The 71,170-nt window shown below is 49.7% G+C and overlaps 1 protein-coding gene across 2 annotated transcripts; it reads right to left on the bottom strand.

Annotated features, from left to right (window-relative positions):
* Positions 1–20,677: 20,677 nt before the first annotated feature.
* On the bottom strand, positions 20,678–42,891 carry Hnf4a (hepatocyte nuclear factor 4 alpha). Of its 2 annotated transcripts, none has more exons than XM_057781071.1 (10): positions 42,777–42,891; positions 38,737–38,911; positions 37,716–37,810; positions 32,312–32,418; positions 31,546–31,701; positions 27,781–27,868; positions 26,686–26,841; positions 24,638–24,874; positions 21,769–21,891; positions 20,678–20,820 (listed from the first exon to the last, which is right to left on the bottom strand). In XM_057781071.1, the coding sequence occupies exons 1-10, from the start codon at positions 42,889–42,891 to the stop codon at positions 20,678–20,680; spliced, it is 1,395 nt and encodes a 464-aa protein (XP_057637054.1). The 2 variants fall into 2 exon arrangements, with proteins under 2 accessions (XP_057637054.1, XP_057637053.1); XM_057781070.1 differs by having other exon boundaries at positions 21,739–21,891.
* Positions 42,892–71,170: the final 28,279 nt, after the last annotated feature.

Raw genomic sequence — 71,170 nt, forward strand, 5'->3', positions numbered from 1 at the left:
CCCTTCCTCAAATGAAATGTCATTTGTAGAAAAATGGGTGCAACTGGAGATCATCATGGTAAGTGATACAAGCCAGACTTGAAAAGGCAAATACCACATGCTTTTTAAAAAATGTGGAACACACACTTAAATATACAGTGCATAATTAGCACGCGCTCTGATATGTATGGGAGGCGAAAGAAGTGAGAGGAAGGGGAATAAGAGAAGGCAATGGGAGTGGCTGGAGAGACGGTGCAGTGGCTCAGAGCACTGGCTCCCAGCACCCACATGGCAACTCACTACCATCTCACTCCAGTTCTAGGGGATCTGAATCCTTTTTTGGACTCTGTGGTACACAGACACATGCACAGGCTAAACACCCATAGACATAAAAATAATTACTTAACTATTAATTAGACAGGTAAGAAGAAAGAAAACATCACTCCCTTTTAAATAAAGGGAGTCTAGACTGAACTACAATAAGTGTGTGTGCGTACACACATATGACCTGACAGTAGGAGGATTATTAGGATGGGGAGGAAGGAGACGGAGAAGTAGGGACAAGGAGGGCAGTGGGGGCTTGGACAAAGTTTTCATATATATATATGAAACATCATAGTGAAATTAACTGATTTGTTAATTTAACAAACTACACATTTTTCAGAGAAAGCTTGGATTCTGGTAGCCTTTGCAGTCCCTGAGGTGCTATGACAGAATGTGAACACTTGGGGGCACTCCAGCCAATCGCCGGTAGAGAGATACCAACGCGTTCGGGAATAAAAGAAACTTGAAGGGGCCAGCAAGATTTGGCTAGCCCGGAAAGGCACTTACCACTCAAGCCTGAGGAGTTCGGCTCAATCCCTGGAGCCACGTGGTACGAGGAAAGAATCAACTCCTGAAAGTTGTCCTTTGACCCCCCACTCCCAAGTTGTGGCAAGCGCGCCACCGTCAATAAATAAATGAAAATAAAAACCCTAACCTAAAAGTAATGTCACTATCAACATGATTTTCAGGGACAGGGTTCTTTCCGACAAGTCCTGAGCTGTGTTCAGAGGGTATAGGTCACAAGATCTTCGCTTTTGTTTCGTCGTTGTTGTTTTGTGTTTTTGAAACAGGGTCTCGCTGTCTAACTCAGCGGTCCTAGAACTCCCTGTGTAGACCAAACTGGCCTCAAACTCCCAGAAAGGCGCTTGCCTTCGCCTTCCGAGTGCTGGGTAAAGCAATACCCTCCCACACCTGGACCTTTTCTCATTTTAACTTTGCAAACACCCCGTTCATTAGACACTATTTTTAAAAGTTATTTTTAAAATATGTGTATATCGGGCGGTGGTGGCGCATGCCTTTAATCCCAGCACTTGGGAGGCAGAGGCAGGCGGATCTCTGTGAGTTCGAGACCAGCCTGGTCTACAATAGCTAGTTCCAGGACAGGCTCCAAAACCACAGAGAAACCCTGTCTCGAAAAACCGAAAAAAAATAAAATAAAATATGTGTATGTGTGTGTGTGTAAATGTACGCCATGTGTGTACCAGTGCTTGTGGGAGGCAGAAGAGAACGTTGGATCCCTTGGAGCTGGAGTTGCAGGTGACTGTGGGTGCTGGGGACCAAATTCTGACCGTCCGGAAGAACAGCAGGAGCTCTTAACCGGTGAGCATCTCCCCAGCCACCCCTCCCCCCAGCTAGCCCTGGTTACGGAGGACTTTATACATAGAGTGCATTGCTTTTCTGATTTTTTAAACTGTTCCTATGGCACAATCCATACATGCGGCACTGCTTAACACTATTAAGTGCACAGCTTCACGAAAGCAGTGCACAAGTTGACTCGGGGGAGGTTGGGGGATTCGATGCTTGGACGCATGGGACTGGCTGGTAACTGCTTGGCCTAGCCAGCTCTCTCAGGATGACTTGTCTCTGGAGAGCAAAATGTTGTCATTTTGAACTTTGTCCTCTGTGTTTCTCCATAGCGAACTGTTGCCATACATAGGTTCCGTTTTAATAAACACAATATGGGGTCTCTGAAGGGGGCCCCTGGCATCTAAGAAGAAGCTGTGAGTTCTCAGAGGCCCTAACGGACAAGCTCCTGACTGGCTTGTTTAGGGGGGGACCCCATTTCAGGAAATGGGGAGCTAGGGTCCAGCCCTGGCTCCCTCTTTCGATCCCCCGACATGACGTGAGTCACTGGTGTCCTGCACAGAGTGGCCTCAGTAAATGTCTGCCGGTGCTAGGTTTGCCCTTCCTCCTTCACTCGCTTCCACTGCCTGCTCACTGCCCTTCCACAGGCCTGGGAGGAAGTGAATCAATCAGGTCTCTGTAACGTGTAGTCGTTACAGGTGTTTCTTTGGCAAGGGAAATACTGAGCATGCCAGACCCAAACACATGGTGGTCCTCTGGGAGAGCCGCCAGTGCTCTCAACCTCTGAGCTATTTCTCCAGTCCAAGCAGTGATTTTGAAGCTGTGGCAGAAGAGCCACCCAAGCAGACAGAACAAGAGCTCACGGGTCCTGAGGCTGTGGGCCAGTGTTGCTGAAGTCTGAGGGAAAGGGGGCGGTCAGATGGCAGAGTGGGGTCTTTTGTTTTTGTTCTTGTTTGACAAAGGCCCTCACTATGTAGCGCAGGTTGGCCCAGGACTCACTGTGTAGACCAGGCTGGATTCAAACTTGCAAAGATTCTGCTGTGTCTGCCTCCTGAGTACAAAGATTCCAAGTGCGCAGCATCACACAGGGCTCAAAATCTGGATGCTCTTCCGTGTGGCCTGATTAGGTGAGGTGGGGCTAAGGTAATTGTGCTTTATATAAACACTGCGGGATGTGGATGCTGGGTTCATCTGGGATACGGAGGGCAGGAGGGGCAGGTGTGGGCTCTGGTAGGGAGGACCAGGCCAGGAGAGGGAAGGTGATGAGAAGAGGTGGTTGTGGATGTTTGGGCTGGTGGAGCTGTGAGCAGAGAGGCCCTTCTAGCCACATGCCCGGCTGACACTTTGCCTGGGTCTGTAGTATTGTCTGAGGGGTTATCACTGTGATTTGGTGGAGTAGGCCCCGAGGATTTGTATGCTGAAGATCTGAATAGAGGGTCCCCATTTACCCGTAAGGCAGTGACCACAGTGGCCTGCTACCAGCTGGGAGACTCCTAATTCCTACAGACATCTCCTGCACCCATCAGCACCCAGGAATCACCTTAAGACAGCCTGCCTTGTGCAGTCTCTTTCTGATGGGCAAAATCCAGAACCTCCAGAATCTCATCGTTTCTTTGCCATAAAACCCTTTACCCATGAAAGCCTGACATATAAAATGGATAAAAAATTTTAAGTCCAGGGCAGGGATAGGGCTCAGTTGCTGGAAGGCTTGTCTGTCACACACAAGGCCCTGGGTTTGGTCCTTGGCACCCCACAAACATTGTCAGTAGCCTCCACCCATTTAGATACCCAGCACACCCCTCATTAGCTTGGCAACGGAAAAATGACTCAAGGGCTGGGGATGTAGCTCAGAGGCAGCGCGCTGGCCCAGGATGGAGGAGTCTTCCACCCCAGCACTGTACGGGGCAGGAAGGCAAAGGGCGACTCTAGGGAAGGCCACAAAACAAAAAAGCAAACAACAACACACACACAAAATGGTGGTACTGGCCCAGGCCAGCCGGAGATGCGGAAGTGACACCAAAACAGAAGCTAAAGCCATTGAGGAACGATGCAGCCTCAGCCGGAAGTAAATGCAGACATCCAGCATCTCCCTCAAGCTGCTTTTGATCTCTGTGGATTCTTTGTTTTGTCAAATTCTACCAGAAGTCCGAAGGCCCGACACCTCCTGGGGTGGGAGGAGGGGACTGGAGGAGATCTGACGGTGCTCATGGGGAGTCATCAACGGGAGCTGTCCCAGGGAGGACAGCAGCAGGACCCAGAAGATGGGCATTTCAACATGGCTTTTTTGTTTGTTTGTTTGTTTGCTTGTGTTTTGATTTTTGAGACAGGGTTTCTCTGTGTAGCCCTGGAACTCTCTCTCTGTAGACCTGGCTGGCCTCGATCTCACAGAGTTCCGCCTGCTTCTGCCTCCGGAGTGCTGGGTTTAAAGGCATGCGCCACCATGGCCTGGCTTGAACACGTCTTGAAGGATGTGAAAGCACTGTGGTTTGAATACCGTCTCCCAGATCTTGTGTGTTTGATGTGTGGTTCCTAACGCAGCAGAGTTGATAGGTAGGAACTTTGGGGGAATTGACTGGAGTTGATCTGCTCGTGGCTTTATGGGTAATAAGTCATAGCAGAAGTGGGGTAGCACTATGAATCTGTCTCACCTTGATGCCCTCCACCATGTTATGATACAGATCGATGGCTCGCAACACATACCAGTACCGTGTTCATGGGCTTCCCGGCGTCCAGAACTGTGAGCTAAGAATATTTCTTTATAGATGGCCATGCCTCTTTATTTTGTCACAGAGACAGTAAACGGTCGAGACACCAGGAAATAAGTGTTTCGTCACAGGGAAGAGCAGGCAGCATGCTCAGAGTTACAAAAGCACCCGCTAACTGAATTGTTTATTTAATCATGATTGTTTGTTCCATTGATCGACTCTGCTGTGTGTACTTGGTGAAAAGTAAACATCCAGCTGGGCAAAAGGGCATCAGATGAAGAGCGGCTCTCCCTCTCACCCCTGATCCCCGCTACCCGCTCCTTCCCGAACGCCCTCCTCTCCCCTCTGCTTGTATTCTCCCACTCCAATGATGGTAGCCTCTGCGTTCCAGTACTTGCCACACATCCTGTGTGTACACGATCCTGTCAAGATCCCCATCCTTTCACTACCACAAGAGGAGAAAGGGGGTATCTCTCTCCTAGCCCCCCGTCCCACTGCCAGTACTGTGCCACACAGAAAGAGCTGAGGGACCAGAGTGATGTTTCAGCAGTTCATAGCACCGGCTGCTCTTCTAGAGGACCTGGCACCCCCATGGCAGCTCACAACCATCTCTCTGTAGCAACGGTGCCAGGGGACCCAACGCCCTATTCTGGTTTCTGTGGGCACCGCAAGCATTTGGTGGAGGTATCTGCAGGCAAAACACCCACAGCATGTTAAGAATAAACACATCTCTAAAAAAAAGTTGTTGAGGGAAGATTTTTGTGGATAAATGAGTCATAAAATGTTGCAATGACAGACCTCCAGGACTGTAGAAATCAGACTTGGTGAGCAGAACCCGGGAAAATCTCAGCAGTGTGCTAAACTGAGAATCTCTGAAGCTGAGGATCTGGGGGTGGGAAAAACTCTTGTCCAGACTTCTTGACTAAGAACCATTAGTGACTTAGAAAGGTCCTCACTGTGTCCTTCAACCGATTTCTTTTGGGCTCAGAGGGTAAAGACGCTTGTCATGTAAACCCATTGACCTGAGCTCAATTCAGGACCCACATGGTGGAGGGAGAAAAATGAACTTGCAAATCGTTCTCCAACATACACATGTGTGCTGTAGTATGCACACACCCACACACGTGCTCACCCTCCCCATAAAAATACATAAATAAATTCAACTTTAAAATCTAAAAATAGTTTTAATATTTATTTATTTATTTTTATCAGCACCAGGGAGGGATTGAACCCAATATATTGTGCACGCTAGGCAAGCACTCTACCACTGACTGAGCTAGCTTGCACCTTCTCTACCATTCACATATTTATCTTTTAAATATTTGTTCTTGCAGTGTGTTTTATATTTATTGAGCACCTAATGTATTTATTAACCAATATTAATTAAGCAAATATTTTGGTCAACATTAATATAAATGTCATGCTCTGCAGCAGAGGCTGCAAGATTAATTACCATGGTTTAAAGAAACGAGCCCGTGTTAGCTCATGGTTTGGGGAAGCTGGACTTCAGGAAGGGCTTAGGCGAGTGGGTTCTGTATTAGGGTCTTCCATGACGGTGCAGGGAAAAGTGTCACTGGACCTGTGGTCACTAAGCAGGCTTAATGGGCGGGACCATTCATTTTAATGCAGCTCGTTTCTGCGTCTGCCTATTGGCAGTAAGCCTCAGTGTACCTCCATGAACCCTGAGTGTCTTCATCATGGCTCCCTCATACCCCAGAGCAGGGGATCCGAGACAGGAAGATGGAAAACACAGTGCCTCAGAAGATGCGTTCTACGGTTTTCACGGTCTGCAGCAGTTATTCAGGGCAGCCCAATCTGTGGGGGATGATTACACAGTGGTATGGATACCAGAGAACCGGGGCTCTTCAAGGGGCATCTTGGGACTAGCTAACACAGTAACGCTGATTAAGACTGTCCAAGTTCCCGCTCTTGTGAAGCTAGCACCCTAGGAGGGAAGGGGAGAGGACGACAGTAAACCAATAAGCAAATATATAGATGCTTTTGGAAGTTTTCAGGGCAATGAAGAAAATCAAACAAGATCATAAGTTAGAACAGGGCTGGGATGCTAAGATCTCAAGCCAAGTCCAGCCCGCTGCCCGCTTTGCAGATGAAGTTTGCTTGGCATTCAGCCATACCCATTCCCTTCAGATAGCTTAGGGCCCTCGCCTGCAGTAAGGGTAGACTTAAACCATTACAATGGAGATTGTTGAGTGTGCAGAAGCTCCTATATGTAACTATATTTACAGAAGGCGTCTCCAGGAGACCACACTGGAGCAGAGACCCAAATGGGTAGGAGGAAGTGGCTGTGTTAAGAGCCAGGGAAAGTGTGTGCCAGGCAAAAGAGACCCCAGGAAAGAGCTGTGAAATGGGGAGCCCTTGGGCATGTAGACACACAGGAAGTAGCTTAGAGGTCTGGGCTGGGAAGACCACAGAGGGACTAAACGTGAGGCAGGAATATAGGGAAAGGTCGGGATCTGCTTATTGGAGGGGAGGGCCCAGGGTCCCAGTGAGTCTGAGGGGCATTTTGTTTTGTTTTGTCTTTTTGAAACACGGGGGGTTTTTCTGTGTAGCCCTGGCTATCCTGGATCTCACTCTGTAGACCAGGCTGCCAGGCTGGCCTTGAACTCCTTGAACTCACAGAGGTTTTTTTTTTGTGTGTGTGTGAGGGCAGGCAGCACACCATGGCACATTTGTGGAGGCCAGAGACCACTCGTAGCGTTTTCCTTCCATCCTGTCAGTCTGGGGGATCTAACTCAGGATGCCAGGCTCAATAGCAACCCCCCATCCACCCACTGAGCCAGCCCCCCAAATGCCTGAGAGGTCCTTTTGTTTGTTAGCTTCTTTGTCTTGAGACTTGGGCTTGCCCTGTAGCCAAGGTTGTCCCCAACTCACGACCTTCCTGCCTCCTCCAGCTTTCAAGTTGTGACACTATAGGCATGAACACCCATGCCAACTGAGCTTGAGTTTTGCTCCAAGCCTGATAAGGAGGCCCTGGAGGGGTTTCGGTAGGGAGAAGTGGGGTATGGTGGGGCTGGTAGCTGTGCCTGCTCTGGTTTAATCCTCCGCAACTGTCCCTTAAGCGCAGCTTTCCCAGAACTGTGTGGTCTTGGCAAGACCCAGACCAAGACCTTTGATTACACACACACACAGGCCTCGGCAAACCTGAGACCAGCATGTCCGTTCTTTCTACTTGTTTTCTAATCCCCTGTTCTTCCTGCCCTACTTACTCAGATCCAAGAAATCTGAGGGAGCGAGACGTAGATTCTAGAACTCTTCCTGTTGCTGTGAAGTCTGACAACCTCCTTGAGTCTCCCTTGCCTCAGCGGGACAATAAGGGCATAGTTCAGTCGCATCCGCCAGTCCAAGAACGGCTCGTGAAATTGGGGCTGTCTCAGGCACACACAAAGCCAGCGTCCTGAGAAGGGCATGAAGACCACTTGACAGTTTCATTTGGAGCAGGCTTAGCCGGACTGGCGTGAGCGGTGGGACAGGGTGGCTGGTCCATTGGCCATTCTATAGACCCTCCTGGGCAGGAATCCTCAACAAGGCAGCTCACATCTTCTCAGAGTTCCTCAAACGGCACAGGTGGTAGTAGTCCAGCTGGAACAAGACTTTGAGTGACGAATGACCTGGCGGCTAACGTGCATCAAGTCAGGCCGGGCGCTGAGAGAGCACGGGTTTCGGGTTTGCTGAGCTCTTGGCTTGGCCCTGTCATTCATCGGTCCTTTGCCTTGGGTGAGATGGAAGGGGTTGAGTTGAGGGTCTTTGGTTGTAAGAGCAGCCAGCATTTTGTGTACCACGTAGAAAGGAAACACCGCCAACCAAATGGCGACATAATACTTTCTTGTCACTTAAGAGTTTTTATTTTACGTTTGTTAAGAGAACGTTTGGAGCAAGGTGTGGTTGTGCACAACTATAACCTAAGCGCTCAAGCTGTGGAGATGAGAGGATTTCCAGTTCGAGTCTGGGTGGGGCTGCATAGCCTGTCCTATCCTCACTATCTCCTGAAAGACCTCTTCTTCATTTCATTATGTGGGCTATGGGGAGGGAGGTCGGTGGACAATCTGCCAAAGTTGATTCTCTTCCCAACCATGCAGGCCTCTCTGGGGTTGAGCACGTGTTGCTGGCCCTGATAGCAAGCACCTTTACTCGTTCAGCCATTGTGCTGTCTAGTCATCAGAGAGGAGGGAGCCTCAGTTGAGAAGATGCCTCCATAAGATCGGGGCTACATACAGAGCCAGGCAGTGGTGGTGCATGTCTTTAATCACATGGAGGTAGAGGCAGGCAGATCTCTGTGAGTTCAAGGCCAGTCTAGTCAAACAGCCAGGACTGTTACGGAGACGAACCCTGTCTCAACCCCCTCAATAATAATAATAATAATAATAATAATAATAATAATAATAGATTGGACTACAGGTAGGCCTCAGGGTATTTTCTTAGGGACTGTGGGAGAGTCCAGCCCATTGTGGGCGGAGTCACTTCTGGACAGGTGGTCCTGGACTCTGTAGGAAAGAGAGCAAGCCATGGAGAGCAAGCCATGGGGAGCAAGCCATGGGGAGCAAGCCAGCAAGCAGCCCCTTTCCATGGCTTCTGCATCAGCTCCTGCCTCCAGACTCCCGCCCAGTTTGGGTTCCTGCCTTGGCTTCCCTCAACTGATTCTGAGTGGGGTATGTAAGCTAAATAAACCCTTTCCTCCCCAAGCTGCTTCTGGTCATGACGCTCCATCATCGCATGGCCCCCCAATACTCTTAAAGATGAGAGTTTTAGATCTTTGGGTTGCTGTTGTTGTTTGTCTTGTTTCCTTTGTCCGTGTGGTCTGGAGACTGAACCAGAGCCTTGCACACGCTGGGCACACATGTGCCAGCCATTTTTATAGGCGTGTTGTCTGTTTCTCTTTTTCTTTCTTCCTTTCATACTTCCTTCCTTCCTGTCTTTTTTCTTTTCTGTTTTTAGTTCTTTTTTTTTTTTTTTTTTTGATATAAGGTCTTACTATCAAACAAGCCTATGCTGGCTCAAACTCACCATGTAGCCCAGGATGGCCTCCAACTGGATATCCTCCTGCCTCAGCCTTTCAAGTACTGAGATGATGGCCTTGAGCAACCATACCAGGACTCGTAGTGATCCGTGTAGCTCTCTTGTTTATTCAGAAAAATAAAAACACTAGGCTGAGTGTGTGGCCCATTGGGGAATGCTCCCCTAGCATAAGACCCGGGTGCCATCCCCAGCACTGCATAAACCAGATGTTCTGGGGCACATTTGTAATCTCAGCTCTTGGGGGCAGAGGACGAGAAATTCATGGCCAGCCTCAGCTACACAGAGAGAAGGAGATTAGCCTGTACTGTATGGGGAAAACAGAAAAGAAAGAAGAAAATATAAGTAAGAAACCATATTTATTTATTTATTTATTATTTTTTTGTTTTGTTTTGTTTTTGTTTTTCGAGACAGGGTTTCTCTGTGGTTTTGGAGCCTGTCCTGGAACTAGCTCTTGTAGACCAGGCTGGTCTCGAACTCACAGAGATCCGCCTGCCTCTGCCTCCCGAGTGCTGGGATTAAAGGCGTGCGCCACCACCGCCCGGCAGAAACCATGTTTATTAAGGAACTCCCCAAACCCTGCAGTCCTCATCCAGCTGCTCCAGGTCCCTTTGCCTCCGAGAACCGCCACCCCACACTTCTCACTGTCCACACTGGCCCACACCTCCACTGTGCACCCCTTCTAGGGGGTCTGCTCCGTGGGCATCTCCAGATGGTCTCCCCCTGCTACTGCAGAGGCTCCAGTCTCCTTAATAATGGAAGGTTTCCAGAAACTGCTGTTGTTCGTGACTCTTCCTTAAATGGCCCTAATGTCACTTGTGATAAAACAGAAAGACCAACAAGAGCACAGAAAAAAGAAAAACTGACCAGAACCACCCAGGCCACAGTCATCACGTGATCTAACTGTTGGCCCCTGTGGGATGTGTGATTTAAAGACGCTTCCTAATTTCAATGGCATCATAACATGGAAAGAGGCACGGCGAACTTTAAATTTTTGAGTACCACTCAGGGGCAGTGTGGGCTAAGTCTGTGGTGGGCTCTAATTCACAGGCCCCAAGGCGCTCAGCTCGGAGCAGCCACTCCCTTGGCATTGCTCAACCATCCCCTGACTCTTTGCAACCCAGGGCATCGCCCTCCTTCCAGGGCCAGCTCGGGTTTATGGCAATAATCGCTGCTCCTGCCAGACATGATCTCAAAGTCATAAAGAGTTTTATAGTTTCACTTGTCCCAAGATAAGGCTGGGGAGCCCTTCCCAAGGCCGGGCACAATCTCGGAGCTCCGGAGGAGAGGCTGGGCGTTGGGGACTGGTACAAGTTTTATGACCCCTGCTTCTCTAAAAATACCACGTTTCTTACAGTCTCAGCTTGAGTGTGCTTTTGAGGCCTCACCACCTGGAGTACACTGACAATCACTCATTCAGGCACTCTTTCTTTCTCTCTCTCTCTCTCTCTCTCTCTCTCTCTCTCTCTCTCTCTCTCTCTCTCTCTCTCTCTCTCTTTCATTCCCTTAGTCGTTTGGAATGGTGTGTGGGACACAGTAACTTGTGTTTTCTTACCAGGCCACATCATACTGCCTGTAGATGCAGACAAGCTGCTTCCCTTCCTCTGCATAATGAGACTTCATTTAACCTCCCCACAGCCTCACTGGGGTCCACAGAGACAGCGAGCCTGTGTAGCACACAGTAGGCCCACAGCAAAGGAGCCGGAAACCTTTCTCTTTACCATCGACATTTGCCCTGTTTGCTTTTGCTGGACCTTATTCCCAGTCTCTGTGCGGTCTGGCCCAAGACAAGCCCTCACCTTTCACCTCCTTGCTACCTACACCCATTTAAATGAGATCAAGTCACTGTTCCCGTCCACCCCATGCCCCATTATCAAAATGCTTGAAGTCTTGCCTCCCATGCAGTCAAGATGTCAGAATGTTTGCAAACCTGGTCCCCTGAGCACCTCTGTCCCCCACCTAGCAGCTTCAACCCCTGGTAGCTGCAGCTGTCTCTGTGGTTTTGTCTTTCTTGAACATCTTACAGAGGATCACGGGGATTCTGCCAAGTCTGCCTGCCTCTTTCCCGCAACACAGAGCTTTTGAGGTTTATGTTGGACGCACTGGTCATTTGTTCTCTCTCTCCTCTCCCTCTCCCCTACCCCTTCCCTTTCTCTCTGACAAGGTTTTTTTCACTATGTAGCCCCAGAACCTTGGCTCACCTGCCTCAGCTTCCTGAGCACCTGGATAACAGGCTAACACCACTCTTCCCAACTCGAAGTGAACTTCCCATCTCCAGCCCCAACTTCCCCCAGGATCTGGATATTTAGCGCTCCAGGAGGTATCTCATTGACATTTCCAGCAGCACAGTCAAAGCTCAACTCAAACCGTGGCTGGTCTACTCTCCCTCATATCCTCCCAGGGTGCTAGGGTCACCTTTGCTTTGTTTTTCTTCTTCATCCTCAACAACAAGTTCTGGATCGCTATCCTCTCACGTGACCTCTGGTCACGTGACCTTCTCTCATGCGATGTTCTCTCACCACCACCTGTATTTGGTCTCTGTTGAAAATCTCTAATGTGACCAAATAATGTGCACTGGATACCCCTGCCCGGCAGTGTTCTCAGGTCAGAAGCATGGGCCTGACATGGCTGTGTCCTAAAGTCAGCTGCCCCCTTTCCTAACTGAGGGCTCTAAGGAAAGAACCAGAAGAACCAGCTCACTTACGTTGCTGGCTGAATTCAGCTCCGCACGTACTGAGGTCACCATTTTCTTGCTGCTTGCCAGCGAGGGCCGCCTTCATTCTTGCTGTGGAGTGCCCTTCATCTTCCCTCTCATACTCCTTATTTAATATGCCAGAAATTGCTCTGTCTCCTGCAAGGATAACTGATGAGGTGAGGTGGGTTTGGGACCTTAGTTAGGCTGTTAAAGACCTCACTGTAGGGCTAGAAGAGATGGCTCAGTAGGCAGTACCTGCCATCAAGCCTGATGATCATCCCTAGGGATCCACATGGTAGGAGAAAAGAACCAACTTTAGCTGGGTGGTGGAGGCACGCGTCTTTAATCCCAGCACTTAGGAGGCAAAGATGGACGGGTCTTTGAGTTTGAGGCCAGCCTGGTCTACAGGACGAGTTCCAGGAGAGCCAGGGCTACACAGAGAAATCCTGTTTCACAAAACAAAACCAAACACACTAAAAAAGAACCAACTTCTGCGAGTTGTTCTCTGCGCTCCATTCCCATGCCATGGAATGGGATGCACACGGCATCCCCCCAACACACACACACACGTGCGCGCGCGCATGCACACACACTAAAATGTCATGGGGCACACAGGCATCCCCCCAACACACACACACGCACACATACTAAAATGCCACGGGGCCCACAGGCATCCTCCTACACACACAGCAAATAAAGTGTACTTAAAAATGTTGCAGCCCTGTCTCGAAAAACAAAAAACAAACAAAAAAAAGTTGCAGCAGGTGAATGAGCAATAGATTGAAGAATGAGAGAAGATATGAATGTAGTGGGGAGGGATTCCTGGGTCCTGTTTCAGAATTCTGCTCCTCTATCTCAGACCATACACCTGTCCCTCACCTGCACTGTTCCCAAGCTTACTGCTTTCAAGCTGTGTCTGTCATATAAACTGTTCTCGACACATCAGAAGAGGCCTTTCAAGTACACGAAGCAGGGTCTGGGAATGCAGCTCAATTGATAGAGCATTTGCCTAGCATACGTGAGGTCCTGAATTCAGTTGCCAGCACCGAATAAAACAGGGCTTGGCGACTCATACCTATAATTCCAGCACTCAGGGGATAGACGCAGGCGGATCAAAAATTCAAAGTCATCTTTGACTACATAGAAAATTCAAAGCCAATCCGGGCTATAGAAGGCCCAGTCTATAAAGGGGTAGGGTGGGGCCACAAGATGGCTCAGCAGGTACAGACACTTGCTACTTGACCTGAGTTCAACCCCTGGAGCCCACATGGTAGAAGGAAATAACTGACTCTAGCAAATTATCCTCTGGTATTCATATGCATGCCATGCCACAAACCTGCACAATTACATAAACACACACACACGCATGCACGCACACACACACATGCACACACACATGCACACACACACATGCATGCATGAGTGCACACACACACTCATAAATAAATGTCACTTTAAGAACAGAGCTGTTTGTGGTAGTGGCACCTTTAATCCAAGCACTCAGATGACAGATGCAGGCGGATCTCTGTGAGTTCAAGACTAGCCTAGCCTACACAGCCAGTTCTAGGACACACAGTGAGATCCTTCAAAAGTAAAATAATAAATTAAGACAGAAAGAAAGACGAAGGAAATAAAGACAAGAAAAGATGAAGCAGGTTGAATCACTGCTTACTTAAAACTTCTAAGAACCTGGAGTTCTCACTTTACCGCAGCACTGAAAATAAACTCCATTTATTTATAAAAAGACGTCTCTGAGGCTCCAGAAAGCCCAGCCGGTCTGGCCCTACCTCTAAGAGCAACCTCTGAGTACCTGTCCAACGAACCTTTAGGCTGTTCGCCCGTCTTCTGAAGTTACTGCCATGCAGACACATGGCGGAGTACCCCAGTCTTTCCACTACAGTAGCACACCCTCCGTTTCACCTGGTCCATTGTGGCTTTCCCCTCAAATGTTAAGGTTTAGAAGACCAGTATTGTATAGGCAGGTAACGCGTTTTCTTTACAGATTCCGTTAATGGAGCGAGTTCACTGTTACATGTCAGTTTTAACGCCACTCTTAAAATGTTACAGCATCATCCAGCTTTTGAAATCAGCATTTTTAAAATTTATCTTATTTTATATGCTTTGGTGGTTTTGCTATGGGTATTGGGTTCCCTGGAACTGGTGTTACAGACAGTTGTGAGCTGCCGTGTGGGTGCTAGGGATTGAACCCAGGTCCTCTGGAAGAACAAGCAGTGCTCTTAACCACTGAGCCACCTCTCCAGCCCCACAGTGACCTTCCAAACACATACACTGGCCACAGTCCTCCAGGACTCCTCTGTCCATCATCTGAGTCCCCACCCCTGTGAGCAGACAAGCAAGTATGCTTCTGGATGTAAGATGAGGGGATGCTGGGAGATTTAACAGATTCATGGGAATGGCATCAGGTGACATGGTCCCCCAACGTCTGCCCCTTTTCTGGTCTTTCTTTGTTTGTTTCTCTTTTCTTTTTTCTCCAAGATAGGGTTTCTCTGTGTAGTTCTGGCTATCCTGAAATTCACTCTGTAGACCAGGGTGGTCTCAAACTCACAGAGATCTGCCTGCCTCTGCCTTCCGAGAGCTGGGATTAAGGGCGTGTGCCACCACTGGCCATCTGGTCTTTCCTTCTGAAAACTCCAAGGAAAAGCTTCCCACTGGGTGAGAAGATGCCTTTGGTCACCCATCCCCCTTTATTTTTGAGAGTGGGTCTTACCATGGTGCCCAGGCTTGCTGAAAACTCACAGACTTAAGTCATCCTCCTGCCTTAAAGAATGAGACCAGCTCAGACTCTCAGTCTTTACTCAGGAGACAGAGTCTCAAAAACTAAAACATTAAAACAAACAAGCACACCGAAAGGAAAGAAATGAAAGTAGAACTTTGCCCAGTTATTTCTCTCTACGGCGTAAAGTTAATTTCCTTTCCACCTTAGTTTTGGAGTCACTTCCTGTTTGTGTCAGTGGCTATTTTGAGTTTAAAGAGAATGTTTATGAATTGAAGAAAAGGTTCAAGGATGGAGAGGTCCACGTGGCCTGTGCTGTGGCTGAGACGCAGATGGGGAATGCTGACCTCCTCCTGTCGGTAGGCCGTCATTGGCTTCTCGGGCTTCAACTCCACCTCAAATGGACTTTTCATCTGCCCCGCTTTAGCCTCTGAGTAGCTTTCCATCAGCACGCGTGCCACTCCCTTTCCCCGGCACCAGCAGTCTCTCCCTCCTTCCCAGCTCGCTGCCCCTCCTTGGTCCTCAATGGTGAGCGAGCTACGTGTTGCTTTTCCTCTACACGTGAGCAAGACGAGCTCTGGGAGGGAGGCGCCTCATGGCGCTACTTCTCTGTAATCCCAGAACACCTCATCCTGGGTCTTTGCCCGTTGACCTTTGTTACTTTCCAGGGTTCTTCCCACTGTGCCCACTGCACAAGGACTGAGTCATCAGTGGCTCCTCAGTGTCCTCGTGGTGGCCTCTGGAGTCAGACAATGGGCACCTGATCAGTTGTCACACCAGTTAAGGGCCTTTGGCAAGTCCCTTTCTTCTCCTGAGCCTGCTCCCTCACTTATATGACAGAACAGTAGCTGCCCAGAGAGTGGTGGAATTTCATTATGCCCGGCAAGGTAGGCGCAAAGAGGAAGCATTCCAGGAACATTGACTTGACATCATGACCCTACTCCACCATCAAACAGCTGCAAGGGATTCTGGGACCTTGGTCTCTTGGACCTCAGCTTGGACAGATACACAGACAGGAGAAATGTCAATCAAAGGTGATCTGGGCTCGACAATGGAGGAAGGTGGCAGTCTCGTCAATTTGGATGACAGGTCATTTGTGCTACCTGAAACTTTCTTTGGCTCCTCAGATTGCCTGTCACTTAGTGCTCTTTGTGTTTCTGGTCCTACTGTGAGCACTGAGGCCCTGCTGGGGATGCTAGGGTAAGAAACTTCTGGTTCGTGTGTTGGGAAAGAACCTTTAAGGAAGGGCTGGCAGGAAGAGCCCCCTAGAAGGCCCAGGTCTCAGTGAGCCCGTAGTTTCTTCACTTTTCTCACTTTGGGTTTTACTGTCTCAGAATGAAGGTACTACTGTCTGCCACCTTCCTGATATTGTTTAGCAGCTGAAATGGGAACCAAATTCGAGGCTCTGACTGCCTACACTGAGCCTGGAGGGCAAAGGGCAGGTGAGGTGGAGGAACCAAGGTCGGGGAATTTATGACAGTCTGAGGTTTATGGTTTTGATATGGATTTATTAAGCACAGTTTAGGGCCGAAATGTTCTCCTTCGGTCCCCACCCCCACAGCCATGTTGGCAGGAGTGGAAACAGAGCTTATTGCAACATCATCCAAACATTTCCTGGTGTTCAGGGCTAAGGGGAGGGACAGGAAGCTGGAAGTGACCCTGGGACCCAAGAAGGGCAGTTAGTGGATGCCCCTGAAGATGGAAAGAGAATGGTTAGTCTCTCCCCAGAAACTGTGTGAGGGTAACCTCCCTCTGGGCAGTGCCCCTGGTTTACAGCTGGGGTTTGTGGAAGTGGAGCGGTCTGCCCTGCAATCTGCCCTGAACGGCACTGACTGCAAAGGGCTACAAACGCCACTGTAGCTGGGCATCAGAAGGTCCCCCATCCCTGGATGCCTTGGGGTGCTGGATACCTGGGTTTTCCACGAGAAGAGTCCTGCTGTCCCATTGGTCAGTTGTGATGGTGAGATGACCCACTGTGGCCAGTTTTTGGTCACACAATATCAGGAAAAGAATTGGGAAGAGAAGTGGATACCCAGCTTCCACATGCTGGCTCTAGCTCAGCCCTCGCGAACGCGGTGATGTGATCTGTAGGGGCTGGACATCAGGCCATCTACCTAAGGGGAAAGGACCAAGATGACTAGCGGCCTGGCTGGAGATGGTCACACACATACACACCACTTGGTTATTATTGCTCTTATTACATCCTGGTGTCCATGTATCTCAAAGGTTGAGGTGGCCCCCAGAAGAGCTCCATCTTGGAGCCTCTGACTATTCTTCCAAATCTTTGCACCACCCCCTCTCTCATCTCTTTCCTGTTTAGGAGGGAAGACCTACTTTCCACATACACCTGCTACCCTGAGTCAAGGAGCCGGGGCTGGGACTGGGAAAGTAGATCTGTTGGTAAAGCGCTTGTCTTGTAAGCATGAGGAACTGAGTTCAATCCCCAGAACCCATGTATCAAGGCTAGGTGTGGAGTCACATACTTCAAAAATATTTACTGTGCACGAGTGTTTTCCCTGCATGTGTGCCTGTGTACCACATTTGTGTTTGGTGCCTTTGGAGGCCAGAAGGGGGAGTTGGATTTCCTGGAACTGGAGCTATAGATGGTTGTGAACCATCGTGTGGGTGCCAGGAATTGAACCCTGGTCCTCTGGGAGAGCAATTGGTGCTCTTCATCCATGAGCCATCTCCCTGGGCCCTGGCAAAAGCTTTCAATCCCAGTGATGAAGACAAACAGATCCTTTGCTAGGGTTTGCTGCCCACTAGTCTAGCCTAACCAATGGACTCCATGCCAGTGAGAGACCTTGTCTCCAGAAACAAGATGGATGATGCCCTTGAAACAACACACAAAAAACACAGGAAATCATTCTCTGCCCTCCCTGGGCATCAGCACATATACACACATACATGTGCAGCCTTCCACATGCAAATGCAAAAGCACATGTGTGCACGTTCACACACACACACACACACACACACACGCACGCACGGATGGGGTGGGATAGGATTTCTCCCTCTGCTTTTCAAAGAAAATCACCTCCCTGAGCCTCAGTTTTGCCATCTATATGATGGGAGATTATCCATAAAGGTTAAGCTCTAGGCAGGAAGACTGAAAAGGAGGCAGCATGAATATCCCAGCATGAATATCCCAGACTCTTATTCTAACACCAAGGGGAAAAAGACACCAATACAAGGGCTTAGAAAACATATGTGCCATTTATTTTTTTGGATAAACTTATGCTAAAACACAAGAGTAAGAACCTATTTTGAAATTTTGAGAGTTTTTTTGACCCCTTGGGCAGTAATGGTAGGATTTGGGGATCAGTGTGGGACCCCAGTGATGTTTGCATGTGCAAACTAGTCTGATGGGGGGGGCTACTTTATGAATGCTGGGTATGAAGTTCACGATTCCTATTACCAGGGTAGGCCACAGAGAATGGCCAAGGTGAATGGCGTGGGTGTCACAAGAAAGCGAGGACATCTGTGTCCAATCCTCCCTTCTCTTGTGTCCACTTCAGGAAAGCCTCCTGAATGCTGGAAGCTTCTGAGAGTTCCCTGAACAAAGGAGGGTGGTCTCGGGGGAAAAGCTTAGCACCCACCCTTCTCTACCACCAGCTTGTACCTAGTCCATCGCAGGACTAAAACTCAGAAGAAAAAACTCCAACATAGTGTCCTCAGCTTATAATCAGAAGGGTAAACTTTTCTTTATTTCACGTTTCCCATATTGTAATAGCTATTAGTGTGGAATGGATTTCTCCTTTAGAAAGGATGGACGGGGGCAATGGCTGACCCCTACACCAGAAGGCCACTACCCCTGAAGGTCAACATTTCCTACCCCTCTCATGAACATCACTGGGGATGGAGAGGCAAAGAGCGGGAAGGACAATGTCCAAGAGGAGGCCAGCTGTCCATCAGAGCAGTCTGAGCGATCTGCCTGGAGCCTCTGGGGGTACTGGAGTGAGGATAGCCAAGGAAGCCTTGAGGGCTCTGAGCATGGACAAGTCTGTCCTGAGACCCAAGACGTGGCCTAAGGGATTAAGGACAACCCATCCTGACCATCCTGGACTGTGGTGTTCTTTTTCTTTAAGCAGGTGGCCCCAGTACCCTTCTGTTTTACGGAGGACCCTATCACTGAAGCTGGGATTTCTGGACACTGGGGTGCTAGCTCCACCCACTCAGAAGCGCCAGCCCTCATGGAACGTGGTAGTCAATCTCATGCCTCTTTCCTCCTGCTTATCACACCTCCAGCCTTGGAAACATTGGCCAGTGGCACTTTGTAGGGGCTTCTCAAAGCCATCCAGAGTCAGGCAGGGGCTAAGTGCTGACTGCTGGGGATTAGCAGTTCCAGAATGCAGCTTGCACGCAGCTCCTCAAGAAAGCCTGGCCCAGGCTTTCTTATCCCTCTCCTGCCCCTCACCCAGACTATCTCAGCCCTGGACTCCCAGACTAGACCGGTCTCTCTTCCAGGAACCACACCCTTGCTGCTCCTCACCCACACTTGGGGAGAGTAAAGGACAGGATTCTGTTCCAGTGGGACTTTAGAACACCCTCTAGCTGACACGTTCTGGAAAGAGCAAGCCTCTGGCATCCATACCGGTAAAGGATGGTGAAATCTCTGAGCTCCATCACAGGGGAGACAAGAGCTTCCTATGAGGCAGTTAAGATCCTTTACTTTCATCTTTTGAAGATTCTATGAGATAGTGGATGTCAATGCCTATGGTACCATCTGGGAGTATGAGAGAGCTTGACAGGCCCTGGGGACGGCCCTGATCCATTGCTTTGTCTCAGCCCCAGGCTCTAGTCTGGCCTCCTTGCTCTATCTCAGTACTTTACCTCTGCAGGATGTGTTCAGCTTCTGACAGCACCACACCGCAGCTACTTCCGACTTTAGCCTAGCATTCAAGGTTCCACAGTCCCCAGTGTGTGTCCCATCTCAATGCTATGGAAACGGATTTCTTCATTGTCTCCCTCTCACACTATGTTTCTTACCTCTGAGCCTTCATTCAGGCTCCTGGACACTGGTCTGTCACCTGCTGTGCTAGCCAGAAACCCACTCTTTCCTCTCAAAGGACAGAGGCAGAGCTCGCCTCTCTCTAGATGCTTTCCCCATGGCTCCCAACCTCTCTCTACATTCTGTTGCAATTGTCCCCCCTTGGATGACTCTCTGCTATAGGAAGCCATAGGGCTCATCGCTCCAAAGGTATAGCCTAGTATGGGAGGGAAGAATCATGCTGGTGTTGGCAGAGGTGGGGAGAGAGGTGGTGACTCCTATCCTCTGCCTCACCCGGGTCAGTGCTTACAAAAGGTTGTCAGAATGAATGGAGAAACGGCTGCCACATCGTCCTCGGCCTCCCCAGAGGTGGCTTTGGAGAAGACAGAATGGCTGAGGAAGGTAACAGTGGAGGATGGCATAGAGGGTCGCCTGAGGTTGGCACAGCAGAAGAGAGAGGAATACCACACTGCAAGCTGACTCAGCCTCAGGAGCTTTGCATCAAGACCCCCTGACCAGCACCAAGAAGGATCAGGCCCCAGCAGGGGGAGGGAAAGGGAGCTGTGTTTCAACAAGGTCCTGCAACATCTGCAGACAGTCATCCTTCGGGGAGAAGAAGCTGAGGGAAGATACGGATGAAGATGAAGACAGTGGCTTCAACTTGGGAAAAGTGGTCCAGGCAGCAAAAAACTTCCCAGCCGGGGGCTCCTCAAGGCGAAGCCCTGCCCTCTGGGGTGTGGGGTCAGGGGTGGCAATGCATGTGGAATTCAGCCCATGGTTTTGGGCTCTGCACCCTTTCCATGGTTGCTCTGGGGAACGGCCCCTCTCGTCACATCTTCCTTGCTGTGACTAAGTTACACCCAGGTGCTCTCTGAGGGTGTGAGCCAGCAGAACCCCTGACCCCCAGCGGCTTGCTAGATGACTTCTTGCTTGGTGATAGTTGGCTGGGGGATGGCAGAGGGAGGCTTGACAATGGTGGCAATGGCTCCTGGCAGAAGCTTGTAGGGTTCAGATCCTGAGCCACTTGGTGGTGACGGCTGCGGAGTCTCAGGGGTGGCTGAAGGGAGAAAGAAATAGAAGTCACTCAAGAGTCCAGCCTTTGTGGGAATAACCAAAGAGTGTGGGAAAGCCCTCCCACCTGCTGAGACATTACATAAAATAAGATGATGGATCCAATCCCTAAGGTTGTTACAGCTCAAACTTCCACATTCTATGAAGTCCTCCCAGCCATCTTTCTACCGTTTGATATGGAGACTCAGGCTGCTTTTCCCAGGCCAGGGCCCAGGTGTGACTGTTCCCAAAGGCAATACGAAGTGTGATAAAAACATTCTGACTCAGAAGAAAGAGCAGAAACTGAGGGCCTGGGCTAACTGGGCTGAAACTGGCATTCTTCAATCTTTGGGAGAAGAGTAACACAAACGAAAAGGCTTCGTTCCCATCGCAGTTTGGGTGAGTGACTTTTACCTGTGTGGCTACTTTCATTTTTGTAGACAACTTTCCCAAGACCAAACTCAATGAAATCCCTTTCATCCCAGTGGCCACCTCATCCCATTGACGATTAGTCATTGACGATTTCCCCTCATTAGCCTAGTGGGCAGTCCTACTGAATTGCCAGTCTCCTTCAACTGCCCAGAGGATGGCATCATTCATCAGGCTAGCCCTATTTCAAAGAACACTTTCACCTGGTGGACGATTTCATCTAATGGAAATCTCAGCCAACAAACATGCTCAATGGTCCCCTCACCTAGTGGCTTGCCTCGTTTGGTAGACATTGTCCATCATCTTGCTGAATGCATAGCCTCACTGAATAAAGAGCTTTAACCAACAACACCCTTATCCCCACCCCCATTCCTTGCTCTGGAACATAGAGAACTGTGTTCTTGGTTCCACCTTCTAGATGCAATCTTCTCCTGCCTCCTTTCTTAGGTCCCCTCCCCCTCCTTATCCCTTGTAGGGTAGACCCCAGGCTGCCCACCTGCCTGCCCCCTGGGTCGGGGCCACTCACACATCTGTCCATTGCTGAGGTGAGAGGGCATCGTGTTGGCAACTATGACATTGGTGCCCATGTGTTCCTGCATCAGGTGAGGGTGCAGGGGGTGGTGGGCATGGGGTGCATCACTGGCAGACCCTGTAGACGGAAACGAGGGCATCAGTCAGGACAGGAAGTCTTGGAAAAGGACCACAGCCTTGCGGCATCATTTCCCCAGTGCGGCGGTCAGCCTACTCATCAAGACTAACAGTATCTCTTGGGTGCTATTCCTGGGTTAGAAATGTGAAAATCACCGGGCATGTCTGTGGGCTTCGTGGCTTGAAAGAAATCAGCACTTCTGAGTTTAAATACAATGAGTAAGCTCTTTGGTTTCATGGTGAAATGGTCAGTGGGCGCCTATCTTGTCCTGGGCACTGGCTTATGGCACTTTTAATTCTTTATACAATTTCATCCTCACGTTAGTTCTAAAGAATAGACACCATTATCATCCATACTACAGATGAGATAACAGTATCCAGAGGGATTATCTCACCCAAATGTGTCTGGCGAACAGACCACAACTCCTGACGCTGGCGGCAGTGACACCTGAGCCCCCACAGCCGCCAGCTCCCAGGGTCGCTGAGAATGTGGTGAGTTCCTGCCACCACAGTTCAGCTGGGGTGATTTTGACCTCTTGACAGTTTCTGGAGATATTTTTATTATGATTCCTAGAGAGATTCTACTCATATCTCACGGACAGAGGCCAGACGTGCAGCTAAACAACACGCAGAACATCTCTGCTCAGAATCACGCCTCCAAATAGCAACAGCGCAGGGGCAGAGAGCCTTGGCTTCCATCTGGGGGTGGCTGCACCACCGCATTATTTCTCAAGCCTCTGGTTCTACTTCTCATGCTGACTCTGTCACCCACCACAGACCTGTCTGTTGAGGGGCTAGACCTGATGCCCCACTTTCCCCTAAGGGGTGATCGTGGTCTGTGGTTAGAGTTACCGTCTCACAGCCAACCTCAGCTCTGGCTCAGCTACGCCACGTGGGAAGCATCATCCAAGGCTTGTCTGCCCGCGGTCTGTGCTCTGGTTCAGCTACGCTGTGTGGGGAGCACCATCCAAGGCTTGTCTGCCCTGTCTCTGCTTCATCACTCTCCCATTTGCCCGTTGCCTACCTACTCTGTGATGCTCTCCACACCTGGTTTCCATCCCCCAAACCCTCTGATGCTGCTCACAGCAAAGGACCAAAACCCTGTAAGCTTCCACTCTCCTCTCTCTCTCCTAGTCCTTCATTGATTTCTAACTTCATCCCTTCCCCAACCCTCCCCTCCCTTTTCTTCTTTTATCGTACCTTTCCCCCTTCCTCTCTCCTCCCCTCATTTAACACCACTGTAGCCCTGTCATCCTGAAAGCACACCCTTTTTTTTTTTTTGATTCTATAATTTTCCTGCCTTTCTCCCATGCCCCTGATGGATCTTTTCTAAAGCCTTCTGTGACACATTTTCTGACTTCTGATGCTAGAAGACCCGAGGCTGCCTTTCCTCTATTGCTGGGCCATCGACTCACAGTTGAGTTTTGTCCCGTTTGAGTATCCAACACACCTCCCGTGTCAAGTCCAGATGGATCTTCTGGGTCATCTGCTCACCATCCGAGACCCAGATTCAAGTCGTCCCCTTATCTTCCTTGCCAGTAAGTTATTCCACCATTGTTTCCACCACTCAAAGCAGAACTTGACCCTTTACTTTTTCTCTTCTGTCACTCCTGCTTCAGCATCTGTGGCATCCAGAGAGTCTCTCCTTCTCTGCCTGCTCTACTCCCACATTTTAAGCCACCATTGTCTCAGATGGCAGAAGAGAGTAACATTCCTGGGCACTTCCACTGCCCCCTGTAATTCACTATTGACCCCTAAATCAGACTGGCTTGTTTAAAATTTAGCTAAGTTTTCAGTCTCTTTACAAGAGTTGCAGAGAGAATAAAACACAATCCCCCTCCCCATTTTTCTTCCTATCTTCTCTCCCTCCCTTTCTTTCTTCTTTCTTCCCCACCTTCCTCACTTCCTTTCTTCCTTCCTTCCTCCCTCTTTTCTCCTTCCTTTGTTTTCTCCTTTCCTTCTTTTCTCTCATTCTTTTCTTTCAAAGTTTCGCTATATTTCCCAGACTGCCTCACAAATCCACGGTCCTCCTGCCTCAGCTTCTCTGCTTCTGTAATTACAAAGGCTTGCTCCTATATAAAACTCATTTTTCTTTTCAAGACAAGGTTTCTCTATGCATCCCTGGCTCTCTTGGAACTTTGTAGACCAGGCTGGCCTTCAGCTCAGAATTCAGAGCTCCGCCTGCCTCTCTCTGCCTTCCAAGTGCTGCAATTAAAGGAAGGTGTGGACCACCACTGCCTGGCCTAGAAGTGACATTTTTGACCATGGCCCATCAAGCCCTGTTTATGACTTGGTTTCTAATTAATTTCCACCTTCATCTCCTCCATCTCTTACACAAATCTTAGCTCAGAGCTTGGAACAAATGACTTCTGCTTGGAATACTTTTCAAGATATTAAAATCTACTTATTTTTACCCATCAGTCTTAGATACCACTTCAGGGAGGCATCTCTTGGTCGACTCACCTAATGTGTTTAATTAGGTCCATGAAATTCTCCCCTTCTTTCAAGAGTGATTGGCTGACTCATGCTAGACCCTCAGTGTCTGAACAAATGGACCTCTGTCCTTATCTCCATTTTTTTGTCTGATGACAAACCGAGTCCTACACACAAGCAGATAGTCCAAGGCTCCCGCTGAGGAAGCACTGGAGTCTAGAGGCCAGCTCAGGTTCACGAGAAGCCTGTCTCCCAAGAGCCAGCACTACAGATCGACAAAGAGAGGACACCCCTGCCCTGCCCGTGCTCCAGACCTCCAAGCAGCATCTCCTGCAGCAGGTTGTCGATCTTGGCCATGCCAAAGAGCTTGATAAACTGGATCTGTTCGATCATCTGCCAGGTGATGCTCTGTAGGGTTGGCAGCAGCAGCAGCAGCTCGCCGAAGCGGCCCCGAGAGTCGTACTGGCGGTCGTTGATGTAATCCTCCAGGCTCACCTGCACCTGCGACCGCAGCCGCTTGATCTTGCCCGGGTCACTCAGTCCCTTGGCATCTGCAATGGGAGAGGTGGTCAGGGAGCACCAAATTCCCTAACCTGTAGGTTCCAACTGGGCGACTTACTGACCTTGGAACACAGGGAGTCTTTTTTTTATTAATTATTTATTATTAATGATTTATTTATCTTATTTTATGTGTACTGGTGTTTTGCCTATGTGTATATCTGTGCGAGGATGTCAGATCCCCTGGAACTGGAGTTACAGACAGTTGTGAGTTGCCATGGTGGTGTTGGGATTTGAACCTCTGGAAGAGTAGCCAGTCCTCTTAATTGCTGAGCCATCTTTCCAGCCCCATGTACCAGGGAGTCTTAACCTGGGACAAGTTAGTGCTAGGACAAGAATTTGGGGTCCTCAGCAGCTAGCTTCCTCTAGAACAAATAGTGGTTTAAGATCCAGGCAGGAAAAGATACAAAGCCTGGTACTTCATGTTAGAGTCTCACTTCTCTTTTAAGTTTTCTTATGTTGTGCTATGGTTCAAACCGAGAGTCTTGCACATACTAGGCTGATGCTCTTCTATTGAGAGCCTTAGTATCTCTTTGTCTCAGGCAAGGGGAAATAAGGAAGACTTGGCCAGTTCATGCAACTATTTGCTGGTTTCTGGCTCACAGATGAGAGTCCACCATCCAGACCCTGCATTGGCTACATCAAGATAGTTTCCCCTCCCCTGCCTGCTGCTGTCTCTCACCTGGGGACTCCGTTGAGGCTTCAGTTTCTCTGGCAGAAAGAGACCCCACCCACACTTTGCACTTATTTTTTTATTCAATCCATCATCTTTCATGGAATACCTGTTCTATACCAGCCTGGACTAGGTCCCCCTGCCCTCAACCAAGCTGCTGACTCTGCCTTGGGGCCAGGAATATAGTACCTGTCACTGAGGAATGACCACCCTTTCAGCCCGGAGTTTTGCACCGCAGGACTGGAACTAGACCCTTACCCTCTGGGAAATGGAAGTTGCAAGGAGAAAGCAAGACTGTGATTTGGAGAGACATGTCTAAATTAACAGCCCAAAGTACAAATTCGTGCTCTGCAGGTTCCCAGTTGTGTGACTTTGCTAAGTCAGTCGGTCTCTCTACACTTCCACCTTCTCCCTGTTTGGATCTGGGGTGAAGATGGTTCCTAACTCACAGGAATCATGCTATATGTACTCTGCATGAAATGTTTAAAACTGCACACCAGGGCGGCCTCAATAAATGGCAGTCATTTTCCTCTTGGCTGCTTTTAATTGCTAGAGGCCATCTCTGTGAAATCAGGGACCAGCACCAAGGACAGCGCCGAGCGCCCAGCGGTCCTGTGCTCCAGCAGGTAAGGGAAGACAGCAAGTCTCAGATAATGAGAAACAAAAGCAGGCTTTGTGCAAAGATTTGACTACAGACATACTTTCCAAACTCAGGGATAAGAGTCAGCACAGTCATCAGGGAGAGGACAGAGAGAGAGAGACTGAAGGAAGGCGGGGGAGAGAATTCGGTATCCTCATTCCAGCGAGTGAAGGATAGAAGATGCTGCCTGTCGCTGATAGGGCAGGGGTAATGCATATTGCTGAAAACTGCAGGGCTGATCAACAGAGACAGGAGGGCAGCAGTAATGGAGGGTGGGAGAAAGGATACTCAGGATGATGGACAAGAAGGAAGATGGGAAAAGTAAAACCCAGGCCTTTGCAATCTGTGCCCTGCAAAGCCCTTCCTCCCTGGGAACTCTGGTCTGCCTCATGGGGTTGATGAATGACTTCTGGTTGTCATAAGGCAAGTGAATCCATCAGGAACATGATGACAGGTCTGGGGATGCGAAGGCTAGGAGCTGTGGATAGTACCTGGGTCGAAGAAGATGATGGCCTTGAGGCAGGCATACTCATTGTCATCGATCTGCAGCTCCTGGAAGGGCAGGACCAGCTCATCGAGGATACGAATGGACACACGGCTCATCTCTGCTAGCTCTGGGCAGTGCCGAGGGACAATGTAGTCATTGCCTGGGTGGGTGGAGGGGGAAGATGGGACTGTCACCTTGGTTGACTCCTGTCATCCTTGGCTGTGATTTTTGTGCCTGGTGCTCTTGGGAGGAGTTACTGGGGTCACCATGCTCATTTTACAAATCAGAAACCCGAGGCCATTGGAGGAAGGCTAATGCCTGAAGTCCTGGGTGAACTAGGAACTTAGTTTTTTTCAGAGGCCTTTTGGGTTCCCCCAAACTCCTTTTATCTGCATGACTCAAGATGAAGGAAAGCCAAGGTCCACTTGGGAGGCACTAAAGCGTCAAGGTCACGGGATATACTCTGGAATTGGGTCACACCATCTGAATGGTTCTGTCATTTACGGCTGGTTATAGTTAGTTAACATACTTGACTTGTTTGTGCCTCAGTTTTCTTCATCTATAAAGTGGGAATATCTAGCAACTATCTTGGGGTTGTTGTATTGAAAGGGTTTGTTTATTATTTATTTATTCTGGGGGAGCAGTCTGTGTGCTATGGGGCATGCGCGGAGGTCAGTGCACAATCTCAGGAGTTGGCTTTCTCTTTCCACCATTTGGATCCCTAGGCTCAAACTCAGATTGCAAATCTTGGCAACGAGTGCTATTCCCAACCAAGCCAGTCCAAGGTCTCCTTAGTGGCGTCTCTATTGATCGCAACTGATAGTTGCTAGATTTTTTAAAATTATTTTTATTTTAGTTGAAGATAGTCTCAGGCTGACTTGAGCCCTCCACATAACCCACCCGGGCATGTCTTGACCTTGTAAACTTCCTGCCTCAGCTTCCTAAGTAGCTGGGATTACCAACTTGCAACAATGTATCCAGTTTGGGATGTTTTTGACCGCCTGCGTGGTCCGGTGTATGTGGAGATACTCTTCCCTCCTGGGTGTACCTAGCTGGGGTTCATCCCTCCAGCTCTGTCTGGGACCAGCAGCCCCCTCACCTAGGAGCAGCACGTCCTTGAACACCATGGATCTCTTGGTGGCGCCTAGCAGCAGGTGCTCGCCGGCATGCGCTCTGAGCAGGGCCACCTAGAAGAGAGATGGGGTAAAGTCTAGCAGCTGCACGCCAGGAAGGCTGCTCATAGTCAGGTCAGAGGCCTTGGCAAGGTGGCTCTGTGTCCCTTCTGTCTTTACTTACCTGAGCTCCGAAACACACCCCACAAAACCTCTGCCTTCCTCCCATGACTGATGGAGAGAGGTGTATAGGAAGCATTCTACAGAGACCAGGAAGGTGGAACCTGTGCTTTCCAAACCAGGGCACCTCCAGTTCACTCTGCTCTTGAGCTGGTGTGTCTCCATCTCTGAGCAAGGAGCCATGCCCCGGTCTCATCAGGGCATAGGCCATACCTGCTTTGTATGCCTCAGATCAGATTCTCAAGAGTGTCAACTTGTCCCAGATGTTTTAAAACTGTAGGGAACAGTTAAGGAACCTTAGGGAAAGTCATAGTCTTGGGCTGTACTACTAGTGACTCTGGTTCTGTGCGTAGGAACTGGACCTGGAATATGCAGGAGCTTCCCTGTTGGTTCCAAAGTTGCACTGAGTTTGGGAAATCACTGGTGCTATAGATCTCCACGACGCCTGTACTGTGGATGCTGTAAGATTCTGGGATTCTCAGAGAATCTATGTGAGCTTCCAGATGAATGTCTGTTCTTAGAATGTGCTCACCAAGTACAGGGCATCATCAAGCCCTGTCTTTTTGTGGCAGTCTGTGAAGACTGAAGTCCAAGGTCAAGTCTGAGTGTTTCACAGGCTGTCGTCTTAGAGCCGTTGTTCTTAGTGCTTGTGTGAAGACCAGAGAATGACAGCAGGATGGTGTCCCTGAGGATCTGCGTGCTCAGTGGGAGGCTGCAGGTAGCAAGCCATGCTGGGACGGTCAGGTGTTGCTCTGTGCTCTTTCATTTACTTGTCAAGTGTTAGATGCTCACAATGTGTCCTTTAAAAAAATGTATTGGTGTGTGGGTGTGTGTGTAGGGCAGAGAACAGCGATTCTCTCCTTTTACCCTGTGGGTCCTGGGAATCAGCCTTGACAGCAAGAGCCTTCGCCTGTTGAACCATCTCACCATCCCTCCTAGACACTCCTTCAGACAGTGTGGGGACACCGTGGTCTCTGAGCTCACAGAACCATCAGGCTGAGAGAGTAAGAGGAAAGGATTGGTAAAGTAGGCCACGGGATAGAAGAGGATGGTGCTGCAGTGGGCAAGTGGAGAGAAAGAAAAGAGAGCAGGAGAGAGGGAGGGAGAAGGGAAGGAGCTCAGAGCAGTGAGACAAGAGAGGCCACGGCCATGGGAATGCACAGTAAGCCTCTCCAGCCTAGAGAGTCTGCAGAACACAGCAGACACACAGATCTGTTCTGAAACAACTAAAGGAAAGAATGTCTTAGCCGGCACCCTGACTGCCTCCTGAGCCCACCTGTTATGACCCCTTTCCACTTCACGTAGGAGAGAAACCCAAAGTGGGAAGGAATGGGAAAACTTGGAGGTGAGACACTATTTTCTGTGAACAACAGGAAGGGATACAGAAGATGTCAATCACTGAGCATACTCTACCCAGGAGGCACTGCGGCCGCGCTCTCAACCGTTAGCTCTGTGGCTCTCAGAGCGCAGAACAAAGGACTGAGTCAAATCCCAGCACAGTGGCCAATGAGCTCTGGGCTTTAAGTCCCTCTCTTTTTCTCTCTATGCCTTAGTCCCCTTATCCTGTCAGACTTGGCCTTCTAGATCCAGGAATTGGCTACCCAGGTGTAACAAGATGATGGTCCCTGGAACAATGGAAATGTGGGTCCCTTGGAAGGCCATGTCCTCAAATCTCACAGGTAGCCTGAGCCATGGTAGGCAATATGGTCTCCTTATGTACCATACATAGGTTCCCAGGTCCAACCCTCAGACATGACAGCTGAGGTGGGGTGTGGGCAGGCAAGGGGGCATTAATGATTGGCCCGTGTTACTGGCCACCCATCACTGCCCTCAGAGAATGCTCTGAGCCCCAGCCAGGGAGGTTTGGGTGGGAAATAGAGGTTAACAATTGCTCAGCTTGGGGGTATCTTGTTGTCCTGCTAAGTTCCTGGGAAGGAACAGAGGGGATTAAACATTAATTCGGGCTCTCCAGCAGAGGGACAGGGGCTGAAGCACGAGGAGGAGTGGGAGAAGTCAGGGACAGCTTGGACATGATCCCTGGCTGTCAGTTCTCCAAAGGAGGGATGTCTCTAGGGTCCAGACCCAGCAGGGGGCTAAGGAGCAGCCGAGCCAGTGTTGTTGACCTAGAGTGCCCTATGGCTGGCTTTCTTTCTTCTTCCTTCCTTCCTTCCTTCCTTCCTTCCTTCCTTCCTTCCTTCCTTCCTTCCTTCCTCCCTCCCTCCCTCCCTCCCTCCCTCCCTCCCTCCCTCCCTCCCTTCCTTTCTTTCTTCTTTTCTTTTTCTTTTTTTTTGAGACAGGGTTTCTCTGTGTAGCTTTGGAATCTATCCTGGAACTCACTCTGTAGACCAGGCTACTCACAGAGATCTGCCTGCCTCTGTCTCCCAAGTTCTGGGATTAAAAGCATGCACGTGCCACCACCACCCAGCTGCTCATGGCTTTCTTATAGGTGTTTAAAGAGGCAGAACAGTTCCTGGCTTCTGCAGAGAGAAACAGCTGTGGGCCTGTGTAACTTCTCTGAGGCATTAAGACTGTATGCAGCCAGGCATGGCAGTACACGTCTTTAATCCCAACACGGGAGGCAGAGGCAGGCGGCTCTCTGTGCGTTTCAGGACAGCCTGATGTACAGAGTGAGTTCCAGGCCAGCCTGGGCTACATAGCGAGACCTTGTCTCAAGCAAGAGAACAATCCCCCAAACAAATAACAAGACACAAGATGCTGCAATATCAAACTTGTGGGCAAAGAACTGGGGCTTTCAGTGTTGGGAAGGCGACTGATTCTTTCTCCTTGCCCAGGCAGGGGAGATGTCTGTGGAGGCCAAGGAGTGTGTTTATTGGGAGCCAGTGGATGAGACATTTCAGAAACTCAGCCATTCAAAGACGCACACAGCCCTGCTACCCCGGCACTTTCCCTCCCTGGCCCCATTTCAGGAGTCCAGAGAAGGGGCCTTGGTATACCAAATGCTGACAAACCATCTTGGGGGAGAGCAAGAGACAGAGCACTAGGGCGGGCAGGGGAGGTTCAGCTGAGGTGCTGTTGCACCAGCCTGGACTTTTCAAACAAGAATGGCCCCAGTTCTGACAACGCTCTTCAGAGATAACTTCCACTTGGTAGATAAGAACTCTGGGACTTGGAGTAAAGTAATTTGCCCCAAATCACTCAGGGAACTGGTCTTAAAACCAGAGCTTAAGTCAAATTTCCTGATTCCTGGTTTTAGGTTCCTGTCAACACCTCCAAGAATGCTGAATGATGCGGTGGTTAAGAGTCTGGACTTTGGAGCATTTCTGGCTGGTTCTAATCCCAGTGATGCAGGTTATTGGCTGTGTCACCTTGAGTGATTTACTTAACCTCTTTGTGCCCTGGTTTCCTCACCTGGAAGATGGGAAACATTCCTGCTTCATAGTCCTTAGGGACACTGAATCAATATTTGTAGAGTGACTTAAACAGTTCTGGGAGCACGTGAGTGATATGTGTTTCATTGAGAAAATCAAATCAGCCCAAGGCTATGTCTTGTGTAGGTCAGCTGGGCCCTGATGGCCAGTGTCCACCTCTGCTCCCAGCACATGTGCCCTTACCTGGTCATCCAGAAGGAGCTCACAGAAGGCTGGGATGTACTTGGCCCATTCGACCAGAACTAGCAGCTGTTCTTTCATGGACTCGCACACATCCGTAATGTTGGCGATCTTCTTTGCCCGAATGTCACCATTGATCCCAGAGATGGGAGATGTGATCTGTGGGGCACAAGGGAATGCTGGGGGAAGCGGGGTTTCCCTGAACTTCCCTAGGAAGTCCCCTGTCTGGTGGCAGCTCTGCCTGGACTGCCGGGTCAGTAAGCAGCTCTGAGCAGAGGGACAGGGAGGACTCAGAAGCAGGGAACACTCCATTTGGATGGCCACCCGCTGCCTGCCCTGCTCCCACCTCGTCTAGCTTCTCCCTTGGGTGTAAATGGGCATCATCTTTATCTCATATATAAAGGCACCGTGGCCCAGAGAGGCGCTGTGACTTGTCTGAGGTCATGCCAGAAGGTGACTGAGCCGCCACCTTGTTGCAATTGCTACTGCTTTTTGGTAGGACTGCTCTTGAGCCCTCAAGGAGAGCAGTTTGTGTGGCCTGTGAACATGGCCACTGTGATGAACTAGACAGACCCCTCCCCCCATGCCAGACCTAGGTTCGAGTTCTCTCTGTCACAAAAGCTATGTGTGGCATTGGGTTTGGGTTTCCTTTCACGGTATCTGTGGCCCTTTCCATGTGAGGCTCTAGGGTCTGGTGGGAGGAGGCTGAAGTGGAAGAAGTGAGCTCCCCTGAGAGGGAGCCCAGGTAGGTGAGAGGGTCCCTCGGTACCTGCTGAGACAGGACCTCTGCCTGCAGGAGCGCATTAATGGAAGGCAGACTGCTGTCCTCGTAGCTTGATCTCCGCGTGCTGATTCGGTCCCGCTCATTTTGGACAGCTACGAGAAGGGCAGAGAGAGCTAAGAAGGAGCTCTGAGGGAGGGGGATGTCCCACAACCGGTAAGGAGTTGGGAGATATGGAAGGAGAGGCTTCAACCTGGACTGGGGCTGCCAGGGTGCTGCAGGTGGACGTATACCGAGTGTGTGTGTGTGTGTGTGCATGCGCGCGCGCATGTGTGAGCATACATGTGCCATGGTGCGTGTGTGAGAGTTGGAGGACAGATTGTAGGAGTTGGTTCTTTCCTTCTACCACGTGGTTCCCAGGAATGGTCAAATCAGGTTATTGTCAGGCTTGGTGTCTGACGTCCCACTGAGTCATTTTTGCCTGTCATGTGTGGGATTTTCTAGCTCTGTTTGCAAAGCTCCCCAGGCACCAAAGCTTCCCCCTGCCCTGTATACTGAAGACTGGAGGAATGACAGATCACCATGAGGGGCAGGTTAGAGAAAACTCAGAGGAGGACAGACCACCGTCTGAGTAGTGCGGCAAGAATCTGCCACCATCCCGGAATCACGACCCCTGCTTGCGAGTTGGTTGGCCCCTTCCCTTCCAAATGATCCAACCCTTTCCTCCTGGTGACACAGAGATGGCCCTGAGATTCCTGAGTGACAGACAGAAGTTCTGGGTTGGGACCTGGAGGCCTGGCTGCCCTAGTGGACTGTCTGCTGGGAGGAATCCTGCTCTCTAGACTAACCTGGGAGGACAAGGGGGAAAGCAGTCTCTTTCCTCCCCACACCAGGAACTCTCCAGAAGTCATAGACCAAAGGCCTTGTCTCTTAGTCCTCCAGCCCACCGTCCACCCCAGTCGACTCAGTACACCCTAAGGTGTCAGACACCCTCTCAGTGCCCCACCTGTCCCCTGGAGTCTGAGGGGCCTCGCTGTGGAAGGAGTGAGGATGAGGCTGCAGAGCATTCTGCGTGAAGGCTGTCACATGAAGACTCTGCTCTGTTTCTGAAGGCCCCACCACTCTCCCCTGGGCTGGACCAGGTCCTCCTAGAGGTCCTGAGAACCGAAGCACCTGGCTTCCCCTTTTTGGGGTTGAGCTGCTCTCGGGGATTCCTCTGAACACACCCAGGTCTCGTATCATGTTCCGCTCAGAATGGCTGTCTCAGCATCTCATCCCAGCTCCTTTGGATGCCCACCCACTCCCATCCCCCCGTCACTCACTCGATCTGTCCGTGACACCTGCCCTTCCCTATGTCTAGATATCCAGACAGGCCACAAGAAACAAAAACAAAACAACAACAAAAGTCACCTCAGGTGCCTTTTCAGCCTCCTCTGACACAGTGTTGTGCCCCAAACTCTGCCCTCTTTTCCTGTTTCAATTTCCCTATCTATTGTAGCATGATTTGCTGAATTCTTTATTATCTAGCCCCAAAGCTCCAGAAGTCAGACCTTCCTCCCTCTTGCTCACTGTCACCCTGGCCCCTAAAGTACACTCCGACGCAGTGGGAATGCGGTAAATATTTGTGGAGTGAAGATGTCATGTCACAGACAGCATGTGACTTCAAGGGACACTCACATTCCACTCTTCAACTTCTTCTGGATTTCAGAATGCTGAAATCTAGAGTCAGGCATAGTGGTTCATGCCTGTAATCCCAGCATTCGGGAAGCTGAGGCAGGAGGATATGCCAGCTTGGAGTACCGACGTAGGGGTCTGGAAAGAAGGCTTAGTTGATGAGAGAACGTATCACACTACAGAAGATGAAGTTTGGTTCCCAGCACCCACACCATGTAGCTCACAACCACCTGTAAGTCCAGCATCAGAAGATCTAATGCCCTCTTCTGCCTTCTGTGCAAGTACACTTACATGCCCGAGTGCACACACCCACACACACAATAACAATAATAGTAATGAGTATAAAAAAGAAAAGGAAAGAAAAAAGCGAGACCTTGCCGCAAAAACCCAGAGACAGAGAAGTCAGGCGGCGTAGGACAGAGACCCTGAGGTGGACAAGTTCCCCCCACTACCCTGATTGTACCAGCCTGCCACACCCTCCCTGGCAACCCAGCCTGCCCTGTCGCCTGCCCCCACTGGGCGCTGTGGGGAGGCGGGCAGAATGAAAGACTGCTGTCAGCAGCTGTACAGAGAGCTCCTCAAGGTTGGCCTGGCCTTATCAGCACCCAAGCGAGCTCAGTCACGGAATGATGTTTTCCTAATGTTTGCGCAGTATTAGCGGGGTCGGGGACCTAATGTAACTTCCATTGAATATTAACCGACAGGACGGGGTGGAGAGGACTTGAGCCTGTCTTCCTAGAGAACCCTGGGTTGGCCCTGGGGGCTGAGCTGGGCTTGTGAGGAAGATCCTACAGGGCGGGCCATGCTCTCCTGTACTTCTTGGCCTGTCTCTGGCCTGGCTTTCTGCTGCCAGAGGCTGGGCCCTTTTGTCCTGGGACCAAGAGCCAAGGTTGGGCAGGCGTCCCTCTCCCTAACTTTAGTCACAGAACAGAATTTTCCACCAACTGTTTGCTTGTTCACGAACACCCCCAGGCTCTCCCACCTACAGTCTTTGCCCTCCAGGGAAGCCCCTTGTGGGCTCTGTGGCATAACCTCTGCCCAGGCCCACTCCTGGGCCTGTGGGATCTGAAGCTCTTCTTTCAACCCAGAGAGCGCGAAGGCTTCATTCTCACTGTCTTTGGTCCTAATCCTTGCCCCACCCCGGCCCATTGTATCACCTCTCTTGCCTCAGTTTCCCCACCTGAGGATCGGGTAGATCTTCCTTTACTATCCCTAGCTGCTCTGGAAGCCCTGTTTCCAGCTCCCTTTCTGGTCTTCGAGAACTTTAGGGAGTCAGTCCCTAAGTCCATGTGCAGGAGAGGTCGACAGGAAAATAAGTGAAAAGATGTTTCTAGACACCCGGTAAGTGGCTTTGGGATCTTTCTATCAAGCCAAGGAAAGGTTCTGGGACTGTTAAGACTTGGGCAGAAAGAGCAATAGCCTTCCTAGAGCTTGCCCACGGTGGCCCAGAATGCTTTGCTTTGCTCTCCTGGTTAAACTTGTCCCTCACAATCCTTCAATAATGCAAGTGTATGTATGTATACACAAACATGCACACACAAATGCACACACACATGCAGGCACTCAACAGGAGCATCTACTGACCGCAACACTCTCTGTCAGTGACTCAGTAGCTCTCCTGTCCTCCTGGCAGAAAGGTTAGTCATTTTCCAGCTCAAGAAGCAAACAGTTCAATTCAAGGCTGAGTGAGCTAAGGCTGGATGGGGTGGGATTGCTCTTCTCCCAGGAGCTGGAATCTAGGATCACTCGGCTCTGTGGATGCCTGGGACAAGTAGAGCCCAGAGGGCTGGAAGCCTCCCTCAGTTTCCCCCCGGAAACTGTTTTAACAAAAGACACATGGCACATGACCGCAGACAGACTTACTAGCTAGCCACCTGCCTCATTGGACTGCCTGTCTTTCTCCCACGCACTGACCATTCTATAGGAGAGAAGCATTCTCAGACACAAAGCTCTATGGGCACTTGTGCTTAGGAACACGGAATCGCCAGTTATCAGAACTGAAGAACATGCGGTCCTTAGTCGTTCATCTGGTCTCCAACATTCACACATGTGCCGCAGTCCTTCCATAAAGCAGTTCTCAATGAGAAGATGAGGTGAGTCAAGGAGCAACATGCCCATGGGCCCTAAAAGCCCCCACTCCCGTGTCAGGGAAGCAGAGGTCTGCCGGCATACGGTGTGCACAGCGGGATCTTGGGCTCTACTTTTCCAGCAAGACTCCTGAATTTGCGCTGAGGACCTGCAAGGACCCTTCGAGGGACAGGCAGTCAGAAGAATCTCGGGACGGGAGAGCAGAGGCTGGGAAGGGGGGCTGTCATGCTTAGCCTGCCTTCCGTCTCGCTCAGCCTTGGGCTGGATCCCAGGATGTGTGCGTGCATGAGTGCGTGTGCATGTGTGTGTGTATATGTGTGTGTTCCCATAGGGCTAGACTGAGGGTCTGGCCAGAAGAATACGGTGTGGGCTGGAAATAAAAGTCAGCTGGGAAAAGTGAGTTGAGAGAAGGGAAGGGATTTGAAAATGAACTCACGTTATTTAGAAAAAAAGTTTAAAGATTTTTTTAATTTGTGGGCTTAAGAGGAAAATAGTTCTCTCTCTTTCTCTCTCTCCTGTAGGCTGGGACTGGCCAGGGCCCTGCATGTTTACCAGGCATTGGCTCTACTAACATGCTACAGCACTGGCCACTGAAAACAATGTGCAAATGAGGCCTGGCAGGCACCGTGTGGGGCACAGTGAGGGGCACAGTGTGGGGCACAGCATAGGGCACAGTGTGGGGCAAAACGTGGGGCAGTGGGGCGCAGTGCGGGGCACAGTGCAGGTCACAGTGTGGGGTACAGCATGGGGCACAGCATAGGGCACAGCGTGGGGCACAGTGTGGGGCACAACGTGGGGCACAGTGTAGGGCACAGCATAGGGCACAGTGTGGGACACAGCATGGGGTACAGTGTGGGGCACAGCGTGGGGCACAGTGTAGGGCACAGTGTGGGCACAGCATGGGGTACAGTGTGGGGCACAGCATAGGGCACAGTGCGGGTCACAGTGTGGGACACAGCGTGGGGCACCGTGTAGGCAGCACTGAGGTGTCCGAACAGCATGAGGCTGGGGTTGGGGCCTCTGCTCTTCCAGTAACTGCCATGGGGACTTCAGCAAGGTGGCTAACAGCTGTGGTCCTCAGTTCCCTTTGCTGTGAAAGGGGGACAGTGTTCATTCCAGCCTCCCAGAACTGTCACAGGAAAGAGAGAGGAAGAGTCACTGGAGGAAGAGCCAGGTCCTGTCTGACGGCAGGAGCTGGCTGGGTGTAGGACCTCATTCCACTGTTTGGAAGAGGAAAATCTAGAGATTGCCTGACATCTAGGAATGAGAACTAAGGGAATTGGGGTGCTTGTCCTTGGACAGGATGCCCAGAGTAGGGTCCTCTGGTCATATTTATGAAGTCTTGGTAGTCAGCTATTAGGTGTTTGCCATGTGGTGTTCTATGCTTTTCCTAATGCTCGCGGTATCCATTAGAGAACGCGCCCATCTTATGGTGGCACAGGAAGGACTCAGTGGCAGTTGCTGGGAGCTGAAGTGAGTGAGTGGGAGCTTTATCTCTGAATCTTTCTCAAGACCAAGCCCAGCCACTCCCTGTGGTCAGATCTCCAGGCCCTCCCTCCGCTCAGCCATTAGCCAGTCATCCCAGGGCCTGTCACAGAGCCATAAAGGACGGCTGGAGCTGTAAATGCCGGGTTGGTTGGAGCCGGGGTGCAGGTGGGGCAGGGTGTAGGGTGTGCGGAGGGAGGCTCACCTTCCTTCTTCATGCCAGCCCGGAAGCACTTCTTAAGTCTGCAGTAGCGGCACTGGTTCCTCTTGTCTTTGTCCACTACGCACTGCCGACTAAACCTGGAGAGGGTGCCGGATGGTGGGATGGAGAAGATGCAGGCTCCCCCTCTTGGGGCAGAACGAGGACCCCGGCTGCTTCTGACCCTGACCCAGCTCCCTCCTTGCTCCATCTTTGCACCTCATGAGTTCTAATGTTAACCCATCAGAAGCCAGAGGGGTCTGTGGACTGTCTGAAAGTCCAGTTTGTCCCACTCAGCGTAGGAAACTGAAATCCAGAAAGGTGATAGGCGGCTTAGATCACTCAGCAGAGCTGAGCTGGAAATTTTAGTCTCTCGGATACCAGAGGCATAGATATTTTCACCACATCCTATGAGAGTACATAGCCCATAGCAGGCTGCTGGCTATGGCTTAGAGTCAACAGTTGGCTCACAAAAGGGAAAGGCAAGGTTATGGGGAGAGATGGGTTTCAACACGGACTCCACCACTCATTCAAGTTGAATGACCTCAGCTAAATTTCTAGCTATCCAAGACATAGCTTCCTCATCTACAAAATGAGGATAATAATTGTGACCACCTCAGAAGGGCATTGACAGGTGACAATGGGATATTACAGGCTTGGCATGGGACAACGGATGCTCAGGCAACCACTGCTAATATGCTACTGTTGCTATCCAAAATGAGAGATGCCTTTGAAAGAGGGAGTTTTCAGAATCTTGGGGGAACCCCTGGGATAAGTGAAAAGGCTTAGGGCCAATGACTTGTTGGAACCTAGAAAAAACAGCAGGTTGGAGGGCCGGTCCTATCTTCTCTATGTTTGATAGGCGATTGCTAAAGTTGCTGCTTCCACCCGGATCCACAGATGCTAAGAAAACAGACCATCTGGAAGATCTGGAAGGGCAGGTGACTCAAGAGGGACCCTGGAGGGCACGAATCCCAACACACCCATATCCCAGCTGAGTAAGTCGAGGCCTCAGCCGGCTGCTCACCTGCAGGAGTACATGTGGTTCTTCCTCACGCTTCTCCTGAAGAATCCCTTGCAGCCGTCACAGCTCGAGGCTCCGTAGTGTTTGCCTGTGGCCCGGTCTCCACAGATGGCACAGAGGGCACTGACGCCCAAACTGTTGGATGAGTTGAGGTTGGCGCCTTCAGATGGGGATGTGTCTGCACCAACAGAGAGTGAGTGAGAACCAAGGGGGACAGAGAGTGAAGTGGGGGGAGCTCCTGAGACTTAGAGTGGGCTCTCCAGAGCTGGGGGTTTACGCCGGCTCCATCCTTCTGCTCTCAGAGTCAGTTGGTTTTGGGGGTCTCAGTTTCCAGTCTGTAAACCAGAACCACCTGTACTGCTGGTCTCCTGAGTACCTGCAAGGATTCGCTCTCCACAGAGCTTCCTCAGGAAGGAGTGAAACTGGACCACCATGTAGCCACTTATAGACTCCTTGTTGGGAGCTTCGGAAGTGACAGCGACTCCCCCAGCCTCTTCCTCATCAGGAGAAACAGAACAGGGGAACCTGTGTTTAGCCTCAGACTCTGTGAACCCTTCCAAGGAGGAGAAAGACATACCTGGAGAGTATCCTTTGCCTCTGGCTGAGTGCTGACAGGGGTCTGGCTGGATGTAGAGCCGTCTTTACCACAGATTAGAAGCTATCGCCCCGTAAGAGTGTGAGGAGGGCACTAAAGACCTCTGGCAAAGGAGGTTTCAGTTTGTGTGCCAAGAATCCTGGTCATTTGTACCAGTACTACCCCTAGCTAACTTCTGGTCTTGGACCAGCTCCTTTTCCTAGCCTCAATTTCCCCAACTACAAAAGGAATCAGTTTAACTGGTTTGGTTGGTTTTAGATTAAAGAGGAAAAAAAAGTCAACAGGGCTCTCTTTATCTAAAGGCAAATCTTTCACCACAGATCAATTCTTTAGGAAATCTCTTCACTGGAGATGTAAAAACAGGAGGATCAAAGAGTTCAAGGCCAGCCTCGGTGACATAGTAAGTTCGAGTTTAGTCTAGGCTACTTGAGACATTGTCCCGAAAAAATAAAAATCACCCTTAGGAGATGATAAACTCTATAATAATTCTCCCCAAACAAAAGTGCAAGCATGTTCACAACACACACACACACACACACGAGAGGGCCTTTCCATAGAGACTGCATATGACTCTAAGGAAATAAGGCCTAAGGGAATGGCCTATTGCAAATGGGAGAGGGCTGTGGGGTGCCAAAGCATAGACCCCCGCAGCCTCGCAGCATAGGATCAGATCTCTTTTGGTCTTGTAGCACTGGGTTATTTCTTGTCATTGCCTCCCCCACTTGTCATATGGAGCATAGTCATCTCCCCGAGCTGTTTATAGGTTCAGTGAGTCTGTCGGAAGTGCTTGGCATTCAGTAGGTTCTAGAACTAAATGCTTCTCTGTAGAAGAGAACGCTCCCAGCAGGCGTCTTGCAGCCCTTTCTCGTTTCTGCTGGCTCCTGGCTGAACCCTTCCTAGGACTCCTGAATGTCCAGAGTGGAGCCCCCGCAGCTGGTGAATTATTCTCAAGGCAGGGATAATTGTTAAGCTTCATCGGTGCCCTTTCTCCCACAGCCTCTCCTCCCTCGACCCCCGGGGAGAGCTGAGCCCGCAACTCAGGCAGAGGCTGGCAAGGTGTCCTCTTGCTGGGCAGCCTGGGTTGGGCATAATTAGCCGGGTCATCTCCTCTGAGGTCAGCAGGCTATTTCCATTGCCCAGTTAAGAAGACTGAGGCTCAGAGAGGAAAGGGACTTGCCCAGTGTCGTTTACAGTGCTGCCAGGCAAAGGGGCAGGGTTTATGGGATGGTGTGCTGTGTTCGGCCATGCTGCCCATGCCTGGGTATCTGTGAGAACCCTTCTGCTGTTTCTGAATTGAGAATGGAAGGTGGGAGCACCTTAGAACCTTCTAACCATCAGCTCAGGATGAAGCCCATTGACTTTGGAAGACAGCCTCTTATAACTCCAACTCCCTGACCTCTGTGAACTTCGGCAGGGCATATAGACCCCTTCCATTGTATACAGAGTCCTAGAGGACAAACATGTTGGGGCCAGGACCAAACACCAAGAGAAACTCTTGTATAATTTATACTATGTGCTACCCATCTCCATTTTACAGATAAGGAAACTGAGGCTGGGGAGGAAGAGTTTTTCCAGAGCTGGAGGTGACTGATGTGTCCTCAGGACAGACACTTAAGGGCTTGCCTGCAGGTGCAGACTGAAGGGCCTGTGTGGTAGCCAGGAGTGTGACAGTATGTACTGTCCCTGAAAGGGTCACATGATACCTATCTCAGGGCAGAAGCAACTTATTCACTACTTCAGTATGTTTCTCCCTGAGTACCTCCTCTGAAGCATCCATCCTTCTGAAAGATTTTGGCCAACAGGGCTAGGGTAAAGGAACACATTTTTATACTGCGCAAGAGACAAAGAAGGAGGTCGTGTGCCCAAGGTCACACCATACACGGCAAGAGGTACTAGGGGAGGCAGTTGGGGGACTGACCATGGACAGAGCCCACACGATGCCTCTTCTTTCCAGGCAGGTTGAGAGCACAGCTTTCCAGGCCTAGCCTTATAGCATCAGAATCATGGATGAAAGGTGGTGCCAAGCCAGCCCCAGTCAAGCGCCTTCTCTCCAGGGATAATCTAGAAGCTGGTCCCCTCCTATCCAGAAGCTTATCAGCCCCCTTCCACCCCCACCCCCATCCAGGAAGTCTACCTTCTCATTCCCTGGCAAAGGAAAACCATCACCCCCTCCAGACATATTCTCAGTTATATTGGAGCAGATGTTTGAGCCGGAGCGACACACTCCGACAACAGAATCGGCTGGGAGACAAACACACAGGCTGCCGATGTGACTCCCAATGTCTGGTACACAGCAATAATGAAGACCCTTACAACAAAACCATGCTATTTTGGGAGGCTGGAGTACAGGATCCCAAGTTCCAGGCCAGTCTGGGAATATGTTCTAAGTTTCAGGCCAGCTCAGGAACATATACTCGGCATAGAAACAACAAAACAAAACGAAAAGAAAACCAAGTCCGGTATGGTGGCGCACCCTTTAATCCCAGTATTGGTGAGGCAGAGGTGGTGGGATCTCTATGATTTTGAGGCCAGCCTGGTCCATGTAGTGAGTTTCAGAACAACCAGAGCTACGTAAAGACTCTGTCTCAAAATAAAATAAAACGACAAACCCCCATGCAACGGAGCGACACAATTGTGTACATTAGAGAATGCTGCCCAGCAGCACAGGGGCTGTGTACACATGCGCGTACGCAAAGTGCCACCCAGGGCCACCAGGCAGGAAGCACAGAGTATGCCCACCAGTCCACATTCACAAACATGTTACAGGCACTATACATACACACAGATACGCAAGCAAGAAAAACAGATGCCCCTGGAGATACAATCGCAGACCATTCAACAAACACCGACAGATGAAGCCAGGACACAAACTTAAAAGGGGAATAGGCTCGCTGCTGTGTTCTTGTGTTTGCCATGCTACCCACACACTTACATGGACACCTAGGGCTATGCATGTAGACCACCCGGCTGTGCTGGCTTTTCTAGCTAGGAAGCCTGAGGGTTCCACTCCCTCGGCCGCCCCTGAACTCCAGTTTCCCTGAAATATAGCTATGCCTCCTGTCCCCATCTCTAGGAACAGGACAGGGCTTTTGTTGCTTGCTCATAGGCCCAGGGGCCTGAAGATGGACCATGTCGGGTGGGATTTCTGCAGTCACTCCTGAGGAAGCTCACCATCATGGCCTGTTGTTGTAACGTGGTGAGGAAGGAAGCCTGAGATCCCAGGACCTAACTAGGGAAGATCTGGGAAATGTTTCTGTCGGAAATCCACCTCTGCGGGCCTCCCTCACCCAGAATGCCTCTGGCCACAGTACGTGGGTCCACTTGCTTCACCTGGCAATACCTGTACGAGCCTATAGGACCAACCTACAATTTTCTGTATTTCTCCTCCCATCCCAAAGTCCAGTGCCAAAGATTCACTCCATACCTGGGCACAACTGCCCCCACCTACCGTTGGCCATGGTCAACACCTGCACATTTTCAAACTCCAGGGTGGTATAGGCTGGGTCCAGAGCGGCACTGTAGTCGGCCATATCCATGTCGACGAGGGTTTTAGAGAGTCGCATTCTCCCCTACCCACGGCTCAGCCCCCTGTCCTGCCCTGCCCAGGATGCCACCCAAGCCCCTGGGCTGAGCCCCAGCCCCCGTCCCCGCCCTCTCCCTGCCTCCTCCCAGGTCCCTTCTCTGCCTTCCTCTGTTTCAAACTGTCCTCTGGGAGACTCAGACTGGCGTCCTGGCCTAGCCTCTGCAGAGGGTGGAGGCTCTGTGGGGAGGGGTGGGGGTTAATGGTTAATCACCCCCGTTGCTGGGTAGGCTGGGTGGAGCCACGGGGATTTGGCTGTTTGTTGGTTTCTGACTGACACCTGGGGTGCTAATTACAACTGTTGGGCCCCAGGTCATTAATATTCAGTTACCAATCTTCCAAGGCAGGAACTGGACAGGGTTGGCATTTGTCAAACCCTTACCTCAGCAGCCCCCAAGCCAACATCCCTCCAAGTTGGATATCCCAGCCGACACACTTAGACACTGGCATGTCTATCTCCAAGAAGCCCTTATCCAACCACTTCCCAAATCATTGACTTCCATCCTCAGTGCTATGAATGAGATAAAGCTGTCCCAGGGCCCTTGAACTGGGAATCTGGACCCCAGAAATGCCCTGGACCTTTTGGATCCTTGCTGAAGAAGAAAGACTCTTCGGGTTCCCTTCTGGGTTCTCACCTGCCCTGGGAGCTGCCTGGACCCACCTACGGGTCCCTTGCCTGATCCCTGACAGCTCCCGGATGCTCCAGCTGGACCAGACGCCAGGGGTGGCCCCCTGTCACACAGAATGCTTCCACAGCCCCCACCCTTCCCAAGTCAGGCACAATCAAGATCTGCAGGCCCTCAGACCTAGGTTTACGCCAGACACCTACCATCTGCTAACTATGACTCTAGGTAAAGGATTCTCCTTCCAAGCCTTGGTTTCCCTCTCGATAAAATCCACAGTCAATCTGAAGGGATCGTTTGGGCATTATATGAAACCTAAAAATAACTGTTAAGGTACACAAGCCGGTGCCTCACCCCCAACCCATCATTTTCTGCTCTGTAGCCAAGGTAGTACTCAAATTCTTGACACTCCTGCCTCACTTCCCAAGAGCCAGAATTAAGAGGAATGTGCCACCATGCCCAACTAATTCCTCTTCTCATTTTGTGTCCCCTTTCTGCCTCCCTGTTTCTCTTGTCCCTCTCTTCCCTTTGGGGTTGGCTTCATGGATGTACCCCCATTCATGATGCTCAGAATGTCTCTGCACATCTCAACACTCGTTCCAGCCTTTAAATTTCTGTTTTTAGATTAAAAATGATGATCTGTATGAACGTTTTGCCAACATGTATGTCTGTGCACTGCATGCATGCCTGGTGCCCATGGAGGCCAGAAGAGGGTGTTTGGACCCTGCAGGAACTGGAGTTACAGACAGTTGCGAGCCACCATGTTGGTGCTGGGAATTGAACTCCAGTCCTCTAGAAGAGCAGCCAGTGCTCTTAACTGTTGAGCTGTTTCTCAGTCCTACATCCCCGCCCCCACCTTTTTTTTTAAGCCTTTAAAACCTTTTTTCTTTACATTTTCATCTCATTGACCACATCCTTTATGAGATTTGACTATGAGCTCGGTGCACCTGATCCCTTGTAGTTGTTTTGTTTTGGGTTTGAACAATTATGCAATCTCCCTGTGTGTTCTTCTCTGCTGACCTTTTTTTTCAAGGCAGGGTTTCTCTGTGTAATATCTCTGACTGTCCTGGAACTTGCTCTGTGGATCAAGCTGGCTTTGAACTCGCAGATCCACCTGCCTCTGCCTCCCCAATGCTGAGATCAAAGGCGTGCACCGCCGCTGCCACCGCCTTTGCTGACATTTTCCAGACTTCCACTCTAGCTGGGGAGAGAGAGTCACTAAGGGCTGAGAGTGAAGGCAGCAGCTCTGAAAGCTTCAGGGCCTGCTTGAAAGAGCCTTTCAGATGGCACGGTACTAACACAGAGCAGGAATGAGAGGAAGAGAATGAGTGTGTGAGCCGGAAAAGGGAGTGACTAGGAGACCAGGTAATTAATGTCTGAGTTGATTGAATGAGTGAGATTCATGAGTGTGCAAAAGGGTAGACGAATGAGCAAGTGAGCAAGGGAATGGGTGTGTGAGTCAGAGTGCGGGCGAGGACATGTGCCTTGGCACCACATTGGTGCAGCCGCTGGAAGCCTTCTTTCTGTACTGCTTGGCTTCATTATGCCCCTTCCATCTTGACAAGATGGTGGAAGAGAGTGTGGGAGGCAGTTGTGAGGGAGAGAGATTACGATGGAGGGGAGGGTTTAGAAACTATACCTGTCAACCCATAAAATGGCTCAGCAGGTAGAACACTTGCCTTGCATGCTTGCTGATCTGCATTTGATCCCTGGCACGCCCTGTTCCTGTCATGTACACGTTCACAGGATCGGAAACAAATAGAAACATTTTCTGTCACTCTTCAAGGAGCTTTTTAGCTCACCGCTCTTCTCTGGGCAACTCTCCCTTTCGTTACAGTCTGGGGAGGTCCTTGTCTTGTCCTCCACTTCTCGGTTGAAGCGGGAGGAAAGATCGGAACCTGCAGCCCACACCTTAAAATCCTAAAAAGGTCTGATTTTGACTTCAGACACTTTCAGGTCCTTTCCAGTTCCATTTGGCAACATCTGGTCGCAGAGATCTTGGGAGCAGGGTTGGGCTGGGAGGGAAGGGAAGACCTCTGAGAGGGCCACCCACAGCTATTCCACGGCATTTAACATGTCTGTCCTACATGTGACTCGTCGCCCGGAAGAGACACAATTCCATGTTTCTACAAGTGGAATGTGATCGTTAGCAAGTCAGAATTTTATTGGGTTAACAAACCAACAATGGGTCTTTTTTATAGATGACAATGTAGAGTCCATTAAATACAGTCTATGATCAACTAGGGTTGGCCGGGACACATCGTGTAGAGACGGAGATCTATCAAAAGAACAAGGGAGCTCGCATGAGAAGAGCTGCTAGGTATACAAACCATGGCACACATGGCGTGTCACACAGTCCACACCCGTGTCCCACCCTGTCACTACTCACCCACAGAAACCTACCCACCCAGTGATCATAAACTGCATAACTGTCTCATTCAGAATTCCTTCTACCTTCAGCTTATTCTGGGTAATACCCTCCCGGGCACCTTCCTTCACCAGGTAGGCCAGCTCTGCGATCATAACCATACCGTCCTGGATTCAGGGACGAGCTATTTTGAATCTAGTGTCTCTGTAAAACGGGCTTAACCTGTGAAATTTGTTGTTGCTGTTGTCTGGGGATGATTAAGTGAGATCTGTCAGTCACCCGGCTGTCCTTGCTCTTTGTTTCTATAGGTCATGGAGTCCAACCCACGTGGATCAAAACCCTCGCCTCAGACTGTGCTTTCGTCAGCTTTGCTTTCGGCGTCAGGAAAACAAAGTGGATCCTTGCCACAGGTGGACCACTGTGGGCAATAAGTGACCAGGGTGTAAGTCAGCCCTGATGCACAGGTTCTGCATTCAGGGACTGACACTTTGGATGGGAAATCCTAGGGGCAAAAGGGTGTCAGAGCCGGGCATCATGGACACATGTGCCATCCCAGCACTTGGAAGGTAGAAGTGAAGAAGATGAGGCGTTAAGACTGGCCTGGAATATACGAGGCTTTGTCTCATCAACAGCAGCAACAAAAGGACTGGAGAGGTGGCTTAGCAGGTGCTTGCCTCACGAAACTGCTGGCCTGAGTTTGATTCCTAGAGCCCACAGAAGGAGAGGACCATCTCCTAAAGCAAAGTCGTCTGACCTCGACGAGATCGTGCCCACTCCCGCTGCACCTCTCTATCTCTGCCTCTACCCCTACCTCACTTATCTTTCTCTCTACCCACAAATTAAATATCTTTTATTTAAAAATAACCAAAGGGTTCTGGGGAGATGGCTCAGTGGGTAAAGTGCCTGTTGTACAAGCATGAGGACCTGAGTTTAGATCCCTGGCACCCACATGGGGAACCAGGCATGGTGTTATGTGTTTCTGATCTCAGTAATAGGAGGCAGACACAGGAGGCTCCCAAGGTTTGCTGTTCAGTCAGCCTAACCAATCAGTGAGCTCCGGGCTCAGTGAGAGACCTTGTCAAGAAACAAAGTGGGAAGTGACAGAAGAAAACACCTGATGTCAATTCCACATGTACGGACATACACATATATACACACATCCCACACATACATGTGCATGCAACTGAATAAACCACAAAAACATATGAACACACATAATACCAAAATTATTATTACCATTGCTGTTACTATTTCTGTATACCTATGTCAACGTGTACAAACAGCAGTGATTTATTTATTTGATATGGGGTTTACTGTGTTACCCAACCTGGCCTTGAGCTCCTCGGTGCAAGCCATCCCCTTGCCTCTGCCTCCTGGGGGTTGGAACATGGGCAAGCACCACTTGCCTGACCACTTGCCTGTACAGATATTTTTTTTCTTGTCATTACCCCTTAAGTAGTTTAACTTAACAACTAAAAACTAGTTATGTAGCACTCCCAAGGTGGCACACATAGCCGGAAGATGGCTAAAAATACGGTGGGCTGTGTACAGGTCGTATGCAAATACAACAGTCATTGATATCGGTGTTGTTATCAAGTACGTGTGGATTTGGATATCTGGAGAGGATTCTGGAACCTCTCTCATGGACGCCCAGGGATACAATGTACAACAATAGTGATTGTCATCAATGGTTGGGGACTCCTGGCTCCACTGGGACTCAGAACCCCTGCTCTGGGGAACTCCTAGGTTTTTCAGCCTGGGTACCTTCAGTGTGGGACTTGTTCGTCACCTCTGTCCTTTCTTGTTAAGCTGCCAGGCCTCAGCTCAAGGAGTGGCAACCTCTGGAAGAGATGAATTCAAAGCTTGCCTGGAGGCCCAACCTCTTCACCTTGTAGCTGGAGACAGGGAGTGAGCAGGAAAGAAGATGGTCCAGAGAGGTGGCTGCTGGCCAGGAGCTGAGCTGGGAGATCACATCTCTGATGTGAGTGGAGGTTAAAGGCCCTGCCATAACGGATCATATCCTTCTCCCTCACTCTGTCTATGTAGCCCAGCATGGCTTTAATTTCCCATCCCCCTGCTTCTGTCTTCTGAGTGCTGGGGTGGCAGGTGTGTGCTACCACGGCTGGTTCATACAGTGCTTCAGACCGAAGCCCTTCTTCACTGGTGCTAGCTAAGCCCTCTCCCGACGTGCAGCCTCCTTAGCCCCCAGAGCAAACTGTGGTGACAGCAAATGTCGTGGACACATGTGTCTGGCCTCAAGATAAGAACCCAAGTCTTCTCACATTTCCTGAGGCCCAGAATGTCCTCGCATTATAAGACCAAATACAACTCAATAAGGTAAAAACACATTTGCCCAAGGACCATGACCCATACAGCAGAGGAGTCTGCCATTTGGATCAAGGCTGACTATGGGACTCAAGGGCTTCCCCGTCTGTGTTGCCCTCCGACTCCCAGGGGCCCTGGAATAGCTACAGTGTCCTGGAGATTGGGTCTGGCTCAGCTGGTTTCCCTATCGCAGTACAGCAGGGGCATTGTCATGAACCTGAGTAGCCACGGCTCTGTCTCTGACCACATGCAGGTCTAGAGGCATACTACAGAGACATCCAGCCACCTGGGGCCACCTGGCGCCTTGGCTTCTCCTCTCCCGAGCTCACCTTACCTCTATCTCCTCTCTTTCCTCCCCCACCTGCCACCCGGGGCGCAGCGCAGGGGAAGCTAGCACTTATCAAGACAAAGAACAAAAGTCGTGGGGGCAAGAAGCCAAGAGCCATCTCTATTCTGGGGTAGGTAGGGCCTTTAGCTTCGCCCCTTTGAAATTTCAAATTCCAGTTTGTGGACAAAGTCCTAACTATCTCACAATATAGGTCCCCAACTGCTGACCAAACTCCAGTTCAGGCAGCCACCTGGCCTGAGACTGACCTGGCTTTGCCGTTTCCTTTGGCAGCTCCCAAGACCCGAGGGTAGGAGCCCTAGGCAGCTGGGACCTACTAGGCCATCCTGAAGCCCCCAGCTCACTACCAAGGAATCTCTGTTCCTATCTGAGAGGACCACCTCTGCCTGAAGCTGGAATCTGATTCTTGTTGGTATCAACAACTGGAACCAGGTAGGTGTCCTCTCGGGGGCCTTTCTGCTCCTTTTTGAGGTCCTGAGCTCTGTCCACCATGGCTCAGTCTCACTGAGACTTCCTGGAACTTCAGACTGGAAAAACCATCTTGTAAGTCACCCAGAGGTCAGATGGAGACCCTGAAGACCTTGCTGCAGGTTAGGAGTTGGGCTAAGGACTTGGAGCCCCTCCATAGGCCCAGAGGGGAGAAGGGACTTGCTTTAGGCTAAATAGAGGTGACTAATGAATTCTGTCTCAATAAAGAGGACTCCATTGCCTTCCCAACTCACAGACCGTGGATGACTGCATGTTGCTTCTACTCAATGACTAATGGCCCCTGGCTCACTCAGGGACCACAATATATCAAAGAGGACGATGAGGGAGCTGAAGGCCAGTGGTTTTAAAAGAAAACTACACTTATGTGGTTAACTGATAACTGGGCCCCATCCCCGGGCCTCCAGTGGCCTCTTCCTCACTTTCTGTCCTCAGTGTGATTAAGATGAACTTACCCGTCTGCTAATCATTGCTGAGTCTGTTGGTCTTGCTTTAAAAAATTAACTGGGCATGAGTTTGCGGTTTGCCTCATTCCTAACCCTGAAAAGGCTTGGGGTGGGCAGGAGGCCTCCTAGGTTATGCAAGAGGCCACTGGCCTCTCCACACACCTCCAACAGCCTCCGCTGCGTCCTCCGGAGGGGTGGCTTTGCTCAAGAGTCAACAGTGTGCATGTGCCCCTGCTCCAGGGCCTGAGCATATTTGCTCTGTTACCACAGGGAGATAAAGGCAGCGGGAAGCATCCCGAAGGGGGATGTGAAGCAGCAGATTTTGGTTCTAATGTCCCAGCCAGGGAATCTTCGGTGGGATGCAAAGGGAGGCTTTCAAGTTGGATCCTGGGGTTCCTAGGGGCCCAGAGGAGGCCAGATGGTGCCTTCTTAGATGAGATCCTTTGGTTTGTTTTGGTTTTTTGAGACAGGTTTTTCTCTGTGTAGCCCCGGCTGTCCTGGAACACACTCTGTAAACGGGACTGGCCTTGAACTCACAGAGATCCATTTGCCTGTGCCTCCCAAGGGCTGGGATTAAAGGTTGTGCCACCACCACCATGCATCAGATGAGATGGTAACAGTTCATTTTCAAGCCAAGAAAACCCTGGCCCAGACCCAGCAGATAGGGAAACAGAGAAAGAAAGGGGTGCATCCTTTCTAAGAACAGGCTGTTTTTGATAGCCTGGGTCTCCCAGGGCCTGAGTGATGTGCTGAAGGACATCAAAGGCAAGGGGCTTCCCCTCTGCTGACCGATCTCTGAGTGCTACCAGTAGCTAAGTCAGGGGATGTCATCTGTGTCCTGCAGGCCTGTGAGTAGTCCCAGCAGCAGGTGTGTGAAGTAGAGGCAGCCCCTAGCTTTGGCTGTATCTTGTCTCTGGAAGCATCGGGTCCCTAGAGAAAAGACACGGAACCCGAACATTTTCCTGACTGTCTAGACCCTTTAGCTTCCGTTTCTTCCCTGGTGAATTGAAAAAAATGCCTACATTTTAATTTTTTCCCATGAGGACGAAATAGTGTCAAAGACACATAGAGCTAATGTGCAGACATTTGTGTCAGGGGGCTTCATTCATGAATCCTCGCACTGATCTGGGGCTGGGGTGTTTTTATCAGCAGTTTGTAAAGCAGCTGGCCCAGAGACGTTGAGTCGTGCGTCCAAGCTCACACAGTTAATAGGAAATAAAATGTAGGACTCAAATTCATGCTGACTCTGGAACCTCTATTCCTGGTCTCCAAACCACCCCATTCTTAGAAGACTTTCCCGGATGTAGTAAGTACCCACGGAAGGCCGGCAGGATAAGGACAAGGAAGCAGCTGTGAGCGGAAAGCAGTGTACTGTGGGAGATGCGGATGGGGTAGGTTTAGGAGGTCTGAGAAGCGGATGGTCAGCAACGATCAGGAAAGAGGCCAGGATTGGGTCCCGTGGGTGGTGTTTCCTGTGGGCTGTTTGCCTACTGCCAGGTGGCTTATGACATGTGGGCTGAGGGTGTCACTGTCCTGTTTGTGTTCTGTGAGGTGACCTTAACCTTTGTAGGGCCTAAGGGGTGATGGGGAGCCTCTGATAGCCCAAGTCGTGGTTTTGGGGGTCATGAGAAATGATTCTGCCATTCAGAAGTCACCCTTAATCCCCCTGACTTCTGTCTGGAGGGAGTCCCGGGGATTTGTCTCAGGTTATCAGGGTAAAGTAAGTATTTGGGAATTTTGAGACAGACCAGGATCACTGTGTACAGGCTGTTCATTGCACAAATGTTCTAGGCAAGAGGGCTGAGGTGGGGGATGGGCTAAGGGGTGGAAACCCAGCCCTCGTTCCAAAGCCCCAGGGCCTGACTTATCAGGAGGGGCTTCCACTTCTTTGAACAAAGGTTCCATGAAAGTCATTGACTGCCTTGTCCGAGCTTTGTTTTTAGCTGGGGGGGGGGGGGGAAGCCATTTCTCTCCTTGGCCCTGGTTTCTCACTTTGGAAAACTTAGGAGAATTTCAGTCCAGATAATGAAATGGAACCACCTGAGACTGTTCTGGTTTTGAGACAGGGTTTCTCTGTGTAGCCCTGGCTGTCCTGGAACTCGCTCTGTAGACCAGGCTGGCCTCGGACTCAGATCTCTGCCTGCCTCCCAAGTGCTGGGTTTAAAGGCATGTGCCACCACCGTGGGGCTCATTTGAGACTATAAAAGGGTTTTCTACCCTGGTTTTGAAAGGATTGTGCTCAGGGGTGGCATGCTTGACTAGCATGTGACAGGCCCTGGGTTCCATCCCCAGCACAACATAGAGAATAAAAGAAAGATGAAATAAAGATTCCCCCCCCCAAAAAAAAAAAAAAAAAAAGAAAGAAAGATTCCCAAACCCTGTCATAAACCGAGAGACAAATCTTGGGGTTGGATAGTCAGGCAGGCAAGGCAGCACATACTTGTAATCACAGCAAGAGGCTCAGAAATTCCGGGCCAACCTGAGCTACATCCTGGTGAGTGGAAGGCGCTAGCCTGAGCTATGTAGCCACACTCTATCCCAAAACAAAAATCTGGAGTCACATGCACGGTGCTAGGTATTGGAAATCCCCAGAGAAGTCTGGTGGGTGGCCATAATTCAGAACTTCTGTGGGGCCACTGAGAGCTTGAAATGCCTTAATGTGGGTCCAGGTTTGACGATGTATGAGTCAAACCTATGGTGAGGCTCAGTTTCCCTACCTGTGCGGTGGGTCAGAGATAACTGTTCACAAAGTCAGAATGCTGACTCATGGGTAGTGTTTACACCCCACCTGGCTCTGTCTCCAGTTTGCAGACAGCTCCGATTCCAGGTACCAATGACTTTTGCTGTTATTATTGGCAACACCATTTTGGCTTCCAGGTCAAGGATGAAATGACAGGAGCTAATTCCTAGGATGTGCATTGTAATCTTGGCTGCACTCCTGTGTTGTGGAGGTGGATGTTGTTATTATTCTTATTTACTATTTTACCTCATTTGTTAAAGTTTTTAGTCTTTAGTCCTTGCTACATTGTTATGGCTCAAAATCCAGATATAAGAAGGCCCCTGCTGAGAAGCCTTGCTTTCCTGGACTCTGTTCACCACCTCTCCCAGGCTCTGCACCATCCTGGCTGTTTCTTACTTCTCCTTGTCTTCCTGGGGCTTGCACAGACCCTGCGCTGTCACCCAGCCTCCCGCACTGCTCCGCACTGGGCTCTTCTTGCTTTCTGTGGTGGTCTATAGGTCACCTGACACCATTAGGGCAAGCCTTGGCCAAGGAGAAGCTCATTCTAGGACACTTAGTCTCCTGGGGCACTGAATCTTGGATTTTTATTTTCTCACAGTTTCATACAGGTAGCTTAGTCTGGCCTTAAAGTTGGTTTCTAGTGGAGACTGACCTTGAACTCCCGATCCTCCTTCCTGTATCTCCTAAGTACTGGGATTATGGGTGTGCACCATCCTGTCTGGTTTACGCAGTGCTGGGGATGGAACCCAGAGCTTTATTCACAGTAGACAAGCACTCCACCAACTAAGTTCCTGGGGAGTCCCGGGCCTTACATTTCCTTCCTGGTTGCTGGATCGCCAGGACATCCCCAGAGAGGCTAAAGGGTGAACAAGCCATCAAAATTGGGACCCGGAGACTAGTCGTCCCCTGGGTGGCATGGTCAGGGCTTTGTGGTCAAGTCCCCTAGCACTGTGGAGCCTGTCTAGAACTCTCTGCCAGCCTCCAGTTGAGTGAAAGCAGGGCTGTGAGACAGGCTGCTTCAGGCTTCTGGGCACAGAGGGAGCAATGTGACAGGGGCTTTGTTAGTTTCTTTTTTGACCAATGTTCTCTTTAGGCTACTTTGAGGTCTCCTCTGAGTTATTCAACTGTTTTACCTTACTGACTTTGAGCAACTCACTTTCCTCTCTTTCTGCCTCAGTTTCCCCAACTGAAAAATGAAGATTACATGGTTGATCATCCGTGGAGTACCCCCTGAAGATCTCTTGTTGAGGGGCTCTGAACCCTGTTTTGATCAAATGCTCATCTCTTATCATGACTTTTGGCCTTCCTGGGAGCTGGGGTTAAAGTTTCCCACATACCCTGAATTCTGGACTTCTCCCTGGGTTCCTTGTCTCTCTCCCACCACCTTGAGCTTCTTTCTAGACAGGTGTGAACTCAGGAGCATACCTGGTGGGTCCTGGGGAAAGCCCTGACCCCCGTCCGACATCCTCTTCCCCGTCCTATGGGGTCACGAACGGTGGGCAACCTCCTCATCCTTGAACCACTTCCTGCTGCCTCTCTGGCACCCAAGACCCTGGGAGGGCTGCCGACTAGTTAATCCCTTAATACTGCTCACAATGAGATTTCGGGGATGGTGGGAAGTGGTCACCATGGAGACCAAAGACCTTTCCAGGACCCATGGGAGTAACCAACCACAGGCCTCAACAAGGGGCCTCAAGTCCCAACCTAGATAGAAATGAGAGGCACAGAAGCTGCCTTTGGGGACCCTCTAAGACCTCCTGCTGTCTCTTCACGTCCTCCTGATACACTGGGAGCCAACAACATTTGTAGAAAGAATTCTTTACCCCTCTGAGCCCTAGGATCCTTGTCCTCCTTTTGGGGCTCTGGTCCTTAGCACAGTAGCTTTTTCTAGAAGAGCACAGGCTCCCTTCTGAGTCTCTTAGACGTGAGCTTGAAATTCCACTTTCCCTTCCCAGTCTATCCCTTCCTGTCCTCAGTTTCCCCTGAGGACAGTAAAGCCACCCTGGCATCACCTGGGAGTCCGCTGGTAGGTACTGACACCCAGTGACTGGATGACACTCCCCGCACAGGCACCTGCAGAGCCCCAGGGCCCTGGCCTACTCTCTGACAGGGCTGGGGGTCCCATTTGTCTCGGTCATCTTTCTCCATAAAAGGCCTGATGACCTGGGTGGGCTTGGGACTCCTCCTCTGTCCCTTCACAACCCCCAGAGTTTTGCATTGTATTTACCACAGTCTAATCAGATGGCGACTACCTCCTCCTTTGCACTGCCTGCTCATCATTGTTTTCCAGGGACCCAGTAGTGCTTAAAATAAATGGGCTGGCCAAGAAAACGAGGGAAGGATTGAAGGAATCCACCTATCCAAGCATTCAGCTTTATCAGCACCATTATTGTAGAGGCTGGAGATTGAGCAAGGAAGACGGTGGACAAGGGCCTTCCCTTACAGGATTGCAGTTAGCAGTGGAAACAAAAACATCCAATGAAATTATAACTTCATAAAAACAACATATACTTTGTAGCATAAGTATATCCAAAGTAATATATTAGACATACTCATAGTTTATATATATATATATATATATATATATATATATATATATATATATATATATATATATATATATATATATGGGGTGGGGCCCGTGAGATGGCTCAGCAGGTAAAGGTATGGACTCCCAAGCCTGTCTCTGGAAGAAGGTGAGAACCCATCCTTGCAGGTTTGTAGGTGGAGACTGCTCTTTGGTTTCCCAGCTGCCCAGACCCGAATAATCACACAGAAACTATAAGGACATCCCACATCACAGGCTGTCTCTGACCTCCACAGGAGCAGGGGCCTGTGGCCACCTGCTCACTCTCACATACACCACAAATAAACATAAAAATACGATTTAAAGTTTAAGGAAGGATGTGGCTTATCTCAAGTCCAAATGGAGCTGAGAACCCAGGGCTGTGTCCAGCCACTCCATGCTCCGCCTGGCGTGCTTGCATCTTGGTGGGAAGGTGGGGTGGGAACAGGTAGTAAAGGAAGTAGCTAAAAAAGGAAGTGAATTTTAAATAGTGAGCGAAGGCCGAGAACAAGGAAGCTGAGAGCCATGACAGCACCTGGTGGTCAGGTGACCCTTGCCTTAGAGAGGGGGAGCTGAGCTAAGCGATCTTATATCCCAATGAGGAGTTAGGAAAACTTAATACGGCGATCCAGGCAGTGACTCAGGAGCAGCGGTTCTCAACCTTTGGGTCGTGACTCCTCTGGGAGTCGAAAGACCCGCCTAAGACCATTGGAAAACACAGATATTTTACATTACAATTCATAACAGTAGCAAAAATTTACAATTAAGTAACAACGAAAATAATTTTATGGTTGGGGGGTCACTACAATCAGAGGAAGTGTATTAAAGGGTCGCAGCGTTAGGAAGGTTGAGAACCACTGCTCAGGAAGGACAGACAGGCAGGGGGCTGCTGGCTGCTGAGTCACTCGCCAATCTGCAGTTCTGCACCTTGGATCTCGGCTTTCGCAATCCTCCGCAAACCCACGATCCCACCCTCCCACCCCCACTCCCGGGTCAGCCAATGTTCTTGGCGAGGCTGAGAGCCAGAGGAAAAGGGCCAAAGGAGCTGCGCAGAGAAGCGTGGCCACCTAACAGAGCTCAGCGTCCCGACACCCTTTTCTGGCCCATTCCTGTCCCCCATTGCAGCCGGGCACTGGGTAGCTGGAACCAGGTCTTCAAATCTGTGCCCAGCACCGCTATTTGGCCTTCCAGAGCTCCTCCTAGTGGCCAATATGGGAAATGTCGCTAAGAGACTCGCTACAGTCACAGAGGTTCCTCAGAGGCCTCAGTGCATTTCAAGCACAGTCCTCCGTCACCGTACCAATCAGAATGCAAGGTAAAAAAAACAAAAAAAACAAAAAACAAAAAACCAAAAAACCCTGACCCCAAGGCCTTTTGTTCTGCATTTCCAACTTCCCACGTTCGGTTTCCTACCCCTGGTGCCATTGTGCAGGCACCTTTGAGGAAGTCCCCAGGCTTTCATTTGCATTATAATGGCATTCATAACATTAAATGCCACTCCCCCATCACAAAAGTTAACACAGAGGCTGGAGAGATGGCTCAATGCTTAGGAGTGCTTCCTGTCTTTGGAGGGGACCCTCGCACTCATGTGGCAGCTCAGAGCCTTCTGTACCTCCGTTTCCATGGTTTCCGACACCCTTTTGGCATCCATGGCTCCTGCACACACGATACAAATAAGCTCACACAAACATACATATACACCACACCTGTGTACTCTAAAATTAAGTTAGCAGAAGATATGAGTGAAAATCACATCTAATGATTAACGAGGATCATATTAAACACGCTGGAAGCTTTGTGCGACAGAATGGCCTGTTCCATCCCTAGGTTCTTAGCATCCTCATCCTCACAATGAGCTGTAGTACCTAACCCCCCACCGTCCTGTTCCTCCAGAGTCGTCATCAAAAACCCCAGTTCACACCACCTCCACGGTAGCTAGAATTTTCGTTATTTTCTTTCGCTCCACTACAGCCAGCTTTGGCACAATCACCTTGTTTTCTGGAAACCAGCAGAAGTCTTTATACAGCTCTTCCTTGCCCACTCTGGCTCCTCTACCACCTACTCTTTACCCGAACCCGAGGGTGCGCATGCGCAAACACACCTTACCCCAACTCTCTCCCCTTTTTAAGCCCCTACAGTGCTATTCATGCAGCTCATAGAGCTCCCGTCCCAAGGCCTTTACTACCGTGTCCCACGTCTCCAACCTCCTGTCACTCCTCCGTCTGTTTTCCTTTGTGTCTCAAGACCTTTGCGCATCTCCTTTCATGCTCTGGAGAGGGAGTGGATCTTCAGCCCTGGACTCGTCCCTTTCCCACGCTTTGTATGAGTTCTGCGCCTTCCTCAACCTTTATTCTCTATTATGTCTTCCTAGCATGTCAACTTGACACGGCCCGTGTGTTCAGTTACTTGTTGGCAATTTATGCCCCCTTCTCCAGCCCCTGCTGTGGAGATGCCCTCTGACTGCTTTCTTCATAGTACACCCCAAACCTTCAACAGCTCCGAATGAGACCAAGAAAAAGCAGCTAATAGAGATTTGTTTGAGAGAGTTCTCTGAAGAGGGCTCTGAGGAGGAATTGATGAGGATGCTTACAATGAGCTCATCGGGTAAAGGTGCTTGCCTCTTGGCTGGATGACCTGAATTCAATCCCTTCAAATGCTCCTCCAGGGTCTCCCGAGGACTGAAGCCTTGCGCCCCATAAGAGGCTTTCAGCTGTGGGTCTCCCCTTGCCTCCCTCCCCTTTCCAGCTGCCTGCTCTTCTGTCCTTTCAAAACAGAACAGTGCCAGAGCCTAGCCGCAGCCCAGCTCGCTCCAGAAACTAGATAAAGACTGGCTAGTTTGTGAAGACACAGCACCCTCACCAATAGGCATGAAGTATCTGTTTATAGAAGGGCTGCCAAGCTCACCTTCTCTGGTCCCTAGGAACAGGGGCTCGAAGGCCAGGTGCAGGACATTAGTAAGGACAGGCTAATTGAAGGGGGCTGGACTAGTCTACCCTGGTCTGTTCACATTGGTCTACGCTCTTTCCAGGCAGGAGGTAGCTTCATACTTCTGTTCTCTGAAGTAGGCCGTAACTGTGACACTTGCCAGCGAGATGTGAGGAGAAACAAGTAGTGCGGGCCCCAGTCCGAAGCTTTGAGACTAGTCTGCTTCAACAAGGGTGGGTATTGAATAATCGTAGTCAGGAGCGCCCCCTTCTGACCACGGAGGGACATGCACTGTAAGAGAGCTAGAAATCAGCTAAGCGGAGCCTTTTGGTCACAGACTAGCCATTCCTGATCAGTGGGGACAAACTTCCTAAAGGTATCACAAATTTCCCCAAGACCAGAATTGCTTTCTGTCATCTGAAAACCATTTCTAATGCTACCTGCACACACATTTTCTTGCACGAGATCACATCTTTTTACTGAGTTTTATTGTATAACTTTTTTTTTTTTTAAACTTTTTGAGGCAGGGTCTCATGGAGCCCAAGCTGGCCTCAAACTTGCTAGGTAGCTGAGAATAAGCTGGTTCCACTTTCCTAGTGCTGGAACTGCAGGAATGCGACACTAAGCCAGTTTTTATACATCGCTGGAGATGGGGTGCTCACACTTGCTAGGCGAACACCCCACTGATTGGGCTACATCTCCAGCCCTAGATTTATTTTCAAAAGAAATCTTATTTCCATTAAGTGAAATATCATCCCCTAATTAGAAAGCAATGGGAAACAATCATAACGAAATAAACCATTTTGTTACCTCCTGATTTGAAATAGTTTGCCTCTGTGTCCCTGGTCTGTCCCCTGTCTGTTAAAAAAGCAAGGGTCCCCTACCACCCAGTGGAGATGGTTAGAAAGTGTGGCACCAGAGCCATGTCAAGGCTGAATAAACAGATTCTGACCCTTGACTTCCTGGCCTTGAATGTATGCTCTCCACCACTGCACTGGACCCCAGCCCCGGGTCTGTTTCCTTGCTTGTGAATACCGCTGGCAACCTGCAGCCTCCTGCACGGTAGTGGGGTCATTGGCACTGATGTGGGTTAAGGGCCGGAGCTGTGCCTGGCACACCATGAGTGCCACAAAGATGTCAGCTGCAAAACAAAGAAGGATTAAGATCCGAGCTCCGTCTGACCCCAGTGGCACACTTCGGTGACTCCAGCACCAGGGTGGCTGCGGCAAGAGAATGGGGAGTTCAAAGTGAGCCTGAGCTGCAGCGGGAGGCAGGCATGGGCTACACGCTTTGTCTTAAAATAAAGAAACAAAACACAATGACCCAAATGTCTTTGAATCAGTGTAAACACCATAGAGGATGGGGGAAAAATTCCTCTTTATTGGTTAAAAATAAATCCCAGGGATGCTGTGGATGTGGCTCACTCAGTGACAGGTGACGGATGTAACAGAGCCCTTGGTTTTATTTGGAGACAACGACTCCAGCTCTACAGTGTCCTGTGTCACTCATGAGAATGCAGCGCTCAGGTTGGAAGAGCCAATGCCCTCTGCACACTGTCCTGAAATGACCAAATATGGACAAGGGATTTTCAGAGGAACGTTTAGGACAGGATAGGGTGCCCTTGGGGAATGACTGAAGGTGTGGAGAGGAGTGGGCCTGGTGCTAGGGAGCAGCAGAGAGGCAGTTCTGCTAAGGGCTGTGGCTGTGTGGCCTTTGAACTGTCTGATCCTGGGCAAGTTACAAGCTCTTCAGATCTTATTTGCTTCACCTACAAGATAGGACTCAACAATAGCACCTCTTTATAGAGAGCTTTGTGTGGCGACTGTGATAAGCTTCACACACCTGGCACGCAGGTGCCCAGTGTGCAGCTATGCTTGGGTTCAAAATGGATCCCTAGGCTGCTTACCCAGCATGTGCAAAGTCCTGGGTCTCATTCTGGCACTGCAAAAACAAAGACTTTCCTGGGAAATAAGAATTCTCTGGTTCCTATGATCCCAGGGAGCAAAACAGAATCAACAGACGGGAGAAAAACTTGGGCCAAGGTGACTGTCCTACCAGGGACAACGCTGATGGACCCAGATGCTAGCTTCTTGTCACTGGGGTGGGAGGTTCTCAGATGCACATCCAGGAACCACGGTGTCAGGGAAGATGGGTTGTAGATCCCAGAAGCTGGTCAGAGCTGCCTCTCCAGTGGTCAAATATCTCAAATGAAATGCGACTGAACTCAAACACAGTGCAGACACGTGGGGTCCCCACGTGTAAAAGAATGAGGTTGATAAGCTGGACAGGGTGGTGCCAGCACTCAAAAGGTGGAAGCAGAAAGATCAGGGGTTCAAGGTCATTCTGGAACACGGGAAGTTCCCTAGTGGGGTTCAGAGAGCTGTGTAGGACATGTGGACTCCTCACAGTTCCAGGCCGTGATATACTGAAAGTGACTGGTCCCAATAAAGCTGACCTCAGTCTGCCTTTAGTTCCCACCATAGGACCCATGGAAGACCACAGGGTGGGACAACAGGGCAGGCTTCTTCCCTCTGGGAGTGCTTTTCACTTTTCTTAATAAATGTGTGTTCTGCATTTCTTATTCTTCGGGAACAATGAGCCCAGAAGCCACTGGCTCAGGACAGCTTTGATGACCGTGATCATCCAGCACTCTAGATCCCTGGGCTAAGCTTACTAAGAGCCAAGAAAAGTTCTATTGCTCTCAAAGAACCCACATCAAAAGGACACTATCAACAGAGTGGAAAGGCAGCCCACTAGGAGGAAAATACCCGTAAATCATTGAGCCACTGGTAAGAATACATACAGCCCGACATCAGAAAACAGACAACTTCACCCGAGGACTTGAACAGACACTTCAGAGAAATGATCCAATGACCAATGCAACCATGAAAAGACTAGCATCAGTGGGCATTGGAGAAAAGCAAAACAAAAGCCAACAATAGTAGCCGCGCGGTAGTGACACAAATCTTTAATCCCAGCACTCAGGAGGCAGAGACAGGCGGATCTCTGTGAGTTTGAGGCCAGCCTGGTCTACAGAGTGAGTTCCAGGACAGGCCCCAAAGTTACAGAGAAATCCTTTCTCCAAAAACAATAAAATAAAAACAAAAATGAACCAAAACCCCCACCAACAGTAAGAAAGTCAGGTGTACTGGTGCAAGCCTACAATCCCAGAACTCATAGGCAGAGGCAGGAGGATCTCAAGTTCACTACCAGCCTGGGTTACATACCTATACTCTGCCTCAAAACCCAACCCAAGCCAGGCATAGATGGCACACACCTTTAATTCCAGCAATCAGGAGGCAGAGGCCAGGGATATCTATGCGTTTGAGGCCAGCTTAGTCTACATAGTGAGTTCCAGCCTAGCCTGGCTTGTGAGGTTTTAGAGACATGGAAATCCCTGTGCTCTACTGTTGAGAATATAAACTAGTGTAGCCTCTGTGAAAAGCAGTCTGGCGTTACTCAAACATAGCCACTTAGAGTTTGGTCGTAATCACTCCCCCTCCATCATACTTCCTGCCCTACTCCTCTTCCCACTCATCCTTCCTGTCTTCTTAATTTACCCCCTTTCTGCTTTCATACTGTGTACCGTGAGCGCGCGCGCACGCACGTGTGTGTGTGTGTGTGTGTGTGTGTGTGTGTAAGAGAGAGAGAGAGAGAGAGACCCCGTGAGGTCATGAGGTCATTAGGGCCATTTACAGAAGTGTGAGCACCTCACCAGGATACACTATCCTGAAGAAAACGCCTCTCTGTCCTCCATCAACCAATTTGACTTCAAACACGTCCTTACAGGGAAGTGAGACCTCCAAAGCTCCTCCTCTTGTTTGTCTTTGAGATGGGGTCTCTTGCTCTCAGGCTGGCCTCCAGTGCACTGTGTAGGCAAGGATTACCTCGGACTCCTCATTTTCCTGCTTCCATCTCCTGAGTTTACAAATGGATTCTATTGTTATTGTTTATTTTGTGTGCATTGGTGTTTTACCTACATGTGTGGCTGTGTGAGGTGTTGGGTCTTGGAGTTACAGACAGTAGTTGACTGCCATGTGGGTGCCGGGAATTGAACTTGGGTCCTCTGGAAGGGTGACCAGCACTCTTAACCAGTGATCCATCTCTCCAGCTCCTACAAGTAGATTTTTTTTTTTGACAGGGTTTCTCTGTAGGTTTGAAGCCTGTCCTGGAACTAGCTCTTGTAGACCAGGCTGGTCTTGAACTCACAGAGATCTGCCTGCCTCTGCTTCCTGAGTGCTGAAATTAAAGGCACGTGCCACACCGCCTGGCACAAGTGGATTCTTTTTTTTTTTAATATTTATTTATGTATTATGTTTTAAACATGGTTACCCAGACTAGGACAGTGTGCTGGTTGTTTTTCCTCCACTTGGCACAAACCTAGACATGTCTGGGAAGAAGGAGTCTTAACTGAGAAAATGCCTCTGTAAGGCTGGCTTGTAGAAAAATTTATGGGTAGTGCTTTGATTAAGGATTGATGTGGGCGAGTCCAGCTCACTGTGGGTGGTACCAACCCTGAGCAGTTGCCTGAATAGGACAAGAAGAAGCAGCCTGAGCAAGCCATGAGGAGCAAGCCAGTAAGCAGCACTCCTCCACGGCCTCTGCTTTGGTTCCTGCCTCCAGGTTCCTGCCTTTGGTTCCTGCCCTGACTTCCCTCGGTGATGGGGTGTGATCTGTGAATTATAAGATGGAATAAACCCTTTCCTCCCCGAGTCGCTTTGCTCACAGTGTTCTCTTACAGTACTAGGAACCTAACTAAGACAGACAGCTCTGCATATAATTGAAAATGAAAGAAAAAAATTAAGGCCCTGAAAACCACTCAATAATGGATAACCTGTTCTATGTCTAAGGTTGGACCAAGTGTTCATCCACGTGACAAAAATGTAATGACATCAGCAGGGGGTGTGAAAGGGTCCCCAGGCGTCCAGATATCGGAAATCTAATCGCCAAATACCTATGCTAATGATATTTTAGAGGAAGGGCATCTGAGAGTTAGTTAGCATTTGATGACATATGAAGATAAGACACCACGAAAGTTCCCAGGAGGTGCCCACACCACACACTCCTCACTTCAGAACTGTGGGCCACAGGAACAACAGCTCTCAAGATGGACTCGGTAGCTCACACCTACATTCCAGCACTTGGGGGGGGGTGCAAGTTCGAGCCCACCTGGGTTGTCTAGGGAGACCTGTCTCACACAGACAGACAAAACAAAACATCAGTGATGGCAGCAAGTGGCAAGATAACTCAGGGGGTAAAAGTGTTTGCTGCCAGGCCTGACCGCCTGAGTTCAGTCCCTGGTACCCATATGGTAGAAGGAGAGGACCAGTTCCCACAAAGTGTCCTCTGAGCTGCCCATGCACCTTGGCATGCATGGGTCTCTCTCTATGCACACAAAATCAATCAATCAATCATCAATCAATCAATAAATGTGCTTTACTTAGGCTTTTACGTTTTTATTTTATGTGTTTTGTGTACTCATGTGTGTATACCTCATGTGTGCCTGGTGTTCAGGGAGGTCAGAAGAAGCCCTAAGAACTGAGCCCCGATTCTCTGAAAGTGCAGCAAGTGCTCTCAACTGCTGAGTCGTCTCTCTGGTCCCTGGAAACTTATTATTTCATGTGTATGAATGTTTTGTTACATATATATCTATACATCATGCGATGTCCACAAAGGTCAGAATAGAGTCTCGGATCCATGGGACTAGATTATAACCGACATTAATAGATAATTAATGCCCAGTGAGATAACCCAGCAGCTAAAACCACTACACATGCCTGAAAACCAGGAGCCAATGGTAGAGGAAGGAGATAATCAACTCCTTCAAGACATCCATGTACGCATTGTGGCACATGCATGCCTACACACACACACACACACACACACACACACCACACCACTACTACTAATAAGTCAATAAAATAATAAAACAAAGATAACTAAACTCAAAGCACATATGACCACATGGAAGGATCTGGTAATAGTGAAAGGTGGATCTGTCCTTATTCACAAACAAAAACAAAAACAAAAACACTTCTAGGTATTTTTCCATATTTGAGATGTTTTCTACTTAAGAAAAGAGAGAGACTTAGGGACTTAGGGGATGGTTCACCTACTGTGTTCCTGTGCATCAGCAACATACAATTCAGTAATATAGTCTTCTTGATTGAGACAGGGTCGCATGTAGCCCAGGCTAGCCTCAGACTCACTCCACACCCAAGGATGGCCTTGAATTCCTGGTTCTCCTGTCGCAGTCTCCCAACAGCTGGCATTATAGGAGTGCGAAATCATTCTTAACTTAATTTTTAAAGCCCTACTGTTTAGAATGTCTAGAAAATTGGGCTGGGAGTGTAGCTCAGTTGGTGGAACGCTTGCCTAGGCCATGGGTTCCATTCTCAGCATTCCATCCCCCAGGGATGGTGGTTAGGCAGGCAAGCAAAGGAAATAGCTTGACTTGGGCCCCCAAGTTCGAAGTTGTGCATACCCCTTCCTGCAATAACACACTTGGTGGTCTGGTTCCTTCACCTGTACACACTATGCGCATGCGCTCTTCTGTAAGTAATGCATCTTGCAGCCTTGGAACACCCGTGGGCTCCCACTGCATAGGGCTACATGTACTCTTCACTGGAAAACATGTGTATGTTTTCCCAGCCCTGGTGACATTCAGATTTAGACAGGTCTGTACAAGTGTGTTTCCAGCACACCAGGGTGTGAAGAATCCCCCACCCCTGATAACACTCAGATTTAGGCAGTTTCTGTACAAATGTGTTTCCAGCACACCTGAGTGTGAAGGACAGAAGGGCTGATGTGATCTAAAGTGGCTTTGGGTGCACGACAGAAAGACAAAACACTGTCCTCTGGTAATATCTTATGGAGAAGCCTCTACCATTTCATGTCTCTGCATAATTGGGTGGGCAGATGACTAGAAACAGGTGCATTATGGGAAGGGACATGCAAAGCAGAGAATGATTATATAGTCTAATTAATAGAGAACCACCCAAGTGTACTTCCTAGTAACTGGCTCCTCCTTCTCTTGAACCCCATAAAGGAAGCCTGGGACAACAATCAGGGCTCTTGAGTGTTCTCACTTGTGTAGCCCGCTGTCAATCACAACAATGTCTCCCTGGATAACCTGCAGTATTGCTTTGCTTCTAATGAAGTTGCTGCTCTGCACATCTGTGTGGTCCTGGATTTTCAGTTCTTTGGATAAAAGACCAAGAGCCTGGCAAGAGCTAACAGTAGCATACACCTGTCTTTAGCACAGGTGCTAACACTGGAAGGTGGGGGCAGACATCCTTGGCTACACAGTGAGTTCAAAGCCACCCTGGGTTATGTGGGACCCTGTCTCAAACAAGAACAAACCAGCAAAGAAACGAAACAAACAAGAAAACTAAAGTGATATATCTAGAAACCAGGTTGCAGGTATGTGGAAATCTAAGAGACGGCACTTCTAAGAAAAACCAGGGGGAGAGAGAGCTGTACTGGCTTGATAGGAACTCAGTGGGAGGGGACAAACTCACTTGGGGTTCTACACACTGCTTGCCCAACACATGACACTGTATGAAGGACTCTGAGTTTTCTGATCCTGAAATTGTGCTTCTGCAATGAGACATTTTTTGCACGCCTGACCAGATGGAAGGTGATCTCAATGCTCATCATTCTAGATTGGATTCTGACACTGACTTGTGGCCTCTCCCCGGGCTAGCATGCCCTGACTATCTGGGAGTGCAATATTAATAGGAAGGAAAGGAAGAAAGGATGGAGAAAGGGAAGGAGAGAGGAAGGGAGGGAGAGCGGGAGGAAACAGCATTAATGTTATTCCTCGTCCCTTAGTTAACTTTAATTTTTTTTTTAATTTTAAGTGTGTGTGTGTGTGTGTGTGTGTGTGAGTGAGTGAAGACCAGAGGCATCAGATCCCCCCTAGAGTTGGAATTGAAGACGATAGTGAGGCATCCAACATGGATTCTGGGAATTGAACTCAGGTCCTCTGGAAAAGCAAGAAGTGGTCTTAACCACTGAGCCATCTGCCCAGCCCGACCTTCCACCTTCTTAGAAAAAAATGGAAGCTGAGGTCAGGTGTACTGGACCCCAACCTGTGATCCCAGCTCTTGGGAGGTAGAGGCACAGAAGGACGAAGTACTAGGTCGTTCTTGTCTACATAGCATGTTCAGAAGCAGCTTGGGTTACACGAGACCCTGTCTTACATGAACACCCATATCCCAGAAGTTAGGAGGCTCAGACAGGAGGATTGCCATGAGTTAGAGGCCACCAAACCAGCCTGGGCTACAGAGTGAGACCCTGTGTCAAATAAACAAATCCAAACACGGCCCTTCACTATACAGCTGAGAAAACTGAACCTCAGACAAGACAGACGCTGAGGTCCAGGCCCAGGACTGTTTCCTGGTTCCTCCTGTGCCCGCAGCTAAACCCCACAGTCTCAGTTCCTTGGGTTCTGTCTCCCTAGGCCTGCTCCCAGAGTCTCTCTATATTCTTGGCCTTTCTCAGGCCGGTTCAAAAAACTCTGGGGGAGGAGGGGTCCTCCCAGGTCCTCCCTGAAGTGTGGCTGCCTCTGCTGCCTGTCTTGGAGAATCCTGGGACCTTGGCAGTGCGGTGACCAGCCTTGGCCTATCCAACAACAGACATTTGTCAAACAGCGGCTGTCTGGGAAGAGGGAGGTATGTTTACCTAGGGCAGGGCCCAGGCAGGGGCTGTGGCTTCCTTCCCACACCACAAACCTAGCCATTTGCTCCATACGCGGACCATACTGTCCTCATTTGTTTGCACAGTCTGAAAATATCTGTGGAGCACCTACTGAGTGCTGTCCACGCTGTTGCAAACTTCACCAACATCTGGACACAAACACCAGGCCGGAAGGGTGGAGCAGGCCTGGAATTCTAGCTGAGAGTGGAGGGTGTGAATTTCAAGACCTCCCTGGGCTCCATGAGACTGTCTTGGAGGTAAATAAGAAGAGCTAGACTTGGTTGTGTAAGTCTAGAATCCCATGCTTGGAAAGTGGAAGGAAGTTGGGGTATCAGAGTTCGAAACCAGCTCCAGCCATCATAGCAAACTGAAGGCTAGCCTGGGCTACTTGAGATGCTGTTCCTAAATAAATTAAGAATAAAAAATTTAAAGAGTGAGAGAAAAGGAGAAAGGGAGTTGGAACAGATGTCAGAAGGCCGTAGGGGGTAAAGGGCAGCATTAGAGAGGCTTAGGGCATCACTGTGCCAAAAGGTTCCTGATGGGTACTCCAGGGCAGTGGGTCTCAACCATCCCAATGCCGTCACTATGTTGTGGTGACCCACCAACCAGAAACATTATTTTGGTGCTGCCTTATAAACTGTAATTTTGATATCGTTATAAATCATAACATAAATATCTGTGTTTTCAGATAGTCTCAGGCGAGCCCTGTGAAAGGGTTGCTCCACCCAAAAGGGGTCAAGACCCACAGGTTAAGAAGCACTGCTCTGGAGCTTGGTGCTCCGTGGATAATAAATCCCGGCTCTTCGCTGTGGCCATAAAGACCACGCAAGATCTGAGCTTGCCCAAGGGTCTGCTTTCTTTGCCCCTGGCGCTACACTGACCTTCTTATCAATACTCAACCCTCACCCTTCCCAACCTTAGCCCCGAGCGCTAGACTCATCCCTTCCTCAGGCTCTTTGTGTGTGCTGCTTCCTCTGCCAAAGGACCTCCTTTCTCAGCTTTCCAGAGCTGATTTCTTCTCGTAATTTGGATTGGCTCTCATATTAGCTGTTTGCCCCTCGTCTTCACCACACTGCGGGTACCGTCAGAGCAAGGGACTCCACCTCTCCTCCCTCGCGGAGAGCCACCACCCTTCGTGGTGATCTTTTTTATTTGTTTGGAGTTTTTGTCATTGCTTTGAATCGGGGTTTCCCTGTCACCCAGGCTAACCACACATTCATCATCTTCCTGCCTCACCATCCCAGAAGTTGGGATTACAGATATGGTACCATGTGTGGCTGCAATCTCATTGTCTTCAAATGAAGGAGCTCATTGCTGGGGCTGTTGTTATCCATAGCTGTTGTCAACGGCCGCCAAGGCCTTCTGTGTGCCCCCACTAGCAACACATCTAAAACATACTCTCCACACAGAACACTTCTGCGGGTCACAGAAGAAGCTGGGGAATCCCAGCATTCCCTCATCAGCAGGGTTACCAGAATGGGGAGCAGAACTGGCATTGTTCACCCCATTCTCTGAACCAGGAGTGATAAAGGGTGATAAAGAAAAGAGGTGATGAGTTAAAAAAAAAAATAGAGGCATTTTCCAAGAACTAAGAAATGGGGTGGGGGCGGGGTGTCCTCTAGATAACTGTGCAAAGGAGGTATGTTCTCTGGGCTTGTTTGTTAAACCAGATAGCTCCATTCTCTTTCATGCATATTGGGTGGGGTTCAAGTTCCATCATTCAGGGGCTGTGTGATTTGGGGTGGGTTATTTAACCTCTCTGAACCTTGCTGTCTTGCCTGAGAAATAATATCATTGCAGCACCTACCTCACTGGGCGGCGAAGAGAAGCGAAAGAGCTGAGTTTTACAAAGTGCTTTGGACAGTAGGGAGTTCTGCAGGAGGTGTGAGATAAGGAAGCAGCTAGAAATGAATGGGAGGGGCAGGGATGCAGCCTCCTGACTCCAGAGTCGACCCCCGCCTCCCACTTCCAGTGTACTCCCCACAGCTCTTCTTTCCTATTGGCTGTACTTTCTCTTTGGTTTGTCGAGCAGGGTTTCTCTGTGTAGCTCGGGCTGTCCTGGAACTGGCTCTGTAGACCAGGCTGGCCACGAAGATCCGCCTGCCTCTGCCTCCCAAGTGCTGAGATTAAAGGTGTGCGCCACCACTACCCGGCTGGCTGTACTTTCTTTACATGCAAACATTTACTTGCTATTTGTCTTTCTTTGAAAGTACACATTAACTTTTTAAAAAAGAATATGGCCTTTTTTGGTTTTTTGTTTTTGAGATGCTTACTACACCATTATAAATTTTCCTAATTCAATGTAAGAGAAATTCAGAAAGGTTTGGAGGTGTTTGTCTATGTCCTGATACGGCCAGCCCTGTTCCTTGTGGGACACAATGAAAGTCGTGCTGCTTGGAAGTGTGGTCATGAACCTTTGAACTTTCTGTCCTGTGGCTTTAAGCCTTTTGATCACCAGCCTTGATTCAGAGCATACTGTGCTATGTATACTGTATATACTGTGTATACTGTATATGCTGTGCACACTGAATATACTGTCTATATAGTATATCCTATGCAATGTGGTATATATACTGTAATAGTGTACATACGGCAAATTCTGTATATACATGCATACTGTATATACTGTACTATACCATCTGTATTACTATGTGTACTATGCCTGGAGTGTGTAGCCTGCACTACGAAACACAGAAGCCAGGAAAGGGGCTGGAGAGTTAAACACATACGCACACAGACAGAGACAAGGGGACACAGGTCATCCTTGATACAAGAATGCCCTCTTTATTGTGCTCAGGGGCAGCTTATATAGTGCTTTGGCCACGACCCAGCTCTTGGGGTCTTTCAGCTGCAGACCCATCAGAACCCACTCCCTTGCCATCAGGGTCTTGTTTGCAGGAAATTCAGGGTCTGGTGGTCTGCAGTCCCCAACACTGAACATACTGTATATGCTATGCATAGTAAAAGCACAGGCCCCGGGTCCACCTGCCTGGGCTGGCACTATGTCACCCCTAAGTGCCTTTGGTCACTTTGGCTGAGTGACCTGATGAATCTGTGCCTCCATTTCCTCATCTGTAAAATGAGCCACAACACTGCTTGCCTCATAGGGTCACTTTGAGAATTAGGAATAATGCATATAAAGCGACCTCATTGGTCTTTGTTTTGTGTTTTCAAACAGAGTCTCAAATATTCTAGGCTGGTCTTGAACTCACTATGTCTCAGAGGCTGACTTTGAACTCAACTCTGATCCTCCAGAGTGTTGGGGTTACATTCATGTATTGGGATTGCATACCACTAGACCAGTATTGCTGTGGTCACAAGTACAAGCACACATGCCCTTCCAGACAGTCGCCTCTTGAAACCTGTCCCCTCTCCCTCCTTCATTTCTGTTTGCTCTGTAACAGCTAAAAAGATGCTTAGTACACAGTAGGCCCACTCTTCCTTGTATGTGAAAGGCACACCCTCTACAGCTATGGGAATACCACCAATGGTTGAGACGCACATGGCCCTTTCCATGGGGTACACGGGTAACCTCTTCCAGTGACAATACAGGCTGGGGATGTGACTCAGTGGTAGAGCACTTGTCTAGAGTCTTCAATTTAATCTTCACCACCACAAAATTAATAATTCATTTTAAAAATCCACTATAGGTGGACTGTATTCCACCCTTATCACGGCCTTATTAAAGAGATGTCAGCCGCGCTTCTAGGCATCAGTGGGACAGGACACACAGACAACTCAGGAACGCCCCCAAGACACCCGGCTAGACTTTGGTCAGAACCCAGGCAGGAACAGGAGCCACCAGCAGCTGCGCGGCACAGCCTCTAGGTGCTAACGAGGGGCTGACAGCCCAGCTAGAACCCTGATGTGACATGAGGCTACATTCTAATCTCTCTCTAAGCAGCACAGGGAATCTTGTTTAGAAATGCCGAGTCTATTGCTGTGTACTGGGTGGAAATAACAATCCGTCTTAAAGCTAGGCTGTATAAGCCAGGCAGTGGCAGCATAAGCTTTTAATCACAGCAGAGACAGGTATATCTCTGTGAATTCAAGGCCAGCCTGGCCTACAAGGCAAGTTCTAGGGCAGCTAGCGCTATTACACAGAGAAACCCTGTCTAGAAATAAAAAAATAAAATAAAATAAAAGAGAGAGAGAGAGGCAAGAGTAGCTGAAGTTAGATGTTATTCTCAGTTACCTACCCAATACAAGGCTAGCCTGGGTTACACACTATATCCTGTTTTGAAATCTATCTAACAAATAAACAAGCCTTAGACCGGAGGCTCCCTCCTATGAGCTTATTACTCAGGAGCAGGAGAATTGCACGTGAGTTCAAGGCCAGCCTGGGCTATGTGGGTGAGACTCTGAAAACTTCTAGCTTTGGGATCTGAATCAATTGGCTGGGTGCTCTAGCAGGCATACTGTTCTTCAGGTAAACTGAGTTTGGTTTCCAGCATCCCACAGTGGATGGCTCACAGTTGCCTGTAACTCCAGTTCTACAGGATCTGACACCCTCTTCTTGCCTCTTGGGACACCTGCACAGACATGACATACACATGTACACACATACAAATGAATCCTAAAAAAACAAAAGCTGGGTTTGGTGGCACATGCCTATAGTTCCAGGGCTTGAGAGGCTGAAGCTGGGGCAATAGCAAGAGTTTGGGGTCAGCCTGGGCTATAATGTGAAACCTGTCTCAAAAACAAAGGAACAAAAGGCTCCCCACCTTGACACCTTGT

Source organism: Chionomys nivalis, chromosome 9 (genome assembly GCF_950005125.1).
Source record: "Chionomys nivalis chromosome 9, mChiNiv1.1, whole genome shotgun sequence".
NCBI classification, from domain to species: domain Eukaryota; kingdom Metazoa; phylum Chordata; class Mammalia; order Rodentia; family Cricetidae; genus Chionomys; species Chionomys nivalis.

Bases quoted from the DNA above. Each gene is read 5' to 3' on its own strand.
- Hnf4a (XM_057781070.1), bottom strand. From the start codon at position 42,891: ATGCGACTCTCTAAAACCCTCGTCGACATGGATATGGCCGACTACAGT. The intron at 31,702-32,311 runs GTACCGAGGGAC...TGTGCCCCACAG, and splicing joins CAGAGGTCCTGTCTCAGCAG to ATCACATCTCCCATCTCTGG. The intron at 26,842-27,780 runs GTGAGGGGGCTG...CCACCCACCCAG, and splicing joins CAAGGACGTGCTGCTCCTAG to GCAATGACTACATTGTCCCT.